Source organism: Siniperca chuatsi, linkage group LG12, assembly GCF_020085105.1.
Source record: "Siniperca chuatsi isolate FFG_IHB_CAS linkage group LG12, ASM2008510v1, whole genome shotgun sequence".
NCBI classification, from domain to species: domain Eukaryota; kingdom Metazoa; phylum Chordata; class Actinopteri; order Centrarchiformes; family Sinipercidae; genus Siniperca; species Siniperca chuatsi.
In genome coordinates this window covers 1,580,881-1,652,969 of record NC_058053.1, presented here as the reverse complement: position 1 = coordinate 1,652,969, position 72,089 = coordinate 1,580,881, and the positions used below count along the sequence as shown (strand labels likewise).

Here is a 72,089-nt window from a genome sequence, read left to right as displayed (position 1 = left end):
CCTACAATGCAATCAATAACGTTTCTTTACACCCTCCCTGGTAAACGTCTATATCTTTCAGACTGCATGCCCCCACTTTGTAATACAGGCTTTCTGTTATACATTTATTGTCTACAAAATTTAAGATGAGATAACCATGACAGCATCAGGGTTATTTTCTCAGACACGAAAAAGCTCCTCTAGAGCCACATGCTAGCAGTAGCATCCTCATGACAAGCAAATTGACTTTGACAAATTGTTGAGTGCCCCTTTAATGGTGCTCAACACATAACTCAACCGGTGGATTAGTCTATACTCTTCCTCTCACAGCCTATGAGTAGCTGTTGTAATTTGAGCTATGAGCCTTGTAACTTTAAGATCCCCTCTCACTCTATCTCAGTGTCTCTCTCCTGTCTCCTCTTTAATGCATATTATCTATATGTATGAGTGTACACAACCGGGTCATGTTGCACCTCCCAGAGAGCCTGTTCAAATTCATATATAAACTGGGTTATAGTGGGCTAATATCAGTGAAAACTGTCACCATGAGAAATGATCTTACTTATTAGACCTCATATGCATCTATTTAAAGAAAAAAAGCAGGAACACTGTGTTCTGGGATTTGCATGTCTCTATTTTCGCAGCTTGTATATTGAAATTAGTCCAGGAATGTTCTCATTCTACTTGCAAGCATTAACATAATGCAGATGTTAATGCTGGAGTGTATTACAGCTCATGAAATGATCGATATCATCTCCACTGGAATTAGATCTGAATGGGGGGGGGCATCATGGGAAGTCTCCCGGCAGTCTAGGCCTACAGCAGCATAACTAAGGGATGGTTCAGGGCTCACCTGAGCCAAGCCTCTTTTCTGGATCAACTGGAGAGTCTTAAGGGACTTATGCGGGCAGCCTGATAATAAGGAATTGCAATAGTCCAACCTAGAAGTGATAAATGCATGCACTAGTTTTTCGGCATCATTTTGAGACAGGATGTGCCTGATTTTTGCAACGTTATGTAGGTGAAGGAAGGCAGCCCTTGAAGTTTGTTTCATGCAGGACTTAAAGGATAAATCCTGATCAAAGATAACTCAGAAGTTCCTTACGGTGGTGCTGGAGGCCAGGGCAATGCCATCTAGAGTAACTATATCTTTAGATAATGTGTCTCGGAGGTGTTTGGGGCCAAGTACAATAACTTCAGTTTTGTCTTAGTTTAACATTATGAAATTGCAGGTCATCCAGGTCTTTATGTCCTTAAGGCATGCTTGAAGCTTAGCTAACTGGTTAGTTTCATCTGGCTTGATCAATAGATATAATTGGGTATCTTCCGCATAACAATGAAAGTTTATAGAGTGTTTCCTAATAATATTGCCTAGAGGAAGCATATATAAGGTGATTAGAATCAGTCCAAGCACAGAACCTTGTGGAACTCCATGACTAACTTGGGTGTGCACAGAGGACTCACCGTTAACATGTACAAACTGAGATCAATCTGATAGATTGGATGTAAACCAGCTTAGTGCGGCTCTTTTAATGCCAATTACATGTTCCATTCTCTGTAACAGGATGTGATGGTCAATGGTGTCGAACGCAGCACTAAGATCTAACAAGACAAGTACAGAGACAAGTCCATTGTCTGATGCAATTAAAAGGTCATTTGTAATTTTCACCAGTGCTGTCTCTCTGCTATGATGCACTCTAAACCCTGACTGAAAATTCTCAAATAAACTATTGTTATTTAGAAAGTCACACAACTGATTGGCGACTGCTTTCTCAAGGATCTTAGAGAGAAAGGGAAGGTTAGATATAGGTCTGTAGTTACATAAAACCCCTGGATCAAGAGTGGGCTTTTTAAGAAGTGGTTTAATTACAGCTACTTTAAAGGATTGTGGTACATAGCCTGTTAATAAAGACAGATTGATCATATCCAGTAAAGAAGTGCTAACTAAGGGTAAAACGTCTTTAAGCAGCCTAGTTTGACAGTTTACCTTGCTTGCTCTTTTCTCAGGGTGTGGCTGTGAACAAGCCGACAAAAGACTGTGTGGGAGGGCCAGTGGGCTTTAACGCCTACAGGATGATTGGCAGGTGTCTGATCCAATTCCTTGAGAGGAAAGTCAAAGTCAAGTCATCAGAGGTGAGGAGGTCCTATAATCATGCTGGGCTGTCTAAGAGCCCAGACAGATGGCTCGCTCTCCAGTTTTCCATCGCTATCATACACACACAGAAAATACACTTACACACATCAATTACATGTCCATCCCAGTACGTGGTCTCAGTTGGAAAGTGTGTGAGTGTCTAGCATAGATTAGAATGTGCCAGGGGTAGAGAGAGGATCAATGGTGGAGCTCAGTCAGCCATGGCCGCAGACTGTCAGACACCAACCTCTCAGACACTTGACGGATAGACTAGTGTATCAGTAGGTGGGGAAGGTTCCACTACACACACAAACACACACACACACACACACACACAGTTTCTTTGTAACCATTTTCAGGTTCACAGCCTCTTTCAGAACCCACCATGACCAAAATGTTTTTGGAGCATTAACTTGAGAACTTGTGAGCGCTGCTTGAAATAAGAAACCTTTTCTTTTTAAACAACGGGTTGTCTTGTGTCTACATTTGTTATCTTAATTTTAATGTTTGTTCTTGTTTTGTTGTCTAGTTTGTTTGTTTTTTGGAAGTGTCTTCATTTTCCCCTGGGGTATTTTAATCTCACCTGAGCTAATTTGTTATTTTTCTTCCCTTCTGTCTGTGTGGTTTATTTTTATCTTTATTTTGTTGTCATTTCACACAAAAATAAATTTCACTGTGCAGATAAACTAAAAACTAGGCTAAACTCAAATTGACATTGCACTGCTGTAAGAAAGAGATTACAGCAAGATGTGCTTTTCCCTTGCAACAGAAGAAGGAACAGATGCACAGTTAACAGCAGTGCCTCAGGTGGAGGCAGGACCAAGGTCTAAATGCTAAGTGCACATCATTTTATGAACATTATAGGAGTCCACATTGAGTGGATGTTGTATAATTAAATGTTTATGCATATCTGCCCACAGTATTCACACAGGGAGGTACACTTATCACTGCTTCTACTGAATCACACTGACAAAAATCATAAAACATGCATAGAATACTTTCTGAGTATTGCCACTGTGAGACACATTTGGGACATTGGATTATACTGTTCAGAATTACAGAATAAGTATGTCTATTGATGTCCATATTGATATGGATATACCAGTACTAGCAGCATGTTGTCTTACAGAATTGCAGCAAAGGGACAATTTGTTTTGTCTTTCAGAACTACTGACCAGATGATTAAAGCTGCACTAATCAATATTTTTGGTTTAACAATGGATCAAATGACTATGTGCAATGTGAAATACGTTGATCATAGTGACAAACCCACAGAGAATCATCAACTCTGCAGCTCCCCTCATTATCTTTAAACTCATTGTTTAACTTCACTATTTTGGTTCACTCTCACAGCTCATTAACCTTGTTTCCAGCAGCAGCATGCAGCTGTTTTCAGTGAAAAACGTCTGATAAACTGACTTTATGCTGCCTGCTTAGCACCAAACAACAGACAAAGTTAGTGACTAGCAGGTGAGCATAGTGGAGCATTTAGCAGCTTAAGAGCAAGATGTTTTTCTCAGGAATTTGTGGAAACCAAATCAGAGCTGAAAGAGAGTAAATATCGAACTTACATTAATCAAGTGTTCAGAAACATGACTCCAAATATATGATAATGTTGGTCTGTTTCTGCTGGATATGTAAATAGGCAACTGTTTGCTACAACAACTTTATAATGTGATAATATGACAACATTGTGTTCACAGCTTCTTCTGCTACCCCCAAGTGGCCAAAATAATACATTATTGCTGCTTTATTCCAACAGCTTGTCTTGTATATTGGTAGCTCTGGTCATTGTTTCAGTCAGTTATAACATTGTACTCACCAAAGTAATTGCTAAGATCTCGGAACGCAGCGACATCACAGGCAAAGAAACAAGACTTCAGGTAAGCCAAATGAATTTGGGAGAGAAAACGAAGGTGGATGATCAATTGTAAACACCCGTCACAATTTATAGACTAACTTTCTGGTTCAACTTGACTTACCATACATGCCGTAGTTGTGCATACTCGTGGTTTTCTTGTACAAAGTGGTATTATTAGCAACATCTCAGGAGCTTCACTTTTGATTTTACCTTTAATTAGATGACAGCTTATCTGGCTAAATTTAAAATCTGTTTACTGATGCTCTGACTGCTGATGTTTGTTGCCCCATCAAATCTATTTTTAACGATGTCGCTGCGTTCCCAGATCTAAGCAATTACTTAGGTGAGTACAACATTATGATAATTAATTGAACCCAAGTTACTGAATAAACCCATGTTCTAATAAACAATAGTTTCCCTTTAACTGTTTCTGGCAGGTTCCACCACAAGTTACATCCTCAAACTGCTCCACTCACAGAGACTTTGTGGTTGCTGTAGCATTGCCCAGAGAGATTTCATTGTTAATCCAGGCACATTTTATGACTAGAATCTGTTAGATCTTTAATAAAAATGCAACCTAATTTGAGGTAAACAACTTTTTTTTTCTTTTGTAAGAACCACAGTGGAAAAGTGCTCAGATTTAAGAGCCAGAGCTTATAAACGCAATTCAGATTCTGAGTCATGCAGTTTATTAGAGAGTTTTTGTAACCTGTCATCCCACCATCATCTCTCTCCTATCTCCCATTTACCCATCAGCCCTTATTTGCTGTTGTTTTACTTACTGGCTTGGATAAAACTCTCAGTTTTCCTGGAAGATGACAGAAACCCACCTTTGCAGGGTGCAGTTATTTGGAGGAGCTTTGGAGTTTGAATAAACCCCAACATCCTTGGTGTAAACGCATTATAACTCTCCAGTCTGCCTCCAAATTATTCTCAGTGGAGCAGCTCCATGTTTCATCTCATGGGTCACATCACAAATGAACGTTGGGTCCTGCGGACTGCAGCTTGAGTGAGGGAGAGATGTTTATGTATTCAATAAAACAGACTGAGCTCAACAGAGTAATGTATGCAATCCCAGTTTTAGCCTGGATTATTTTTACTTTAATGTAGCATAGTCAGGGGGAAGTGATTCTCGTTGCATAGGCTCTAGGGATTCTGACATATTCGACATATTCTATAGGATTACATTCACTAAGATAGGCCACACAACACTGAGGATGATATTTATAGTAAACTACACACATATATGACCATAATTTCATGGCTGTACCATTTCAAGCACACATTGAGAGGATACAGCTTTCAACACTGGCGACTGAGCTGTATGTAAAGTTATTCATACATAATGAATGCACTCAATGAGATAAAGACATGAACCTCTGTCTTCTTCTTCATTATTCTCCCCATCTCCTTCTTTGTCCTTTGTGATCTTTTATTTCACTTGTTGTAGCAATCTATTGTGTCCTTTGTTTGTTACGCTTGTTGGATTTCTTTATTTCTGCTTTCTTTTCTGTCTGTCAAGGCTGGATTAACAACCCACGAAAAGGAAACTGCAGGGACCACAAAGCCCCAGCTTTACTCAGTAGAAATTGGTTGTACAAAATTTGATTCATTGCAAATGTGTTTAGGAATTTTATTTTACATTATCAATTGAGGTGTGTCCTGCATTATTACCTTTTTACCTTAGGCTTTTTTTAATCAAAGACCATGTGTCAAAATCTAGGTAATATTGTGCTAATTGTCACAGCTCGGCTCTTAGACTGGAACGAAAGTGGCAGACACAATTATTTACAACAAAATAATCTAAACAATGGGGGAGGAATCTGTAAAATCATTAGTGTAGGGAGTGGATGAGTGAAAATGTGCTGTATGGATGTTGTGTTGTAAAAACAAAGAATAGGAAACAAAAGCCACAACCCAGAGGTATATGGGTTATCAAGCTCCTCTTCTGTGGAATCAGGTCCTAGTTTGGGTTCGGGAGGCAGACACCATCTCCACATTTAAGAGTAGGCTTAAGACTTTCCTCTTTGATAAAGCTTATAGTTAGGGCTGGCTCAGGTGAGTTCTGAACCATCCCTTAGTTATGCTCCTATAGGCCTAGACTGCTGGGAGACTTCCCATGATGCACCTCTTTCCTCTCTCCGTCTCTCCCTCTCCATCTGTATGCGTTTTTATCCCATTACTGCATGTTACTAACTCGACATATTCTCTCTCCCGTAGTTTTGTGCTTTCTCGTTTCTCTCCTCTCTCCTTCTGTCGCTTTCAGCAGGTATTTCTGCCTCCAGAGCTGCAGAGTCTGGATCTGTGGTTGTGGGCCGTGTTCCTGCTTGACAACTGCTACTACAGTTGTTGTTATTAGTCTTGTTACTATTATTGTTACTATTATTTTCATTATTATTCCTATCACTATCATTGCTATTATTATTACTTTATTAATATTAATATTACCACTACCATTACATTATTATTGTAAAATTCTAGGTGGAATTTGCATTGTAAATAAAATTAATTTGAATTGAATGTGGGGAGAGGATATCTGCCAAGGACAGGCTGCTGCTCTGGCTTATAGGCACACCGGTCCAAGCTAATGATAAAACGAAAATTGGAGAAAGCCTTTATGAATCTGTGCAAATCTTTCTGTCGACTTTGGTGAACTTTGATCTGCAAATTCTGACCTTTTGAACAATAGCAAACCATCTCGACAGTTCTGACATTTGAGGGGACGGAGAGCTGGTGAGACTAAAATAGAGGAAGCTATTGTAGTTTATTAGCTGTAGTTTATTCGCTTTCGTTTAGTCTTTTTAATAAACTATGTGAACTTATTGTCCCGTTAGCGACCAATATAACAAGCTTGACAGTTAGCAAGCTAGCTAACTTGGAGCCTCATCACTTGAGTCAGCCCACAGTAATTGGCACGGAACGATAAGAACCCACTGGGATTTCTCCCAATCATCCCCATTACCACTCCATCACTGGACAAGGTACATACACAAAATACAAAAGGTGGGAGGTAGGTGGGTGTAAGGAGCCCAACCAGAATCCTTTACCCAGGGGCTCACTAATAGGTTGATCCAGCCATGCTGTCTTTTTTTTTTTTTTTTTTACATTATAAGTTATCTATCCTCCATTTCATCTCTCTTCTGATTTCTTTTCCAAATCTACATCTCCCATCTTCGTTGTCCACCATGAGTCCCCTCATTATTCCACCATAATATCCAATCGTCTTTCACCCTGCTTGTGATTAACACTGCATCCCAGCTCATCGCGTATATGTGTGTGTGCGTGAGACACCTCATCATCAGCCAATCATACGGATCAGTGCCGATGATCCGGCTGAAGCGTGAGGAAAGAAAAGCAAGCTATTGTTTTTGGACTAACTGCTCCTTTTTCTATCTCCACCACAATGGACCAAACATGTCATTGATGCGTTCACTCTTTGAGCCAAAAGAGCTAATTCATCCATTTATATTTATGTATGCAAAACCCCTTCCACTCTGTCATTAAAACAATGCAAATGAAATTGAGTTGCTTTGTTAATTTGTCTCTTTTGATATATCCCCAAAACCCACAGATAGATGTGGATTTGAACCTTTGTGCTGTAGTCATGCACCACCAAACATTAGGAAATAACAAAACCACTGTGAGCTGATAAGACTGACAAAAGAGGTCCATGATCTCAGCATCAGGGACAGAGAAATCACTGCTGTAGCCAGAAGTAGGTGGGCTCAGAGAAAACAGGGACAAGGTGAGAGTGAACCTGGATTTAACACCCAAATTGTTTTCGGGTGGTGGAAAGAATTCTGAAACACAGATTGGACAGAATGAGACTGAAATCTGCTACTGAGAGTGATGAGGACTTTGATGAGGGTGTATGTTAATTTATGACTTTTACCAACCTGTATTGGCAACTAAAATGTTCCAATGACATCAATGCTCTGTATTAAAAAAAGATAATTCAGTAACTTGGTCACAATGGAATGAAATAAGTAAGCTAATTAGAAAAGAGGCTACCATTTGATTCAGCAAGTTACCAGCAATGATTTTGTGGAGGTGGGCATGGGTAGCTGTCAGCTGCAGAGGGAGAGGTGGGGGAGTGGCTCAGGTGAGCAGTGTCAGGGAGGTAATTGTCACAGCTGAAAGTGATTAACTAATTATGCTCTCCCTATATACACAGTGGCATGCTGCCAGCCAGCAAGCCGGCTGCCTTGGAACCAGCATCGGAGCTGGGCAAGCGAGGCATGGGCCGGAGGAACAGCAATGACACAGTGTGAAACTTGTTTGTAACAAACGCGGTGAATAAAGAAAATGTTACCTGTAAGTGGTGTCTCAGCGTGGGTCTTGGAGCCAGGAGAACTCAAGGTAGCACAAAGACGCCACAGATTTACTTTTATGAGTTCATTCAGCAGTCTTGGAGCATATACTTGCATTTCACTACATGTTTGTTTCATGGCTACCCTGTGTATGCTGCATTCTTTTAGTCCGACGATTGTTGTTGAGAAATGAATGCTACACATCCCTAAGATGCAATGAATTATATGAATGGTAGGGGCAGCATAATCTGAACAAGCAACAATAGCAATGGCCTAAAGTTTGAAGAGAAACTAAGTTAGCCTGTGGCAGCTGCCGTCTTTTCTGCCCTAATCTCCTTAATAATATAGTTTATACACTGAACGTCACCTGTGTTTAGTTATGTTTCAGTTTTGTCATGATTGTCAATACTGTAATTTCATAATGTTGGTCTATTCTGTACACACAACATCACTTCCGTGTCTGTCAGTCCTGGGAGAGTGAACCCTCCTCTGCTGCTCTTCCTGAGGTTTCTTCCATTATTTCCCTCCTAAAGGGGCTTTTTTGGGGGGAGTTTTTTGGCTTCTTATCCAAATCGAGGGTCTAAGGACAGAGGGTGTCGTATGCTGTACAGACTGTAAAGCCCCTTGAGGCAAATTTGTGATTTGTGATATTGGGCTATATAAATAAAATTGGCTTGACTCCTAAACTCCTAAACTTCTGAAAGTTTCAGGCTCAAAACTTAAAATATATTGAGTTACCTTGAAGTTTTGAGTTTTCCTAACTTTTTTTGATGCAGTCAGTGCAGTCAGGGAATCCTGACTGTAAAATCCTGATTTTAGATTCAGACTGGAAGGGTGTATTTGCTGGGAGCTATGCAAAAACTTGATATAGCACCAACACCGACAGCACCAACACCTACCCCCGCCGCCTCATATTGTAGATCTGTCTATACATTAGCAAATGTATATAAATATCCTAATGGAAACATTACAACCTTAATTCAGTGATACCTATATACTCTATAACTATGACAAAAAAACATTTAAACTTTTCAACACTAGTGGCGTAACTTAGTATCAATCATTACATTTTCTCTTTGATTAATGTGAGTACACCTGAACAAGGTAACAGTAAGTGTGTTTCCATCCGTTGTATGTGCATTTTCAATTTGCACGTAATAAAAAATGTGTGGAAATGCTGACAATTACAAAAAATATCACAAAAAAGTTAGTAAGGAAACATTACGTACATGAAGCATGTGACTTATTTGTCACTCAAGCTTTGAACAGACTAAAAATGGCGGTAGACAAAACATCAGGTCTGTGTGGAGCAATGAGGTAACTTCATCACATTTTTGACATGGTTTTCCACAGTTTGAGGTTTGACTGGTGCTCTTTCAATTACGTCATCTTGTCGCACCCTCTTCTTCTCCAAATGCATGGAAACATGCATGAATTTGCATTTTCTTTTGCCAATTTTCTGAAAATTCGGTTAAAATTTTCATTACATTTGGATGGAAACCTGACTTGTGAAACTAAGATGATCCTTATCCTAGTAGGCATTCATTGCAACCCAAACCCCAGGGACCAACGGATGTCTCTAGCTCAGTGTCCTCTTGATTGCTGCCCTCTGCACGCTGTTTCCTATTGTAAATGCAAGGTATTATTGATTGATCTAAACTGATCATTGCATCAGCTTTGCTTCAACCACAGCAGAATAGAAAGACTGTATGTGTATTCAGTACTATGCAGTTAAGCCAAATGTCCTCAAGTGCTCACCCCATGTGCATTTTATTGTAAGCCATATCCTCTACAGTCTGAATTTCAGGAAACTTTAGCTTCCATTTTACCTTACATCTGAGTGAAGACAACATCATAGTAAGTTTCAATAGGACTAAGGCTTTCATAGTAATAACAAACCTCAACACCTCAACTGATGATTTCAGAGACAGATGATGAGAAAAGAATTGGAAGAAGTAGGTGGTAAGAAGGAAAGAAGAGGTGGGAGGTTTTCTCTCTTTTGTCACGATCGCACTGGAAGTAGTAAAAGAGGAAGATGTAGGTGAAGGGATATGATTATGTGTGGAAAAGGTAGCATGCTAGGTACGTTTTGAAGAGATGAGTTTTCAGCCTTGAGAGAATGGGGAGTGACTCTACGGTGCTGATGGGAGTAAGAAGGTCAATCCACTTTTGGAAATGAGGGGGAGAAGAGGCCGGGAGAAGCAGCAAAGTGAAAGCTAAGTAGTCGGGCCGTGGCTTGAATAGCATTCCTTCTTTCTCCATGCTGTGAGATCATCCTCTCAGAGGTGATGGAGATTAGTTTTGGAATGGTGATGGGGTGAGGAGGTATTTCAGACACTTTACGCTGCAATCCAATTTTTTTTTTCCCCTCTAAAATTGCAATGCAGTGGTCACATTCAATTTCAAAAGCACCAGTGCCCAAGCCGCAGCTTACAGAAAGTCTTTAAATAATGCCATCACACACACAGTGCCATTGCATTTCACATCCTCCTCCACTCCCTCTAATATGAAATGGTCACATGGATGGTACAATGGTTCCATGAAAGCCATCACCCTTAAATCCAGCCTGGTTTTCCATTCATATGAAAATCAACTTGCAGGTACTTGACAGTTGCTTGAAATAGTTAAACTACCACTGTGAACATACATTTGTTGCCAAAAGTACATTACTGTTGCCAAGGCACCATTACCATCTAGCTGCCCCAGGGCCCCAGACCCCCAAGCCCCAGGTTCCATATCACCTGGTTGTATGTCTTTTGGTTAATTGCTAACTTGTTTAGGAATTTGCACCTAAGATGGGTCCTTCATTATTACCTAATGTTGTGCGTCAAAATCTAGTTTTAAAGAAATAGCTCGACTGACAAGAGTTAGATGAAGCAGACAGTTAGCTTAGACCAAAACCAACACTCTAACTAACAAGCATTGTGTGTCTTTCCAAAGCCTGATATATCTTATTCATCTGTGCCACAGAGCTCCATTGCTGTCCAAAAACTATTAAAACACATCAATGAGCCACACTGTTGCACTGGGTGACATGTTCACACACACTGTGTTCATGGTAATGAAGGAACTTAGCTTAGCAAAAAGACTGGAAACAGGGAGACAGGTTCTGTCAGAAGTAAACATAAAAATCTGCCTATCAACACCTCTAAAGCTCACAAATTAGTTATATTTCGTATGTTAAATTCGTACAATCTGAAATATAGAAACAGGTTTTATGGCTAGTGATGCATTGAAACTATTACTCTCCAAATAGTGACTTGTCGTGACTATGAGGATGCCAGGCTAAAACTGTTAGAATAAATGGTTAGAATAAAAAACAAGGAACAGAACAAACATCAGACAGCTTGAATGTTAATATGTGCTGGTGTCTGCCTTTGTGTCTTGGTCTATCATTGGTGTCAGATGGAAAAAATCTTATATTGCTAAAATGTCATCTTTCCAGGAAGTCAGAAAACAGTTTTGATTTCTGCTTGATGGCTCTGCATTTTAGGGTTTCAAAATCAAATTCAAAAGAGTTTTCTCAATGTAACGAATATCTCACCCCTGCAACAAAAACACAAAAAGCTCCAAAACAGCAACAGCAATGTGAGTTTCTTGTGTTTGTGTGTTTCACCACTGGGACAGCAGCAGAGCAGTGAACTTCAAACAGTGTAGTGAGTCCTCGGGGGTCCATTATGGTGGGACTGATATGGTTCTAATGATGCTGGTGTGACTCTGGCAACAATGGTAGCTGAGCAGTTCAAGGCAAGGAGAGACCCATGACAACAGGATGACTGACAGCTACCGGGTCGTCGCGGACAGCAGGAGGGAGGGATTCCTGCACCGATGCACCCCTTGATTTGTTGGCAGTGAGCTTGATTGACATGTGATGGTGACATGGCTTCAGCTCAGCTCATTTCATCGTCCCACCCTCAGCTGGTAGAGCCATGAGATCAGACAGGTTAAACTGTCTTTAAAACCTAAAAGTTAGATTAATATGTTAAAGGGTCAGTTTCCTCAAAGTAAGAAAAAACATATTTTCTCACTTACCTCAAATGGTATCTAGCGGTGCAGATAGTTTTATTTTTTTAAGCTATATTTCTGTTTGTGGTGCTCAAAGAATCCTAAATGGCCTTTTAAAAAATCAACAGCAATATGTATTTCCAGAATCAACAACTTCTCAGACCTCACTGTTTTTAATTGGAACTACTTTCTACTTACGGAATGGAGCAGTTCGAGGCCGTTCTGAGCACAACAATGACAGCATTGGTCATTTGTTCAAATGCCTGAAACGACCTGTGTTTACCTATGTTGTGTGAGAGTTTCTCAGAATCAAAGGCGAAATAACATTGTGATTTTATAGCTTTGTTATTATACCTAAAACTTAACTAATATGAGTTAGTACATAGTACACATTTAGCCACTACTACTAGTAACAGATGATCACACAGCTCCATGTTCCAACCAACCGGTTAGAACATACAGAAGGTGCTGTATTGACGAACATCATTATCTAAACATTTACGAAACCTTCTTGTAGAATTTCACTCTGTCAGACACGTGTGACATTCAAATTGTATGACTTGTATAAGTCTGAGAATAGAAGGAAGAGTGATGATGATTTTTGGTTGTGATCAAAATTACAGAAACGTGGGGCAATCAAGGAGAAATTTTAAAAAAACAGGCTGGGGAGAGGTAAAGCCAGTGGAAGAGGCATAGTGAAGGGATTTACTGATTTCAAAGCTTCTTCTTTTGTTCCTTTTTCTACACGTAACACTGTGAGCCACACATGATAACACCTTCCATTCATCCACACAAAGGAGAGGGGTGGAGCTTGCTGTCTGTACAATACCAGAGCAGAGTATCAGATGAGGGAGGCTCTCCATGCAGGGAATGGAAAGACATTTTTGAGAAGTGTGTGTTCATGTGTGGTTGGGCTGCTCTCCCATTAGCCGAAGGTGTTGGCTGCATTTCCATACCTCTGCGGCATGTCAAGAAGGTCACCACCCAAACTTTCATGCGTAAGGACAGTGGCATTTGTTATGGTCCAGCACCTTGTACTGAAACTGAAACTCTCTGTTTGGTATGTATGGATTATAGCGTTTCATATACAGTACATCACCAGGACACTGAGAACTAAAAGAAGTACTGTTTAACTTATTTAACGCTGAGATAAACCTGAGCTAAATTCCTCACTCACCATTAAGGGACGGTCCTCTTAAGTAAGTAGCAATAAGCCTGGTGATACACTATATTTTTCTTGTTGTCAACAAATCTCATAAAAAGACCAAACAGACAATGAATGGATCCTACTAACAAGTATTATCTGTGTATCCAGAGCCTGATATGTCTGGTTCCTCTGTGCCATAGAGCTGCATTGTTGTCCAGAAACTATTAAAAACACGTCCCTTCATTACCATGAACATGGGCACTGTATTCATAAAAATATAGAATAACAGCAGCCTTATCATCAAACTTAGAGAAGGAAATTGCATTGTACATTGCTCAGTTATGAGACTACTTGAAAAGCTCTTTACATTAACTTTTTGACCTTGTTGAAACAGTAAATTTGATGTCAGATCTCAGGACGTGTTATGTCCAAACCGAGCCAGTAATGCTACTTTTAAATGGAAGTCTCTATTTATATTTAAAGCTGCACTAATGAATGTTTTTATATTACTGTAACAGTGAATCAAATAACTACGTTTAATGTGAAAGGAATCACTCGTAGTGATGAGCCCACAGAGAATTCTCATCACCTGACTGCAGCTCCACTCAGCTATATGTTTCGCCGCTCTCATCAACCTCGTTTCTAGCCTCAGCAGGAAGCTGTTTTCAGCTCTAATAATCTACCTGCCCAGCACCAAACTTCAGACGAAATTAGCAACTAGCTGGCCAAAAAGTGGAGCATTTAGTGCTTGGTGGAGACCAAAACAGAGTTTAAAGCCAAGCGAACACTGGGCACATTCAACAGGTGGACCCAAACACCACTCCAAACGAATACTAATATTGTTCTGTATCTGCTGGATGTGTAAATTGCTAACGAATTTATCGTAACAACTTCATAAGGTGATAATATGTCAATGCTGTGTTCTGAGCTGCTGACACCAAGTTTCCAAACAACAATGAACGCAGCCTTAGAGATGCAACACACTATCATCAGTCCTTCTAAAAGCTACTTGTGATGGTTTAGCTGTGTTTGAATTGTGCTTCTCTAATGTTACCTTTTTAAAGAGACATTTGACTGACATATGTGCAATATGAGCAGCCTGAGGACCACAAGCAGTTTATTTCTTCATGTAAAATCCTCATTGATATGACGAATATTTCCCATGTGAGCACACCCGCAAGTGGAATCCATATTCCTGGATGAGTCACGCAGCAGGAATCAAGAGTTTCTGTGTGGATTATCTTCTTAATGTAAGATGTTGATGCACCCTTATGACTTATTTGTTTACTCCCTCCACATATCAGAAACTAGGGTGGAATTCCACATTCACATGACACATCCGTTTGCATGACTGAGTGCTTATCTGTGCAGATGAGTCCAGTGTTTCTCTCACATTGCTTCTGTCTGCCCACAACTGCTGCAGAGGAGCATCAAACGCAGGGTGCATCTCGGATCACAGGAATTTTCTTCAGTGGTCGACATGAGTACATAGTATTTTGAAGTTGTTTGGCTGGTATGCAAAAAGAGTGCAGCATTCTCAGTTGTAGAAAAGGTTTCAGTCGTAGTCATCTGGACACTGTTTTCAGAATCAAGACGTTTCGGCTCCCATCCGGAAGTTATTCTCAATTGTGTCCAGATGACTACAACTGAAACCTTTTCTACGATAGAACACTCCTGGACGAATGAGGGACTACACAGCATTCTCAGTTGTTTTGTTCGTTTGTTTTTTCTATACCCCCAAAACAAGATATGTACAGTATGCCAGCACACACAGGTGTGCATCCGAAGCAGCCTCCAGAGAGATTTCATCCTGCTCAAACTCAAACCAAAGTCCCAGCGGTTGTGTTTCTACCAAAGACAGTCACCGTTGACACAGGAACCTCCTGGGCATTTAAGCCACTGGCCGTCAGGTTCTGAACAATGTCAAATTACAGACATGTGGAGAGAGGTTAAAGACCTAAAAACCTGACTACTCCCCAGTGATAAACTCTTCAGCCTCCTCAAAACGAAAAACCCATTAAACACCCGCAACGCCTCGTCGCCTCTCTACAGCACTCTGCCGTCCAAGGCATGAAAGCGAGGGAGATAAAACGGAAACATTAAATAGGAAAAACATCAGAAAGTTCCCCCCCCCCCCTGCCTCCCACTCCTCTTCCTCATCAAAGTGTGTGAGCGAGATGCGAGGAGATGACGGACCACCGTGAGAGAGCGAGCGATGGGAGGCTCACAATTTGTTTTCTCTTTTTGTTTCCTGCTTTTTTTCATCTTGGATTCTCAGGCAGTTTTTTTTCTAATAAACAGTCAAGAGCTGAGCCATGAAGATATTTTCATTTTCAACTGCAGCCTCATAAACAGAGGGCTGTGAAGACAATGTGGTTAGAAATGATGAATATATAGCCAGTGGCTTTAATATCTTTAATACTCGCCGCGGATGTGGCAAAGAATAGAACAGTGCATTAGATAATGATGAAAAAGAAGAAAAAAGATGGTGAGTACTTTTCGACTCTGAGGTTTAGCGCTCCATTAGGAATTTTTAACTGCAATGCACTTTTCCTTGCTGAGAGTTAGATGAGGAGGTCGATGTCACTCTCATACCCGTACAGTAAATGTGAAACTTTAGCCAGCACTTAGTTAGCTTAACTTAGCACAACGACTGCAAAATGGGAAACAGCTAGTTAATCCGTACAAAAAGTGTATGAATAAAACAAACAAGATATAACGGGCTATATAGTGTTAAATAGGCAAATGTTGTCACCTTGGATGACGTGCCGTGTTGTCCGACGTCAGGAAGGTGTGGGGAGGCTGTTTGGCAAGCCGACAAGCACTTTGCTGAATCATACTGGCTGCTTTACACAGGTTCTATATCTCAGAGGGCTATTGTGATTGCATGATACTGTCTGGTGTTTCTGTTGGTTCCTTGTGGCTGTTTTTGGGTGGCACGAGGTTCAAGGTTCAATTTATTCATCCATAAAATCATGGAAATTACAGTGCTCCCATCCTAATCAACCAAAGCTGATTACAGCCACATTAGCAGCAACCGGACGAGTGGTATGGCCGAGTTAAAAACCAGGCCTGATAGCTTGATACCGCCAGCCGTGTTGCAAGGTTTTAATCTCAAATTCAGTGGTTCTATCTATTTCAGAAAGCAAATACAGACCCAGTGACCTAGTGTTGATGCTAAAATAAAGCCAAGACTCTGACCGCCCTAATCTAGACTTGGCCAAGAATGCTGGCTAGCTGGCTGCTTGGCTGTCACAGCTATAATCTTGCCTGTTGCTTGAGATCCAGGCTTTCAGACTTTTTGGCTGAACAGAGAGTTATGGTGGTGAGCTGATGGGCTATAAGAGCTGAGTTGGTGGCTGGCTGGCTGGCACTAGCTAGCTATAGTGGAAGGGATGTCTGGCCTGCTATGGCTGTGTCTTTGCCTGGCTATATTTTGGCAGGTTCTCCTCATGACTCACTGACAGCATGGCTGGTTATACAGGCTAGTTGCCTGGATAACTTGGCCGACAAAACAACAAGACTGACTCACCGGCTTAGTGACAAGTTGGCCCTGTGCTGGTTCTGTTTCAGAGAGCAACCATCATCCCACTGATAGGAAACAGGATCCCTTAATCACTGCCTCCATATTACATCAACAAAGAGTGGGCCACACTACACACAGCAGACACACCTTCACTACTCTGTGTCATCGATACTCATTGTGTTGTAAGTCTACATTAATCCCTTGTGTTGTACAATACGTGGTCAAAACTATGTGGACACCACCGTCCACTTCCTTTGGTCTGAGGCTGTTTTAATAGTTTTTGCTAGGCCCCTTAGTTTCAATTAAGGAAAATCTACTGATTCTACTGATTTTTCATATCAATTTCAATTTACTCATTATGGGGAGTACTACTCAGCATGTTAGAACATTATAATGTTTTGATGATGACTACACATTTTCAATGGAAAACCTGTGTTAGAAACTAGTGATCTGCACGGACTTAGACCCAAACCCTACATTTTTTGGGCATAGTTTTGTCTTGTCTATCATTGAGTAGACAGGAAATGGAGAATAACTTGCAACAAAGGTCCCCAGGTGGACTCAAACCGGGGACGTTGTGGTTAATAGTCAACATTTTTCATCTCAGGCTATCACACAGGCGCCTATACGTGTGTCTCTAAGACTCTGACTGGTGCTGCCAAATTTGAGCCCTGAATTTGACCCAAGACCCAAGACCCAAGACCCAACCCTTTCATTTCATCTATAAATCGCCCACTCTTCCCACTGGGCATTGCACATCTAAATATGAGTGAAACACATGACACATATGGACAGATGATTGGCATAGTCAAAGAGAGAAAGAGAGAAATTACATTTAAAAATAACCAAATCCAACCCCCCCCCCCAAAAAAACACAGCCTAAAATCCAACATTTTGTTGGGACCCATCAGGTTTGAGGTAGGTAGCAGAACCCTATTACAAACTTGGGGCATGGTGTTTTAAAGACAGGATATTTGGGTATTCACCACACAGGATGAAATTAAATGAAAATGGGAAGTCTTTTTGGAGGCTTGACCCCATTTTAGGGAATAAAAGTCAGGCTGTCTCAGCTCCATCAATTTTCTTTTTTAAAATCTGTTTCTCACAAGTCCCCCAACTTTATGGAACTGCAATACTAAATTGCTGCAGTATCTCGTTAATGCTACAGCATACAATGATAATTTAGACAATAGTGCGCTTCCAAAATTGTGGCAGCAGTTTGAGGAATGCCCTCTACTGTCTCAACATGACAATGCCCAAAGCAGCTCCACAAAGAAATGGGTTTTCCCAGTTTTTTGTGGAAGAACTTGATTGGCCCTGCACAGAGCCCTGGCCTCAACACCTTTGGGATGAACTTGAGCTCTGACTGTGAGCCAGACCTGATCACCAACATCAGTGTTGGACCTCACTGATGCTCTTCCCTGCAGCCAGGTTCCAACATCTGGTGGAAATACTGAAACCAGAAGAGTGGAGGCTGTCATGGCAGCACATTATTGCCCATGGTTTTAGAATGAGATGTTCAATTATCACATATGGGTGTAATAGTTGGGTGTCCATATATATTTGACCACATGGTATATTTTCTCAAATAGAAAATTAAACTCTTTTAAAAAGTATATGTGCAAATGTGATTTCAAATATTGTCTGAAAATATATAAAATACCATGACAGCATGGCCACATTGGGACTGACGCGGTGGCCTGTATGAAGAGTGTCCCTGGGAGTGATTCTACACTGAGATTAATAACATCTAAAGTAAGTAAATGAAACTGTCATATCAACTCTTTTACTGTCAAGTTGTGTGAAACAATAAAAAATAGACATTATTTATTCATGCAGTATGAAAGCAGAACAACAAAGCAACACAGGCAGACAGCATGTCCATAGGAAAAACATTTTATTGAAAAACATTTTCAGTTTGTAACAGACTGGTGGAATGTGTGTCATTTATCCTCACTTTGAACTTGTTTTAAATTGTTGAATGTTAAAACCATTTTTCACAGCCTGGCCATCTCCTACTGCAAGGAAAGGGAGAGCAGGGCTACAGCCACCCGATAACCATGACATGACTAAAGAAATCCAGGGGTAGACAAAAAAACAATGCAAATATAATACTGTGTTACTTACAAACTGGACTGAAATTAAATCATAAACAGAACAAAAAAGAAAAAAGAAACTAATTCAATAAATATTTATGGTACACACTTATGGCACAAATATGCAGCAGTCGGTTTGGCAACTTTTCTCTCATTTTTTTTTAAACCAAATTACCATGGAAACAGTGCAAAAGGGGAGGGAGTGGGAGGACACGGGCTTTCCATCGAGCGCTAGCTAAAATACATAGCAAAAAATTCAAATTTTATACAAAACATCTTACTTTAAGAGTTTATAAAAAATGTTTTTATTGGGTTCTGGTCAATATTTACATAAGCTATTTACCAAAAAAGTAGTATGCTCTGTTTTACTGAAGTGTATTCCATTTTTTCTGTACTTTTTTCCCCCATTTACTTTCCTAAAAAGGTGAATAAGGCTATTGTAACAACCCAGGATCCATATACAATACAAACATTAATGTATTTACAGTTTCTTACCTACAGAAGTACGGTGCAAAATTACTGAGTCAAGTGACCAAGGGCTGACCATACGAGCAAGGCATTTTACAGAAGCCTGAGGTGCTTCTCCTAGCACGCGTGCTAACACTCTCACAGCATCGCTACGACATTTCATAACAGGTTGAACCGAACCTGGTCAACGTTGGGAGAGCGTTAGTCGAGCGGCAGCTAAGAAAAGGACGTCAGATTCAAAGAAACTAATAAGATTGTCATATTCTGCCGCAGACAGACAGCAACTAAACAGCCATTTCTGTGTTGTATGTGTGTGTCTTTTTTTCATCTTTTCTTAAATACCTGTTCAGGTGTGATATATATGCGTTTTAATGGTTTCATTTTTCACAGTTTACCTTTGTACTACGGCACATAGTTAAAACAGAAAAGGTTAAAATAATACTACAAATAATGCAGGAAATAAAACTAACAGCAGGTTTGTGTGACGTACTTTGCTAGTTTTGTGTCATTTGCTTGTTGTTACATCTTTCAGTGGTTAAGAACACTTTCCATAGGTGTTTTTTTTTCTCAGAATTGATTAAAAAAATAAATAAGAATTGCATATTTGCAGATTTTGTAGCCTCTTAGAGGCACAAACCTCAGATCATACAAGGCTTGGCTTTTCGGTGAAATTTGATGTTCTTTACGAGCAAATGACGATGTTGGTGATGGGCTGATACATGCTCGGGGGACAGCTTAGGTCACAATTATGATCCTAAGCCAAAGATATTAATGAATGTGAAGTCACTGAAATATAGACTTTCTCAACACGCGCACACACACACACGTACACACATGCACAGAGAACATGAAGGGTGTGTATGGGGAGAATCAGGGGCACTGGGTGTTCATGGGAACTATCCTTTGGGAGATGCTACACTGAGTGAGTGTGGGAGACACAGCTACTCTGCCCTTGTGTACACCAATGTGAGCTTTTTTGGGTCAGATAACTCTACTTCCATCGGGGCCGGGGCCCAGGCCGCCCTCCCCTGGTTCTCCTTCCCAGGACCGAGCCCTGTAGCTGTGGACGAGAGCTCGTGAAAATATGGGACTCAGTGGGCCGAGAGATATCAAATAATCAAAAACCTAGATTGCATAATGTGCACTTATACCATAATATATTAACATTACTTCTTCTTCTCATTACCGCCTGACAACACCTGTGCTCTATGTGTCTATCATAAATAAATTCTGCTTTTTATTTATTTATTTTTTTTCATCTTTGTAATGTCCTTTTTTTAAATGTACATCCATTTTGTACAAAAAAAAGAAGTAAATCAAAAACTCACACTATGGAAATGCTAATGGAGATTGAGAAACAGTGACAATGTAAGTAGATGTCCCTGTGCTTTTTTTTTGAGCAGGAATAGGAGAGCACCGGTCACGCTGATTTTGGGCCCTTAGGGCACCCTTCATCATCACTGGACCCCTAGGGGTAAACATTACAGTACCTAGAGCTGTTTCAGACAGCTATGCTAACCTCACCTAGATCTCGGGACTCTTCTTCACCTGATGCGAAAAAACGGCAGTAAGGCGAGTTGGATTTCTTATTGCCCCTAACACTTTCCCGTGTGAAAAGCCTGGGTTCTAGAGAAGTTGAGGCAAGCCCTCACATCTAAATCTGACGGGATACAGCTGCTCTCCCATCTCTAGCTATCACTGTGTCTCTCTCTGATGGCTGCGAAGAGTGGAGGTACCAAAAAAGGGTTAAAAGTGCTGCACTATGTATATGAAAGTCCTCCACTCTTCCCAGGAGCCACCTGGGCAGACCTGACATGCACCCTATTCCCTAGTGAGAGGGCGCAAAATTGAAAAAGTCCTCACTCCTTCTTTTCACGCTCCCGCCACTCCTAGCCACTGTTGGGTCGCTTGTGTTTGAACGTCACATGTGATATGACATGTCACTAAAGGAAAAGAAAACCGTCTATCTGCATTTACACCAGGATATGAAAACCAGATACGACCAAAAACAAGATCAGTAACTGTTGACAGTACAAAAAAAAATTTTTTTTTTTCAAGTAATATCTGAAAGTGATTTGTTGTAAAACATATCTGGGAATGAGGAGAAATGGTGCAATCCACACTTAAACCCAAACCCACATTACCCAGTGAGACAGTGTGTCTGTGCGTGTGGGTGAATGTGTGTATATGTGATGGTGAGCATGTGGGTGGCAGGGTGAATGGGTGATCTCTGTGAGTCAGTCAGGAAAGTCCCAGAGAGGATCGGTGTGAGAATCTCTCTCCTTTTTGCTCTTCCGGCTTATAAATCCACAGAGTCTCTCTGGCTAGTGAGCATCAAGGGAGGGCAGCCATTTTGTATGTTCATGGTCAGCCCATATCCTCCTTTACCTCTCCTCACTCGTTTTTGTCTCTTTCCCTCTCTTTTTCCAAGCAGTAGTCTCTCTTATGGTGAGGCCAAAAATTCCTTCCCCTCCTCTCATGCCAGGAAACCTTCATGTCCATACATCTGTCTGTCCGTCCATCCAAGAAAAAGAAAAAACACGCTGTGCATCTGTCTAACTTTCTGATCCCATAACACTCAGTTCCCCCAAAATGATGGCCGCAGTGCACAAAACAAAACAGGGAGCAACATTGGGGAAAGACGGGGTCCTCTCTATTTTCCAAGAGCCCCAGAGACCAGCAGCAGTGGAAGAAGTAGCCTTCTCTCCGGCCCCCCACCCATCCCATCCGCACCGACTGTGACCAAACCAGACTGACAAGGTATCAGCAAAACTTTGATAAAGAAAAAAATAGTGACAAAACATCAGAGGAGAGGAGGAGAAGTCGACAGAGTGAGAGAGACAGAGAGAGAAAGAGCAAGAGTGTTTGCGGGAGTGCTGGCGGTGCCAGCTGAAACCAAAAACCCGCTCTGCCCGGATTGTTGCAGTTCATCTCCAGTTCCACCTCAGACTTTATAATAGATGTTGGCCGGGCTCTGAGGCGGCATCTCCTGAACTATGTAGACCGGGTGGCCGTAGTCGCCGCTGACCTTCTCGTAGTGCGGGCAGAAGACGCTGTCAGCAGTCCTGAGCGGGATGATGATGTCGCTGGGCTCCGAGCCGTTATTGTTCCCACTGCCTCCGCTCCGTTTGGGCGTGGCCAGGGTGCTTAGAGACAGAGTGGCTGCGTGCTGCGGCGAGTGCTTGCGATGCCGCCGCCGGTACTTGAGTAGCAGCAGGACCAGCATGATGATGATGATGATAAAAATGACGCTGCCTGAAGCGATGCCAACGAAGATGGCCACCTCGGAGCCGATGACGCTGGAGGACTTTCCACCGTTGTCGTTCTCATTGCTTTCTCTGGGCGCTACACCTGGAAGACGGAGGGAAGCAGAAGTGAGTAAAATGACAAAATGAGCCCCGTGTTTGCAGGCTTATTTTTCCTCTAGAAGTCAAGCTGAAATTATATACGTGAAAACCTGTCACTTCCATCATCGAAAAAAGTCTGAGTTTGCAAGGTCGGATATGCTCAAAACAAACTAGTTTGAACGACATGCCATCTGACCGCATCTGAAGGCAAAATGGTTTATACCTGTTCCAAATGGCCACACTTATAGGCAGAGTGGAAAGCCTGCCATTACAGAGAAAGGTGAGAGGCGGTAATTATCCAAATGGGGATAAGAGCATACACTTTTGGACAATCTTTCCTCAAAGGCATTCATGGTGTTGCACTTGGTTGTGCACACGAAAAGTGAGTAAAGTCATTGTGTCAAAAATAAAAAATTATCTTGAGAGAGAAGCTCAAATCCGGGCCAATCACTGTGTGAAGTGGGCGTGATTTTGGGATTGTCAAAAATGTAACATGAGGAAGGTGTAGGGAGTCTCAGGTGCTATTCCAGGATTCAAAAAACACTTCGATTTAAGCTTACTGATGCCTTTAAAGGAACGGAAGGGAAGTAGAAGCAGTGTTTTAGCAGTGTGTCTTTTCCTGCCTTTCCCTTTCATTCTTCACAATCTTTTCATCATGTCACAGTAAAGGTGTAGGAAACAGGCCAGCAGCACAGTGGCTGAGAGTGAAGCCTGCCTCTAGGAGGCTTTTGTATAAAAGTCACATTCGATCGATGGCTATTCAAATTCAGCCGGTGAAGACTGCAACCTTGAAACTAGGGCAAGCGCAGCCTGATAGAAGATACAATGGCTGGGGTAGATACAGGCAAATGGCACTTAGATAAATTGCATTTTGAAAGACATAAAAAGTAACTTCATTTTCTAACTAACAGCCCCAGAGGGAAGAAAATAAGAAAGAAATTTTTTATTTCATCATGAGACATCAATTATGAAAGCAAAACTGTTCTCTGACTCCCAGCAATGGACATTCTGGTTCACGTCCAACACTCAAGGGCCGGTGTGTTCTGTTCTCCCCGGGACAGGAGCATGTTCCCTGAGCAGGCAGGATTACGGTGTTTCCCTGTGCCGCTGTTCTCCTGAGGGTCTAAAAGTGCTTTTGCTGTGATAGGGGAGTGGATACGGGATGGCAGGCAGCCCAAAGCAAGGACCCTTTCGTTGTTTTACAAGGGGATTATGCTGCCTCAGACGCTCTGCCCATAGCACTCTGACGCCCATATGCTCCTGCTAGCGGCCGGGATGGAGAGATTAGACATAAAAAAGCATGAGAGAGGACAGGAAAATGGAGAGAGCAAGATGCTGATGTCTGCAGAGAACGGTGCCAGCGTGGATTTACGGGCGGGACGGCAGATTCGCATGCTCAACGTCGGACGGCTTTGGGTGTGAAAACAGAAAGTGTCAGGTGAGGCCACGCCCTCAGTGAACCAGGACACAGGGGGAAGGACTGGATTTACTTTATATAGGTCAGCTTGTTTTTGTTCTTGGGCCTTTCCTGTTTCTTTTTTCTGAGCACAGCTCGCTGAGGAAATTGCCGTTCCGATTTTTGTCTTGGGAGATTTTGAACTGCGATATAATAGCAGAGATAAGAGTGGTGTGCGTGTAGCCGCACGTCTGTCTGAGCTGTGATTAGGTACAGAAACAAGTGTGTGTCTGTACTAAGAACAGGTCGTTAAAAAGATGGCAGACAGCGATCAGATCATTTTCCTGAAAATGTCACTTAAGCAGCAGGTTAAGGCTGGAATGAGGCCAGCCTGGAGATACCTTATAAGTCCTTGAGAGGCCAGAGATGCCTATCAGTTTTATGGGCAACATTCAATTACTGGCTGATGAATCGCTGACCTTTCTTTCCTTCACTTTCACACACACCTCAGTGACTCGCACAAATACACACGCGCTTACTTAGCGCTATCTGCTCTTAGCTGGCCGAACAATCGTCTGCCCAAATGCCAAATTGTTTCGATAAATTCTCCACTAAATTACCACTTTCCCAGGATTTAAGCTGCAAACAGGTGATCTCACCTGGTTTCTCCAGCACATCGTTGGGGTTGTAGGTCTCCTTTCCATCTGAATGCTTGGGAGAGTAGGGTACTCTGGTGGGGTTGTCTTTTGGTGAAATAGGGTCAGAGGGATCTGAAAAAATGCAGATAAGATGCACAGGAATTAATGGGGAATTCTGTTTTACACTAGTGTGTGTCTTTGTTGTTAATGCTCATGTTAAGGGATAGGATTTTCAATTCAATGCAATTTATTTATATAGCGCCAATTCATAACAGCAGTTATCTCATTGCACTGGATCAGATCAGATTTCTTTCAGGTCAGTCAGGTGGGTATCTTCGTCCCGGTTGTCATGTGTAGGTTAACTGCTGGTGTTTTTTCTTAGTAACAAACCTGTGACTGTCAGGATGTATTCCTCTGCAGTGGTTCAAGTACAAAAATCTGAATTTTGGAAGATACCAACTTCATTTGTCTAACTCGTCATTTGTCTAACTCCTTGGGCCTCATATTGGCTTCAGCTGAACCTAAGAATGCATTTTTGCATGGAATGGGTATTATGGATTTTGCCCCCCATCAATATAGTCACACTTGGCTTCAAGACATGGACAGGAGAAGCAATTAGAGCAATTGATAACTCTTTCAATGTGCATACGGGCGTGTGAGTAGCTAAGATAGATATCCTTTAATCAATCATTGATTAATTCATACAATCTTAAAAAGACATTTCCTCCCAGCTTCCTTGAGCACCAAAAATGCATCTCAGAAGAAAATTTGGAAAATCTGAACCTTTAAATGCTTCACCAGTGTACCTAGCAATTCATCGTGCAGCCAAATTTTCCTCGACTTCTTCAACCAGATCCACATGAAAGCAAACCGTTTGTGTGGATATGGCTCGTCATGACCCAGATATTACCGCAGTCAACCAGGTTGTTTTTGGTTCTGCAGTGGGTCCATTTGGTTCTAAATGCTGTCTGTCAGCATATCTGTTGTTTCTTCTAATGCTGAGTAGACTCCAAAACAGTCTAATTGGTAGAGTAATTCATTGAGCATCTGCTGTTATAATCACTAGTACTATCAAGTTGAACGTGAAGCTCGACACTACCGAAATCACACTTAAAAGTACATTTAATTTAATAACTCCACTGATTTGTAAGCAACTCTTTCTCAACACTGGAGCTGATTCTCAGTACTATTAAGCAGCAGAACCCATTTACAGGCCTCTTCAGCATCTGTTCTTTTCTTCCTCATAGTGCAGCAGCTTCGATTAATTCCCTGACCTTCAGCGATTCTCAGTTGTGCTGAAGCTGGTGTTGATGAGAGAGCCAACCCCAGGAAATGACCACTCTGGCAGCCGGGCAACTGATTTATGAATAATTATCGCTATAATTAAAAATAGGGTCAGATCGGTCTGGTGCGACTATGTGTGGGGCTTACTGTGCATGTTTGCTTCAAATGAAGTGTGTAGAAAGCCCACTCGGGGACAGTGGGTGTGTAGGAGTCTCACATAGGGGGTCATAACTCAAGAGCATTATGTGTTCATCTAAACTAGATTTGCATGTGTAGAAAGCCTTCTAGTTGAAAGAGTGTAGAGCAGATGCTTCCAGTGCATGTGTGCGTGCAAGCATACGCAATTGTGTGTGAATGTGTGTGTATGTTTCAGTGCATTAGGAGTTCCGCTAGATTACATCTCCTGCCCCCTCGCAGCCCCAGGTGTCATGGAGACGATGGAGCTGTATGCTGCACAGCCTCCTGTGACCTTATTAGGGCATTTTCATTTTTTTGCACAATGTACGAGCGCTGCATTGTGGCTGCCTGCTCATGCCTGCAGGCGCTCACGACCGTAATTCAATAATACAATACTCACTTTGTCCCACTTTCATGATTATCTTCATGGACTTGGTCTTGCACACTCCCCCCTCCTGGTTGTCGATGCCCTCCATGGTGCCATTAGATGTAGCTACAGCAGACAAAGAGAGAGGAACAAGGTTAGAATTAGCTGTCACTGCAAGCATCTGGTACAGAAAAGATGTGATGGGGAAACTGTGTTGCCATATCTGCCTTGAGCCTATCTCGGAAAAACAGCCAGTTCCCAGAGACAACATAGGCACTGAAAGCCTTCCGCTGAGGAAAGATATGAGTCATACCCCCTTTAATAAAATCACAATTCACCCGTTCATCACCTCAGTCACTCTGCTCCAGTAGAATATTTCACATCCCCAAAGTCAATTAGCTTGAGTAATTGTGACTGTAATATCTCTAACTGTGCTGATGGGCCTCGTGAAGGAGGCCGTTAAGGGAGGAGAGGAGAGGGGAGAGACTGAGAGAGGGAAACAACCATGACTGCTATGACAGCGGCCATCTTGGCAAGCCGCGGGAAATTCAGCGGCTTATCGTGCATTAGCGCTAACGACACTCCAGAGAGTGGTAGCCAGTTATTAAAGAACACACTTTTGGATTTTAAAAGCCCTCAAATGCTCAGATCTAAAAGCCAAACTTGCTGCCAGGCTTAAGAAGAAGGAGAGATCTGCTGACAACATGAAAACAAATATTCAGGGACGTAAATAGGAGGGGATGAGAAATGGTTTTTAAAAAATAGGGCACTTTTCCAGGAGAGGCAGTGAAATTAAGGAAACAGAGGGAGGTGATAAATACCTAAATGGCCCTTAGATGATAAGAGCTTAAAGGATCTAAAAAAACATTTAAACACAGGAGAAAACAGAAGTGCACCGCTAAACACTGTTTTCAGGGACGGCAGCAGATGTTGGGAGAGGAATCTAGAGGGGCGGTGCAAGACGTCCCACATGTGACAGGAGGAACAAACCAGGCTCTGTTAGCAGATGTTGTAAGGGCCTTTTAAAAATGGAAACTGCACTTTGATAAAAGAAATCTCTACTTGTGTCAAACTTGTACAGATGTTGCCCACACACAGACAAACTGAAAAAGCCAAAGCAAGCTGTCCTGCCAAAGCTCAATCAGCTGGATGCTTTCAAGCCCATTAGCCGCTGCTCCGCCTCTCTGCTCATCTGCGTTTATCTGTGCTGCCCCTGGAGGCTGCTGGGCAGAACTGCAGCTAGCTTGGATCATGAGTGGGACAGGGGACAGGCGGGGCGGGGGGGGTAGTAGGGCTTGTGGTCTATCAGGTCAGTAACACAGAGGCTAACGAGCTGCCAAAGCTTAGCAGCTTGGCTTCCCGCCAGCGTGCAGTGGCCCGCATTCACTATGACTGCCCCCACCACACTGACCCACATCCCCTCCCTTCTGCTTCCTCTCCAGCCTCTCCTCCTCTTTCCCCTCCCTTGAACAACACCCCATCATCCCCAGTTTCCTCCTCTCTAGGGCGGCCACCTTGCAGGCGCTAGCTTCTTCCCTTAACCCTTTACCCCTGAACGCACTCACCACCCCTCCCCGTCGCCACCTCAACATGTGCTCCTTTCATTCCTGCTGCACGCAAAGCTTTTCCATCAATTGCAAGGGAATTGAAAGGCAGGTGCTTCGGTCAGAACCCGATTGAAATAGCTTTTAAAAATTAAGCTCTGCATAGTCTGCCACTTTCTCTTTCTCCTCCTCCCAGTTGTCCCTTTTCTCTTTTTTTCCTTCCTTTTCCGCCCTCCCAGCTACCAATCATTTTGATCCGAATCCCCTTGCTTCAATAAGACGGTGATGGGAGCGGACACAAAGAGCATGTTAACAAGGACTCCCTCCCTCCCTCCCTCCTTCCCACCCTCCATCTCGCCTCCTCTCTCCCCCTGTCTCCTTCTCTAGCTGACCTATGGCTTTCCAGTGGAGACCGAAAAGCACATTACACACAAAGCTCCTTAAAGGCTTGTGCTCCTGTGCCAGTGTGTGTATGAGTGTACGCGTATGTGAGTGTGTGTGTTCATTTCATAAACCTGTTAGCACGACACACATGAATTTTGCAATTCTTCAGGATGTCGTTAACCATCTTACCACTGTTTACTTTGAGTGACTGGCACGATGACAGTGTTGTGTTTGAGGCATGGCGTATGTGCGATGCTGAGGTGCATGTGCGCTCAAAACCACTTGTGCCTGAGAGGTCACAGTTCTCAGGGTGTGGAGGGCAGTGGACTGCACAGAAGGTGTATTTAGGTCTCATCTGCCACACATATTATCCTTTCCCTCTTTCCCTTTGCCCTATTACATCATTTAACACAGCCATCTACAGTGAAGACAAAAAAGCATCCTCCTTGTCAAGCCTCCAAAAACATCTTTTTAAAACTTGCAACATTTCCTTGACATTTAAAAGAAATCAGAAAAAATCCTTCAACCTAGAGTCATTTTAAACTTTAAATCCTTCTTCCCCTTTAAATGTGGAGTAAAACACACACTGACTATGCCAAGGCTGCAGTCCAGGCAAGCCTGACTTGGATTTAAACAGAATGTGATTGTTGAATCGGCTAAGGCTGGCTGAATGACTTGGCCCTCCTCTGCCTGGCCAGACAAGGCCAGGCTGGACTGGCTGACAGACTAGACGGCTAGAGTTAACCAGCTAATCTGAAATGCTGAGGGAACACGTTAGGGGAGGGGGGTTGGGATAGACCTGGTTCATACAAGACCCTCACAAATGGATTTAGTCACCAACTACCGCTGGCATTACAGCACCCAGATAAGACTCACAGAGAGGCAGGGGGAAAAGGGAGAGAGGTAGAGGAGTACAAGACAGAAAAAGGAGAAAACATTGTGAGAAATATTTAGCCCACTTCAGCTTGCGTGTGACCTTCTGCAGGGACCCAGAGAGAAACAATGAGAGCGAAAGAAGAAGCAAAAAGGAGAAAAAAGTCTGATTTCTCCATCTTGACTGTGAATTACAGAGTCTATTTTCTCACTGCTTTCGAACTGGCGATGTGGTTAAGATGGGTTCTTGGGCTGAAAAAGACTGGTCCCATACACACACACAATCACATAGTCACATACACACACGAATGCAAAAACTGCCTCTGCAACAGGGGAAAAGGCCATCATGAAAAATCACTCGTCGGCTGTGACACAGTACCGCTGGAGACCAAAGTGACAGCTTGAGTGGGTCTGTAAAAACATGTTCCAGCACACACACACACCTTCAACCACACACAAGTCCCAAAAAATGGTGGAAGTGTGTCAAAGAAGTATCCTCTCTTTGAGTGTCTGCCTGTGTCTGGGTGTTAGAGCCACCTGTGAAATTAATGCCAGCATACAATGAGCATGCAGCCCTCCAACCACAATCCCACCCCTGCGTCGTAAACACACCACAAGTCGCCCCAGCCCCCACCCGTCCTCACCCTGCTAACTTCATTTTCTCCTGTTTATCAAATCAGAGAGTGGAAAATCACCCTGTGTTTAACGAGACAGTCAATTGTGAGCTGCAATCCAGATAAAGACTGTGAGCTCTTAACTCACTTTCCCACTGCCTCTTAAGTTAACTAGCAAACAGTAAGAAAACCCTCCAATAGTACAGACAGATACTGCAGACCTGTGCTAGCATTAAGAGCTAGCTTTAGAGTAGCATGTAAGCCTAGTAGTTTAGCTAACCTAACATTCAAATAGGGGTGTTAGTGGTTAATAGCATTTTTGTAATTTTGATTAGCTGTAATATTTTAGTTTCATTTGAAATTATTTAGGTCAGTTTAATGTCCTTTTTTTTATGACATTTCAGATTTAAGATTTGAGCATTTTTACAAATGCTTTACATAACTCTGAGTGAATGTGTTGTCCAGTAAGAAGAGCCTTGTTAAGCTTGAAAAACACTTTGAAAGCTGCTAAGCTAAAATTGCCAAATTCTGTGGGTATAATTAATACACAATGCATTGCCGAAAGACAAAGCTGGCCCTCTCATAAATAGTGGATCAGAGCAAAGGCATGGCAACAAGAGACTGAAGAGGCATCTCAGAAAGACAGAAGGAAAGTGTATTACAGACAGCGAGAGAATGAATGGATGGATGGACAGAATGAGGATGTGTCCCAGAAAGACAGAAAGAGAAGAAGAAGAGAGACAAAGGCATCTATGATCTAAACGCAGAGCGTAATTGCCATCCGTCAGGTTCCCGCGGAGCGTGAAGCCATCATCACGGTGCTGGGGTTATGGGTTGGTTAATAACCGTCACCACCGTTGGCTCTAATCGCCTGTGACAGGGGGCGCCTTCGCATTTAGGGACCCCGGCGACCCTCCGAAACTGGCTGGGGCAAAGCTGGGTCACCCAAATACCCAAAGCCGTATAATAACCACCACTACAACCACCACTGCTCTCTGTCAAAAACACAAACATTTAAAATCCATTATTTAAATACGCTTGAGCTGAAGTCAGGTATTAAACACTCAGTTCTTGCAGCAGTGATGAGTGGTTAAATTACAATATTGTGTGAAAAAAGCACAGTTCAACTGAGAGTTGTAGCAAAAATCCATTTGTTTTCAGCCTTTCTCCCCACTTACATATTTCCCACGCACACACATCGTAGCACTGACTATTGCTGATTAATCATAATATTCATTCATGTGATAATAATGCCACCACCTATCTAATACTATGAACACGGATGTACTGAGGTGGATAAAGAACTGATAGTTTCAATCAGCATTTTAAATTCAGGTCACTTTTAATGAAAGCAGTTTTCCCTCTCAGAGCTCACTTCAGATGCCCATGCCAGTCAGCGTAGCAGGGACGGGACGCTTTTCTGTTGTGACTGAGGCAAAAGGTGATTCAAGCCTTGATGAAATGCCCCGTGCATGTCAGCTCTGACTGTAAACTCAGCCTTGTTCTTCTTCTGCCCCCTTTAGCTCATCTCTCTCATTCTGTCTCTTGCTATGCTCCCATTCCCTTTAGCTCTATTGCTCCTCTCTCTCTCCTCCCTCCTTCTCTCACTCTCTCTCTAGCTGTCTTTCTTTTTCCCTCTCTTTCTCCCTCCTTCCCCTCCCTTCCTCGTTAGCTCTCTTTCGCTGTCATCACTCTTTCTGCCCCCTTTCCCTCCTTATTCATCTCTCTCTCGCCTTCTCTCTATCTCCCTCGACCCCTCTCTCTCTCCCTCTTTAGCTCATGTAATCATCTAGCTCACTAGGTTCTCGGCTGCAGGCCATGCTGCCGCAAACAATCACATCAAACTCATCTGCTCTCAACTGGAGCAGCATTGTGCGCGGCCACTATAAAAAGACACGCAGAAACACATACACACATACACACGTACACACGTGCGACGCACAAATACACAGACCATATAAAACGGATCCTTTTTTTCATTGGTGCACAGGAAACAGATCTAAGTGCGCCAGTCTTCGCAGGATGAGACAGTCAAATGCTGAGGCCTGACGTCACAGTTGTTTGAATCTAAAGGGGTGGTTTTGGAGTTGGGGGGGATCAAACATACTCATCTAATCTAGGTCTAGTCTTGGCACAATACTCAACACAAGGCAGCGCTAATCCAATTGGTTGAGACTCAGATCTGTAGCACTGATGTGGAGGCCTTGGCAATTGTGAGAAGAAATTGAGGATTAAACGCTGGTTAATTAATTACGTATCGAGTGCTCACTCCAAAAGACTAATGAAATCCTCGCAGTGAACTTTCTGAGGCGGTGTCACACTCCGATGGATCTTGGACAGCACTGCTGGAGGGAAGGCGGGGGTCAGACACACACACACACACACACACACACACAGGCACAGATAACAAGATGGAGATGCTGTCACACAGAGGGACACAGGGCTAGTATATATTAATTCCCATACCTTATTCACTCAACACGTAGACACGCGCAGTTACACCCACAAGCAAAGATTCACACATTGGCTCACTCCAACACTGTGAGGTAAAAACAGCCAGGAATCTGACTCAACCTACACACACCTCTGCGCATTTCTTTCATTCTGCCTCTATTTTTTGTGCTTTACTCTGGTGTTTACCCATGCAAAGCTGGAGCTTCTCCAGGCGGCCGATTCAAAATAAAAAGGAACAGCACTAAGTACACAACATAGCACCACAATGCAACTGCAGTGGGCTGTTAAAGCTGCAGAACTGGGGCCAGAGCTAGCTAAGAAGAGGCAATTAACAGCAAAACGCGACACACTCCAATGGAGAAACAGCTCCCTCTCTCCCCTCTTTAGGCTACACATTAGCATTTTGGGTAGCTGTGAAGGGAGGCGGGATGGCGGCGGGGGGGGGGTGGAGGAGTGGGAATGTCGGTGGAAAGGGAATTTGCAAGAACTGCAAAATTGGATTTTCAAACCCCTCTTTTTAAAGTTCTGAATTGAACTTTCCCACCGCTCTTTCTGTTCCAAGTTGTCGACTCGACAGGCTGATGAAGAGGAGGGTTTTTAGCATAATGACCGGTGGGAAATTGAATATTCTCGTCTGCTCAGGCTGTGATAGAGAGCTACAGAGATAAATACATATTATAGATAGAGTGAGGAGGACTGTTGTGTCACAGGACGTATGGAACGGTACAGCTGTGTGTGCACAGAGAAGCTACTCCAAGCTGCAGCTCCAGTCTCCTGAGAACAATGTGTGTGTGTGTGTTTGTGCATCATCAGTGCGTGCGTGCATGTTTGCCCTCACACGCATGTATCTGCCTGTCTCTCCAAACCACATGTACCCCAAATGTCCCTGCGACGGTCTACGCTGCGCTTTCTTATCGGTGTTCTTCATTAACCTGAACTTAACCCCGTCTTCTCTTCTGATTCTGACCCAGTGTGATCACTTTCAGCGGCAGGAGCGCAGGCAGAGCACCGGGGGAACCAGGGTAAGTAAACACCAGCATTGGCTCATCAATAATTAACTGCAGCGTTTGGATGGAGGGAGCCGAGGAGGAGACGAGGGGAGGGTGATCGTGTCTGCGCCTTTGTATTCCTTGAGCACACACACACACACCACATCGGGTGGTTCTGTGGGTGTGGCTACTCATGCACGTGCATGCTTGCACAGGTGTATTTATATGTGCATCCACACCAGTCAGGTAGCAGTACTTTGTCACCAAAATGAAGCGTAGTTTTGCCCGTGAGCCATTGTCAAGCATTTCACCCGCTTTATTTGCTCCAACATATTTGCCTGAATAGCACACAAGTACCTGTTAGACTCTAACACAGCACGACATGCCCCACCATGCAAATATCCTGCAGCTATGACAGATTAGTGACAGAGCAGGCACTGTTGCCTGTTTGGTTTTAAACTAACTTAAGTAGAACTGAATGAGCATATTGTGTCGGTGAACCTGTTTTTCTGAAACAGCTGCTTGACAGATCTCTCTGTGGGACTTCGGCGTACTGTGGAGCTCAGAGGAAAAGTTTAATTCGCAGGAGTCGTCTACTGCAGTTTAAAGTGGGATTTATACAGAACAGTACGTTGTTGCCTTGCACATTTGTTTTGCAAAATCCAACTTCCTCTACCACAATAGACTGTTTGGATAAGAAGCAGTATTTCCTGCTCATCTTTCCTCCTCTCTCCACTCTCCTTTCCTCCCCTTCCTTCGACTCAGTCAGAAATATGGCCTTCCCCTACTGTGACAGCTCACAGATGGCTGTGGCAGAGCCTCACAGATGGTTCTATCTGCAGCGCACCCCCCATCAGCGCCACACAGATGGTTCAGTCCACCTCCCATGTTTCAAACCAGGGGGCCGTCTCTAAACCCCATCAGAACTTCCTCCCAGGATGGCATTAGTACATCACAGGCAATCAGCAAAGCGGAGTGGCCACACCTGCACCATGAGACTGGATGGTGAGTCAAATCTAAGCCAAAAGGATGGAGGGTGACTGTGAAGAGTATGAGCTGCTAAGGGTCTCATAGCTAAGGACCCTTAAAGGTTCAGTATGCTTCAATCACAGAAGTTTATACAAAGTGTCGTCCGAACATGTATAAAGGCATGCGCCAGAAAGATGTGGAGGGGGAGGGGGGGTTCAGATGCTATTTCACAATCTGACAAGCACTTTGTTTTCTGCATACTGAAGTCTTTAAACATCAGAACTACTCCTCGCCAAGGTTTCCTGCAACTTTGAATGGTTTGGCTTTAAGATTCCCATCTTCTCATTTGGATCCTGTTAGAGGCTTGATTTACACAAGAAGCAAATCCCATAGGGAGAATGGGATTCCTTTGAATGGACTTTTAGCAAAACATCAAATGGACCTAAAATGTTTACTTACGAGCTTATATCTGTAGAATCTCTAGGGAAAAATCATCCTTTGGACAGCCTTAATCTGTGATGTTTAAGCAATTCTCGGAGTTATCTGCCAATGAACCGTCGTCGACTTTCCCCATAACCTCAACTTCAGCCTCATCTACTTCAGTTTATTTCCTATATGTCTCAGAATGTCCATCAAAAACATCCAGAGAATTCACTATCACTGTCTGACCGGTCAGTGACTAGAATAAGACCCAGAAAGTCAAGGTACGTCACCATCAGCTGGTTCTTGAACCTTGCCTGTTAAAGGCTGGTTTCCCCTTTAAATTATGCAAGGCCTAATTTAGGATCCCTTCAGGGAGAGCCATGTACTTACAGATGATGTAGTAGTCTTTCCCCCTGAAGAACTCCAGGCCCCATAGATTGGGGCTGAACTCCTGAAACTTGAGGGTGAACTTGACGTCCTGATCGGGCTTGACGCAGTTGAGGAGCGGCGTGTCGGCCTTGGTGATGGTGCAGCTCTCCAGCTGCTCCTTGGGAACCATGTACACTTTGTAATACTCCACGCCATCGCCCACCCCGCCATCCACGCGGGGGCACACAATGTCCAACTTATCCCCGATCTGGGGGTACAATACCACGCCTTGGCCTGGCACGAATCTGAAAGGAGGTGCAGGGAGACAGGGAACAAGGGCAGAGAAAGAAGGATGTTAGGTAGCTGCAGAAAAACTGATGATCAGTCATTCATTATGCATTTTGGATTGGAGTGTTTGCCATTGAGCCTCTCTACATCTTGCAAAAAAAGAGAAGTCGGTTTAATTATTGATGTGGTAATTACTGATTGTGTCCATTAATTTTAGATGATGAAGGATAATGGCGGAATGTGTGAGTTGTGTGTGTGTGTGTGTGTGTGTGTGTGTGTGTGTGTGTGTGTGTGTGTGCGGGGGTGGTGGAAAGTGACCCTCATATCTGAAGATAAAATCACAGAGCTTTTCTTCAGCATTGTGGCAGCGATGGAAAGGGAGAATAATTAACCGGATAAATGAGGAGAAGGCGGCACGCTTCCCGAATGCGAGGGAAATGGCAGAACAGCGTTGGCATACAAAACAGAAAATTAAAAAAGAATAAAACCCAGCTTGGTGAGGCAAAATCACAACAACAGGAACAGCAGCAGAAACACAGAGACAGTGAGCCTGGAGGGGTTTGTCTGGGAGTGTAGTTGAATTTCCCTAAATTCTTCCCAAAAGTAAAATAATGTTGCCATTTAGTCTCCAAGTACTGAGAGCCCCTGCAGCATTCCTGTGATTGCACACACTCTCTCACACACACATTCACAGTTGGAGCTTGAGTTCGAGGTGAAACCTTGTATTTATCTGCTAAACCAATTTGCCCCACGTTTGAATACAATTTGAAATGTTAACCATGGATGCCCTGGAGGCTTTTTATGGCATGCTCCGAATACTGGTGCAAGTAAATACATGGGAACGCATTGCAAATACCCACGAATGAAAATGAAGGGAATATCTAGTGGGACCATTTAGGTTTAACATGTTGATCATAGCACTGTGTGTGTGTGTGTGTGTGTGTGTGTGTGTGTGTGTGTGTGTGTGTGTGTGTGTGTGTGTGTGTGTGTGTCTGGTGGGTGCGGATGGATTTCTAGCAAGGAAGGACCAAAACAATGGGTTAAAATTAGTCAGAAACTATTTTGATTATCGATAAATTGTTTAAGTCGTTTTTCAAGCAAAAAATACCAGACATTACCAAGTTGCACTTCTCGATTGTGAGGATTTGCTGCTTTTGTTGTTTAATGTGATAGTAAAGTAAATATCTTTGTGTTTTGGTAATTGGTAAGATAAAGCATTTGACGACGTCACCTTGGACTTTTGGGAATTGTGAAGGGCATTTTTCACCAGCATTTTACAAACGATTAATTGATCAATCAAAAACTAATCTGCAGACAATAAAAGTAATTGATAGTTGTAGCCCTACTGTGAATGCCAGTAAACTTCCATCATGTAGGAATTCATTGGTTCTAGGGCTGACATCTTCAAATTGCTAGTTTTGTCGCTTCAAAGATATTCCATTTACAATTATATAAAAGAAAGAAAAGCAGCAAATCCTCACATTAGAGAAGCTGGAATCAGCAATTGTTTGACATTTTTGCTTGATAAATTATAAATTATTAATAAATTATCATAATTGTCAATGAGCTAATATTTTTTTTCAATTGTTAATTGTTAATAAATTGTTTCAACACTAGTTGGTTCCTTTTTCTCCTTTCCTGTTCTGTTGTCTTCCATCCATACATGTATGTAAAAAACATAGACTGTAAATACAAATGCCTTTAGGTGTGGGCAGGCCCGGCATCTCTAAGTGACCTTTGACCCCTTTTCCTGGAAGAGACAGGAGAGCCTGAGATCGGCTCATTACAAAAGCAATGAGACCGAAAACACCACACCGTTCGCTCTCCCAGTGAGGACTGAACACCAGCGTAAGCCTTTTACTGTTTTTTTTCTGACTACAAAGACAGCCACCGCAGGGCAGCAGGGGAGCCTTCACACAGGGGACCGGTGGCAAGGCACAGTCGATTCATAATTAACAAAGAGCGCTAAATGAAATAACGGGGGGGAAGAATTCAACGCATATTCAGTTTTATATATATAAACATACTGGCTGCTAGCTCTCACACAATTTTTTTTCTCCCACGTCTTCTTCTCTGTATCTCTGTCACACACACTCTTTGTCTTTCAAGCATACAGATGCAGACACATACATTATGTCTCCCTCCCTCTCCGACAGCATGCACCATCTTCTTTGCTTCCGGCGTGAGCATGTGCACAACTGAGCACACACAGGCACGAGCACACGCACAGGCTCACACGTGCGCGCGCAGCGGCTAACTAGGCCGAGCGAATATTTCTTCTGCCTCCTGGGGACACACTCAGCGGTGGTACAGTGTGTCCAGTGACGGACACGGACAGAGAGAGAGAGAGGGGAAGGGTATGTGGCATCGTGGCATCTGTGTGTCGGGGGGTTGAGATTGAGAGAGAGAGAGGAAAGGTCCTTAGAAAAGCCTTGGGGGCTTCTACACAAATACTGTGGAGCTGTATGTGATGCATTAATGCATAAACCTTGTACGTATGTGTCAGCATGGTTGGAAGCGTTTATTCATGCGTGCAAGTGGGCATGTGTGTTCACACGGAGGGGGAAAGCATGCCTGTATGTGCTCATTTCAAGTGTATGTGTGTGCGGGCGTTAGTGTGTATGTAGCGTAGCTCGTGGTGGCCATTATTTATCTAAAGTGGTTCATCTAGAAGTGCTTCACTCTGCTTCCAAAATGACAACACAAAGAGGTGAACAGCAGATCCCTACAGCTCCACATCCTCAGCAGCTTGTCCCATCACGGGCAGCTAGTCAGGATCCATGTGCTTTGGTTGATGACTGTATTTTGGTACTTCTGTCCTCTTAACATCGATACCAGTCTCATGTCTGTGCGTTAAGTTTGAAGCTAAAGTCAGGACAGGTTTAGCCTTGGGTAGCATAAAGGCTGAAGCCATGGGGAAACAGTTAGCCTGGCTCTGTCTAAAGTTAAACAGTACACCTGCAATTCCAAACAATTCTAAACCTGACTAAATAACACGTATCGTGTTTGTTTACCCGTACAAAAACCAGAAATGTACAAATGTATAAATTTGGGGTTTTAGGGGCAGTTACGAGCCACCCACGCTATAGCTGCGCACAGGTACTGGACAGCTGGACAGCTGTTGCCCCCTGCTACCTGTCTGTATACTAAGCCAGGCTACACACGCCCTGAGTCTAGCTGCGTACTTAACACACCGACGTGAGACTGATTTCAATCTTCTCGTCTCACCCTTGAAAAGAAAGCGCGTATCAGATTTCCCAAAATGTCCAAGTATCTCCTTAAAAGTCAGACAGAATTAGCTTTAGGTTCAGTTTAAGGTCGGGGAATAAATGTAGCCAACGTAAGCGCCTCACGTGTAACAGAAAACACAAAAAATGTCTTGAAGTCTAACTTGAGGTAATTAGGAAGTCAAAATGTGACACACACACACACACACACACACACAGGCCTGTCAGGTCTTTTCTGATAACAAATTTCATCAACACCTTTCTGACAATACTATCAACCAGGGCGTCGAAACTCCTGCTCTGCTAGCATGAATGATATCTCTACAGGACTTGGGCGAGTAGCAGGAGATCAAACATGACTAAAGCTACACAAAGCTAACGCACAGGGAGAGCTGCATGACACACACGAGCACACACACACACACACGTGCAAGAGCTAAAGGAAATGTCGTCCTTAAATGTCCTCTTCTCTCTCTGTCACTGTTCCTCTCACATGCGAACACACTGGGTGTGTATTCTGTGTTTTTCCTGACTGAATATGAGCTACAGTATCATATCAGCAGTATCCAGTTCTTTCACTGGCTTTACAATTCAAAACTGAGATCTGCCTTTGCCAGGGGCAAAAAATACAAAGAGCAACACACCATCCTCTCTATTACACTTGTATTTTAGCCAGCTGATTTTCAGTAAAGTGCTGTATAATGAAAGCATTCAATAAATGCTGACAAAGAAGAATAACATTGTTTGAATGTGGGTTTGAAGATAAGCTGCCAAGAGGCTGATTAAGGGCAAATATGAGTTATTCTGGATTGTCTCTTAGAAAAAACACAAAAGGACAGGAACAGGGAGGAGATGCAGACGGAGAGCCTGTCAAGTTGGACATTCACTCATTTGTTCCGACCTCCCTCCTGCGCTCTGTCTCCTCCCCTGCCTAAGTTTTGCGATGGGTAAATGTGTGTGTCGGATACCAGACACCTGGCAGCCATTAGAATAAAACACCAGGTACACAAGGTCACGCCGACAGGCTGAGGAGCCTGATGCAGCTACTGCATAGATAGTACGGATGAATAAAGGAGGGGAGGGGCGGAAAACAAATAAAAGCTTGCCCCGCCATCTCATGATTGTAAATGCATTTGACCCCCACCCTCTACTTGGCCCTTCACCCCTCCAGCCCTCCTCCTCAACTCTTCCTCAAACTAAAAACCCCTTCTTTCGTAAGATTGCCCCCATCATAAATATTCCTGCACCAAAGAGCCGAGGGCACTTTATCCCGGAGGTCTGGAGTCAGTCTGGAGATACAGACGGTGCAGGCAGAATGTAAACAGCTGTGGGTAATGTAAAGCCATACAGAAAGACATTCTGTTGAGCATGTTAGGTGGTAAGAATATGAGAACCATTCATTTACTTTTCATTTTTACAATATTGATTGCTTAATTAAATACAATGAGCCCACGGGACGCTAGCAGTATGTACAACTTTTATGGACTGCTGCTGGTACTATGAAAGGTTACATGACTATGAAAATTGAATACATATATTGATAAAGTCATTTCTTTTGGTCATTGTGGTCATTTTAAAAAAGAATGCCATGTCTTAAAAATAATACATGTATACAACTGAAACCTTACAGAACATAATGTCTCCCTACTTTCAAAGCCGGTGTCAATTCTTGAAAACCAAATGTCCAAATTCATCACAAGGGTCTCACAATCGAAAATAGTCACTACGTTTGAAAAGATTACAAAAAGAAATATCTGCCGTGTATACTAGACTTGACAAATATTAGTAACCGAAGCTCTGTATGATGATGTGAACTGTAAAGAGAAAGTATTTTGTGGGTAGGTGCAAATAAAATGTGCCAAAGCAAAGAAGCAGATGTGAAGCTGATTCCTTCTAATTGTAAAGATAAAAACAATCATATATGACTCTTTAAGAAAGGTCCACCAATGGGAATAAGTTGACAAAGGTATTATTTTGGAAAGAAAGCTGTAAAACATAATGCTAGTTGTCCTTTAGCGCAGAGGTGAAGCAAACAGTTGATTAATCAAAAGCACATTTTAATAAACGATTAATCGATGAAGTCATTTATCAAGCAAAAATATCACTGTAAATTGAATATCTTTGGCTTTTTGGACTGTTGGTCAGACAAAACAAGACATCTGAAGACGTCACTTTAGGCTGTGTAAACGTGTGATTTGCACTTTTTACTATTTTACAGACTAAGCAATTAATCTATTACTTGAAAAAATATGCTATAGATTAAAAAATAATGAAAATCATTTTGAGTTGCAGCCCTACTGTAGCACTTTCCCAGTTTTCTGTGATGTCACGCACCATTTGTCCTTCCCCACAACGAGGACGACACTCCCCGTGTAACCCTGCACAATGTCTAATCACAGGAGGTGATGAGAGCGCGAAGGACAGAGAAGGAAAGAAAGAGAAAGAGACATTCAGTAGCACTCCTCTTCCTCCTTCTCTCATCACTGTTGAGCCCTGCGTCTGCCCCCTGCACCTCCCCTACCAGCAAACACACCGGCTGCTCTGACAAAGGCAGCAGCAGAGCCAACGCAGAAGCTGAACGGAGCTGTCGGCTCCATCAGCCGGCCTCATTTCTCTCGTCTCTAACCACGCCGTCAGGCCATTTGGTGGGAAGGTGAGAACAGTCACAGGTGCCCGAACTCTCTCCGCACAATCTCCATGTCTCTGTCAGAGTTAGAAAAAAGGGCTTTTATAATACTAAGAAGGTTTTCATAATGAAACAGCAAAATCAGACAGCTGCAATTGACTACTAACAAAAAGCCCTCAGATTTTCTGGGAAAAGGATTTTAAAGCAATCACTTCTGTCTGTGATTGTCCGGGCTGGCTTTGTGATGGCTGGAACATGAGTTGTAAATTTTAGGTTGAGGGTACTTTTCAAAGCAAGTGAAATTAAGGCTGTCTCTTCCTCATATGTGACAAGCCCTGCTGATTCAGACGCACACATGGGTGTCACTCAGGGTGCTTCCTGGAGACTTGAAAGTAAATTTTCCGGGTGACATCTGTTTTTCACGTTTGTCTTCTAACCACCTTTCTTCGCCTTTAGGTTTGGTGTCTGTTTTAGTGTGTGTGTGTGTGTGTGTGTGTGTGTGTGTGTGTGTGTGTGTGGGAGGGGTTTGGGGAGGAGAGAGGAAATGTTTGGGGCAAAAGGAGCGAAAGGAAGAAGCGAGGAGGACTGAAGACATACTTCCTGAGGTTAGGACCGCTGCATCTGTGGCCAGTAAAAAAACAACAAAAAAAGGGAGTCTCTGTCTCTGAGCCCTTCTGCCTTCTCTTTCTCTCTGTCTGTTTTTCCATGTGTCCCCCTGTTGCTGCACATCTCCATATAACCCCCCCCCTTCTCTCTTTCAGACTTTCTATTTAAACCACTGGATTGTTGGATTTGTGTGTGACAAAACAGAGCCACGGTGGCCGCCCTGGTGTAATCTCCCCTCCGTTCTCTTCCTGTGGCCCTGAAGTTCTGAGAAAACAAAGTGAAACGAGGGGACGGCGAATACTTACTGCAGCTCAAGAGCAACTGTTTGACTCGGAATCCCAGCTGCAATGCAAGGATTCATTAAGGCGGCAGACAAAGAGGCCAAGCCGGGGTATAGTGAGGGTTAATCCACCCACGATTCTTTGCAGCGCCCCGGCTTTCGCCCTCTGTCGGCCGAGGGGACAGAGGTCTTTACGCCGACTGTCACCCTATCCCCCTCGTCCTCTCTGCAGGTCTGTCTGCGCTCCGTGCCTTCGGCCCTACCTTTCATCCAGTAATCCGGCCTAGACATAATTACCCTCCTTGCCCCCAAGGGGCCCCGATGCTTTCTTCTCTCCATCGCTGTTTCATTTCTCGCACTTTTTTCCTATTCCTTCGCTCCCTGTTCTTTTATTACACAATCTTAATCATCAACATTTCTCTTTGCAGTAATCGTTAAAAAGCCACGTCACCCTCTATCAAACATGGAAGGATTTCAGTCTCTCCTTCCCTTTCACCCTCGCTGCTGGTCGATGTAGCAAAATTAAAACAACTGGTCTTTCTCTCTCTCAGCTCCAGGAAGAAAGGGAAGAAAAGAAAAAGGCAAAATGAGAGGCACTGCAGGGGTTTTGGAAGGAGGGATAGTTGGAGGAAGAGGGAGGGCATTATTATGACATTCAGCACAAGGCCTCGTCAGTCATTCACGATGGACCTGCATCTCTATGCCCCCACCCCCACCCCCATCTCTCTCTCTAACCCCACTTACATTCACAAAGGCAAAAGGACCCACAGAGGTGCCCCCGTTGCTGCCCGGTCACAAAGGGCCTTTGGGCTTCTATGTAATCTCTTAATGAACTGCAGTGGAAGAGAGGGAGCGCTCCTTTTACATAAACCATGTAAAGCAGCCGTCTCTTTTGTTTCTCCCTCCCAACTACAAAATGGATTACCAGAAGGAGGTGTGTGTCGTGTGATGTGATGTGTCTATGTGTGTGTGTGTGTGTGTGTGTGTGTGTGTGTGTGTGTGTGTGTGTGTGTGTGTGTGTTAGGGAGATTGAGGGGGGCTGAGAGGTGGTGGGGGCCGTTCTCTTGTTTTTTTTCTGAGGAGGTTCATGCATAAGGGCAGTAAAGTAGTAAAGCGCAAACAACAATGAGGTTTAATCGACACAGCCGTGGGCCCTGTGGAGGGATTGTTTTTCAGATGCTCACACACTTATTATACACACACACACACACACACACACACACAGAGTGTGAGAGAGAGAGCCTAGCTATTTCTTTATCCTCTCCCCCGGTCTACACACACAAAGGCATTAGACTGGCCCGCAGCCTTCACATTTCTAACATTCATCCTTCGTTGAATAGTCAAAGAGGAGGACTAACACAAACTAAAAGAGAGACACGGAGGCAGGGACAACTTGGGCTGTTGAGCATATTGCTGACCTGCTGAATAAAGATATTCACGCTTTGGGGTTCTCGGTTACCGAGGAGGAATAACTGACACGCTGGCATGAGGACTGTGAAAAGGGATAATAAAGGTTTGGGTGTTCAGACGCTCAAGGAAAGTTATTCATCAGACATTAGCTGTGTGAAAAATGAAAGGTACATTTCCATCCTGATCCCAAGGTTTAGAAATTCTACTAACTTGTCTGCTCTTCCTCATCCACATCTCCTCCATGGTACTGGGTAATAAGGAAAACCAATCAGAAAAAAGAAAGATTTGCTTCATTTCTTCCAGCCGAGAACTTGAACTACAAACTTAGGTGATGGAAAGGAGGCGCCTCTTGAACAGGACATTTACCTCAGAAGAAAGAGGTGTCTGCTCCACAATGATATCACTCTGTGGCCTTTTCCCGCTGCACTCCTTACCCACACAGGACGCAAAGAATGCACACATGCACGCGCTAATTCCGCGGACAGCCCGAGGCCTATACTTGCTCCGAGCGTGGACGCACTCTCTTTTCTTTGTTTTTTTCCTCCTTTGCAAAATCAAAACTGACGCGCCAAGTGAAATGACATACTAATTTGCAAGGGCTGCAGCTCCAAAATGGAGGAGCTTTCATGTTCTGGCTCTATGAGAAAGGTATTTTAACAGCACAAAATGACTTGTTGGGTGATCCTTATATAGAAAGAAAGCTTTGCCACAAAGCAAACTGAAGTGTGTCTATACATAGCATGATATTTAAAAAATATGTATTCTTGGCAGTGTTTGTATTTGCTGTGATCTGCCACTTTGCATTGGCTTCAGACTAAATTCTGTCTGCACATCAGACTCAAGCAAATGTTTCCTGCTAAAAGCATTTTCGGGTGTTTTGCGTCGCCTCTACTGAGGCCAAATGGTCATAATGTGGCACTGTGTGCGCAGCGGCCTAAACATAACTACTCACTAACTCGCGGATTTATATCGGACACACAGCACAGTGCTATTTGGGCTGGAATAGAGGTGCGCAAAGTGCAACCTCAACCGATATTAACCTTTAAAAATGCGTTTTTGTTGTTACTATATCTTAAAATGTGGTCCAAGTATAAGTTAGTGCGTCATTAGCTTCACGGTCTGGATTCAAACGCGTAAGGACACAGATGGCCGTGGCAGTCAAGAGGCTAGAAGGCCGAAGATGCTGCGTACAGAAAACCACAGCTCTGTCCCGCCGACAACGCTGCAGATCCTCCGTCCACACATCCTGCAACAAATGGCACAACAAGCAAACAAGGCCCGGGTGCGCACGGTTACGCACACAAGTTAATGCTCCGAGCCATGCAACAATGGACACCTGTTAGACCACCATAACGTCTCCATTGTGTGTATTTCACTGAGGACAAACAGGAGACCGAGAGGGAGAGCGAGTCGGAGTTCGGCCGTGAGCCGGGCTGAGACCCGGGGTGTAGCGGAGGAGAAGGAAAAGCCTTTAACCGCCTTCCTTGGCCCGTAGGATTATTTAAGAGGAAAATGGAGGGTGTAGATTATTTTAGATAGGTGAATGTGACATACAGACAAGAATTTCGGTCTTGTAGGGCCTGTGCCTCCTAATGATAACCAGCCGGCCGTCATAGCTCATTGTGGAAAAACAGAAACACACGGGACATCCTGAAATGCCAATCCCGACAGGAGCGAGGCTTGGTTGTGAATGGTTGGATGTGCACTATTAAAAGTGTCCACCATATTTGCAGAATAATCCGCCCTAAAATCTGCCTCGTTGTTCAGTAAATTATTTCATTCTCCCACACCAAGTGCTGGGAGCCGCCACAGAGCATTAGAGGCCCGGTGGAGCGTCCCTGCAGCTCCATGAAGCCTCCGCCTCGTCACGTTAAGCACAACAAAGATCCCTCTGCTGTTTCTCCCATTAATATTCTCTTTATTACGGAGGATCGAAATAGCAGGGAATAACAACTGCGAGGGAATGAGCGGGCGCGCTGAGGAGCTCGGTGCAGCTTCAGAGCTCTGTTATTCTGAGTGATTCGGACCTGCCACAGTCAGACAGGAACTGCAGAACGCCTGGTCGAACTTAGTGTTGACCGAGGAAGTGAAGCGTAAAGTTTAGCACCCAGCGCACAGCCCAAAATCAGCCCCGCATCTGACCAGCTCCACAGAAACACGCCAATAAACAACAAATAATATTTGAACCACACGGACGGCGGTGTGCGCGCTGCTGAGCGCCACCATAACGCACGGCCGAGCGGGCCCTCGCTGTCCGCTGCGCGTAAATATCCCCCAACGGCGACGAGACGCAAACAGTAAATCCAGCCTATCAGTTAGGCAGTAAAGCAATGAGCAGAGCTAAATGCACTTTCCTTTATCTTGACAGGTGTCTGGGTGATGGCTTTATCATTTTAGGCTTATTATCCTGCGTGGTTAACCCCGGTACTTCTCAGTAATAAAAACTCGAGGGAGTAAAGCTGCAGAGCGGGTAGAGATTGATTTGGGATTTTTGCGGATCATTAATGTTCTCTGGGAAACTCGGCATGCAGATGGCCAACTGAGCTGGAGCCTATGTATTCTGACAAAATATTACTTTCGAGACACGATTCCAACAGATCGCCAGTGTAATGTCGCGGAAAGGGACTGTGAGAATAACAGGCGAAGATAAATTCAAATTCGAAATCGCGCTACTCTGAGAGCTCTTTGTTCCACTCAATGTATGTTGAATTGACGAGTTGTTTCTGAAAAACGACCTAATGTTACCTCGTGATATTTTACGCATATAAGCCATGGGCGGCGAGCAAGCCAACATTAAATAGCCTGATTTTTCAACGGAGTCTGGCATGAAATCGCCTCCACACGGGAGAGCGCACGGCCCTACGGGGGCCAGTAATCGGCGCGGCTCCACTTACTTGGTATTTGTTGTGTTCCAGTAGATGGACTCCAGGATGAGCGCCCGGCACAAGTCCACTTTAAAGGCAATAAACAAAACTCCAAAATAATATCTCCACATCGAGTCCCCCATGGTTAGCCTGCGCGCCTCCGGGTGAGTGCACGACCCTTCTCAAAATAACCAAATATGTCCACAAAAAAATCAATCGGAGGACAAGCGCTCCAGAAAGGCTGACCGCGGCAATTTCTTCACCTTATATCCCGATCCAGTGGGGATGCGCACGGACCACAAACCCCGATCAGACGTACTAGAGCATCTCCAGATGAGAGACCTGCTCCAAAAAACCAAAGGCGCACGGCAGTAGTTCATTCAGCGGACAGTGCGTAGATATTCTCCCCTGCTCAGAGCGCAGACTTCACCCCACTGGAATACATCCCCCAGAGAGCAACAGTGGCGGTGTCCGCTGCGGGCCGGGCGGCAGACGGAAATCAATACAAATATAAATCCCCCTGCGTTATAGTCCAGCAACGCACGCCAAAATCCAGAGCAGCAGCAGAGAAAAGGACAGCGATGGCTGGTGGTGAAATGGTGAGATGTTCTCCTTTCAGCTGGCGCTGGTGCTGAGCAACAAACTGTGGGTGACAGCAGCAGAAAAATGAGAAGGGCGAAGCAATGAGGTCGGATGGTCAAAATTAAGAAAATGATCAAAAATGAGAATGAAAGAAATCAAAGGAGCTGGGATGGAAGTTCTCATACTAGAGGTCCCAAAAACGAGCGCAGCGGCGGATCCGTCCCTAACGCCCGCAGACAACGGGATGATGCCTCAGCGCTGCTCCGAAACCTGCATGGAAAGTAACTGCAAGGGATCGCGACTGGGAATATTTGGTGGAGCTGGTTTAGCCCAGGCCACGCCCCCCGCCGCCGCTGATTGGTCCCTCGGCGGGGAAGTCAATAGGAGCCCCGCTGTCAGTCTGGGAGGGCAACTGGTTCAGCGCGGTGACCAGTGGGGAGCGAAATGGGAGGAATGACAGTGGAATCCTGCTGTCGGTAACGAAGAAGACGTGTGAACCCGAGGAAATGTAATTTGTGTTTAATGATCACATAATAAAAGTGCCATAGGCCTACATTATGTTAAACAAACAGAAGTAGTCCAATAATACACAAAATAATCAGAACGGTGAGTTCCAGATCGGTGTCAACGCGCCTCCTGTTAGCCCACCTCTGAAACGACGGCGGCAAGTTCACTGAACACACCAGACTTCATGTAAATTAACGCTGTTTTTACTCCTCTCAAAAGCACCCCTCAAACAACGAATAACGTGCTTTTTTCGGGTGTGACAGCCCCGTAATGAAATTAACGAGAACACACTGGCTCCCATCAGGCTCCCACACACGGCTGCGGTGTCTCCGCTCAGGGAGCACGGTGCAGTTCGAGGTTTTTCGAAAGACAAGAGCGCCCACTAGCGCAAAATCCCTTTTAGAGAGAGCTGAGGGAAGTCAGAAACAATCAAATGCTGTTTTATTTGACATCTAAATGAAACTTAAAAATCACAGGATTATTACTATTTGGGATGATTAATTTAGAACAAATAAAACAGAACATTATGGTGGCATATTTAAAAATATTGTTTCCTAACAGAGGTAGATTAAAAGGGAAGATTCACATGTTCTTTAAACTTTAAGAAGTTAAAACTTTAGTTAAAGCTTTTGCATGTTGTTGTTACTGGATTCTGTCCCGAACCGACCAACTTATTCCGTTCCTATTATTTACATTATTAGGCCTTGCATTGTGCTGTAGAATTACTTCCCGAACTATTAAAAACGGATTTTAACATAGGCTGCATTACCGTCCCTTCAAAGCCACACATTCACACTCTCTACAAACACTGAATTAGAGTCAATGGGCTCTAATTTGACGAACACACACACACCTCTGGCAGGTCACAGCTCGCAGAATGTGCCGTGTGAAGTTGTGACACTTTTTAACGGCTTAATTCGATCAGGAGGCCGCGGCGCGGCGCGGCGCGGCGGCCGCTGTGGATTGTGGCTGCCGGAACACCGGGCAGATAATTGAGGGGTCCGACCCGACCCTCTCCTCTCCCGCTCCGGAATACAGGCTTTCATCACAGCCGGGATGTTTATTGCAGCAGTGTGAACATTAGATTAATTTAATTCAAAGACGTGTTAAAGGAAAGGCCAGCGAATGTATTAGATTAACAAGACTGACGTGCGGCCGTGTGCGCGGGTCCCTGCGGAACGTTCCCTAAATATTTAAGTGTTCTTTCTGGCTGCAGACCGCGGGCCAAGCCCTACAATGTGTCTAGAACATTTCTATAGGGAGGCGGAACATGTGTAATAAGTCTGATGGTCGTTTATCGCTGAAAAAAGCCCACAATGTGTTTTTATCGGCTTTTTCTCGCAATTAAATATTCCCAAAGCAAGCCTATTGTGGTTGGCCTCTGGTCTTTAAAGCGTGTCTGTGGCCGTGCAGGTGAGCTGTCTGGCCGGCCTACACGCGTGGAACTAAATTTTAATTCCTTGTAAAGTAGTTTGGTTGCAGTTTTAGTGGAAGTCTGTGGAAGCTTTGAGTTTCTTTATTGTGCCTCTGCGTGGCTAAAACAAGTCCCATTAACTTTCCTGCAGATCAGCCGGCTGACAAAACAACTGGGACACACACACACACACACACACACACACACACACACACACACACACTTAACTGTGAATCTATGAGCTTGACACTTGCAAACAGGAAAGCAGTTTGGACAGGACTGTGTTGCTGTTTCTACATGTTCAGAGATAAAGCAGGCCTGGGTTAAATGGAAATTCTGCTGATGACAGACACACTTTAATTCAAAAAGCCTAAACAGTTTGAGCTCACAGGGTGCAGAAAAGAAATAAACAAATAACGAGTGATAAGTTAATAATAATAATAATAATAATAATAATAATAATAGCTTAAACTATCAATGGGCTAATTATTTGACACTCACTCACATTTCCAAGCAGGCCACCCTCCTCATCTCGGCCTGTACTTCTCTGCGGGACTACAGGAATCCTCTGGCGGGTTTTACCAGCTAACTTTCCTCCTTGTTGTAATGACTCAGCTCAGCTGCGGAGCTGAAGCAGACCGGCGGCAGCGACACAGTGAACGGGCCCGCGGCGGAGCTCTGCTTAGTCAGCCGGGCACCGGCACCGGCACCGGGGCCGGGGCTGGAGGGTGTCCGGGGGCGCGGGACCTCCAACTTCATGCGCATCGCGCATGTTGCCATAGGACTCATAATTTGATCGCTTACTGATTGTTTTCATCTCTAAGTCATGAGCAGACCCGCGTTGCTCCTCTAATCTGGAGGAGCCTCTGCGTGTTAGTCTGGTGAACTGAGTTTGATCATTCACTCCATGAATCGATCACTAATATCTGCATCCATCCCCGCTCCGCTCGCACCCTCAAATGTATTACATGTAGGCCTAGTCGACAGTTAGAGTGAGCCTGTGTCCAGACCCAGCACAGAGCCGTGTGGAGCCGCCGAGAGCTCTGTCACCGACGGCCAGCCCGCCCGCAGCCCGGAGCCCGCAGCCCGGAGCCCGCAGCCCGCAGCCCGCAGCCCGCAGCCCGGAGCCCGCAGCCCGCAGCAACGGGGAAACGTAAGGCCGACCGAATTCCGTGTTCTATTATAGCAACACAATTAGGAAATGCTGTTAATTAACGTACCTGGAAATTGGCTAAAATGTTGATACTTAATGTAACAGTAAAGTGTTCCCTGACAACGTCTTTCATTTGTTTTCCGCCGAAGCGGACAGTCCTGCACTGCGCTCCCCGGCTGGGGAGCGTTCCCGGCCGGGGAGTACGGCACGACTCAGCGTTTGTATCAGAATCAGAAATACTTTGATCCCCGAGGGGAAACTCTTTCAGTTTGGCTGTTCCTATTTCTGACATTTAACCGACATCACGACCTTTCCCTAACCGTCCCCAAACTGCTGACCCACAGGCCTCTGGACGCGAGCCCGGATTCTGGTGTGGCCGCCTGCACAGGCCTGGTCTCAGAACATAATCCAGGCAGCGACCAGCCTACATCGCCTAATTAGGAAAAGTATTTAGTAACGTACAGCCGTCATTTCTAGGAGACAGGGCTGCATCAGCAGTCACAAGCCTCGGACTGGAGCTGCGGCTCATTAGGCCTGACAGGGATCCGTTAGTTGACGTTCATGTGTTGGTTCCGCACAGCTCAGGTGTAGAAAACGGATCGGAGTGTGACAAAAGCCAAGACGGTGCCAGGAAGGCCGTTACAGTGTGTCACGGACCAGGACTGCTACTTCTGATGGCTGTGTGAAATGTGCCAAATAGCCACTGAACTTACAACTGTGGACAAAGCCAATTTTAAGTCCAGTTCAGCCTGGTAAACAGAGTTCGGGTGGGTCTATCAGTGTCCCGTTAGCTTTAGTGTAACCCGTGTTAAATGTGAGAGAAGATTAAGAGCATCACACACATCAGTGGAGGCATTCCATGGATTTATTCAACTGTTCAGTCCCTTGACAAATGGGGGAAATTACATGACAAATTCAAAATCCCACAACATAGTCATTATACCCACCTAAAGTCAGCCTGTCAGTCTCTCTCTCTCTCTCTCTCACACACACACACACACACACACACACACACACGCACGCACGCACTCGCACAGCCGCTGACCTCAAACCTTATCTTACCTGAACTTGTCCATCCTCTACGAATCAAGACTTACCAAGTGAAGCGCCTTGCCAAGTTAATTTACTACAACAAAACTCAGGGACAGAACATGGACTGTTTCTGTTTTCCCAAAGAGTCTGACAAAACAAAACTCAAGTATTTACCCAGTACTGTGACTTGTTGTTTTCTAATCCAGGATCAATTTCATAACACAATCTTAACTTGGGGAGGAGGGTGAGTGGCAGTCAGCAAATCACAGCAAGGCTAATAACATTACATCATACAGGAAATGTCCTCTCTCCTCCATTCCCCACAGCCCCCCTTATCATAGACGAGACACATATCCTGCTGTAGGTTTGTGGTTCAGTCATGGGCAGCTTGGGAGTCGAGGCTGAGTTCACCTGCACCAACTTCAAAACTAACACAAGCTTTACATTTCCTCTCAGGACAACATGCGGCTGTGTCATTTAGAAAAAAATATATATACACATGGCAGACGGAGCTGAAGCAGAAAGAAAGTAATGTGTGGATGTATACGGTGAACAGAACTTCTGGGCTAAGGAAGGTGGAAGACAAACCTGTCAGCTGGACGGGAAGTTAACTGTGCTTTTAAAGGCTGTGCTGTGATTTGTTACCACTGCGTCTGCCACTTTACGAACCTTATTTAAAAAAAATGAAAAACAGGAAAACCACAGACCAACTCCCAAGCTGTACATGAGCTTTTACAGTAAGCTGAACTAAACAAAGTCACACATACTTTTCTATATCAGGGTCTGGCGTTCTATTGTAGTTTGCTGGCTGTGAAGACATGTAAGAAGGGTACAGGCGCACAGTGGCTTGCTGTTACACCAGAGTTAAGACTTACGGGGCAAGGGACACGTTATAGCATTCTACATTAAAAGTTCAAGTTCCCTAAAAATGAAAATAAAACAGAGGGGGAAAGCACAAACAAGAGTCATCTGTGCGGTGGGGATGAGGAAGGATGGAGGGAGCAGTCAGGTCCTTCAAGGGCGAAGAGCTGCCTCCTCTTCAAGGCCGGTAGGAACAACATGGGCCTTCACAGGGACAAGCAAGTTAACACACCGGGTTGCACCCCTTTCCTCTGCCTTCCTTCAGCACTTCCAAAACGAAGCGAGCGTTCCACTGAGGAGGAGGAGGAGGAGGAGTGGGGTCGAATGATGAGGAGGGAGAGCTGGATGGGGATGAAGGCAGGGCGTGACATTTGGACGAAGGGGGAGCAGTCTTATTCGGTGGCCTTGAGGGAGAAGGAGAGCTTGGGCCTGGACTTGCCCTTGCCGAGGATGATTTTCTGCTCCTCCTTCTGTTGCCTCTGGCGGTCCTGCTCCAGCTTCATGCGCTCCTCGTGAATCTTTCTCTGCTCCTCCACAATACGCAACTGCTCCTCAGCCTGTCAAACACACAAAAGGCAAACATGTAGCAGAAACAAAACGGTCCGGGCAGGACAGAACACCATATCGTTCGACCCAAGAGCCCACAACCTGCTGGCCTTTAAGATCCAGCATTAGTGTTTGCTTTCCTTTTGTTTGTTTTGGTGTGCAGCTGTTTACTACAGCCTCAGCTAGTCCGAATCAAGCCCCAATCAAACAAACACTGCTTTACAAAATTAGTCACACTTACGCTTATATAGCCAACAGGAAAAAAAAACAACCCTGGATTGTTGACCACGGCTGACAACCATCAATTCAAAGCCACTCAATAAAAGTGGTTCTTGGCAAAGGACTTAAGTTATTCGGTCACGTTGTGGTGAAAGCCTTGAGGTCTCAATCAGTGGACAACAGATTTGTCATTAAAGACACCTAAGTGACTTTAAAAGCACATAAACCAGACAATGTGTCGGTTTTTTCTTACTGCACTCAGAAGTTCATTTGGCGAGTTATGAGAGACATTATTTATCATTGATGTGATCAGGACAGTTACATTTCTAACAAAAAACTATTTGTGATGCAAAAATGAATCAAGGAAGAAAACGAGCCCATCCTTGTGTTATGTTATACAAACAACTGGTTTTCAGGGTTGCATTAACAGAGGATGAATAGTGCTAGTCATTTCATATGTGAGCAAGGCAGCATGCAAAAACTATTTAATTAAGGGTTATGAATTTGACAGAAATGTATCCAAAAACGGGCAGAAAAGCAGCAGCTTTGCTGTTCACAGAGCAGGGCGTACCAGCTTGGCCTGAGCCTCGGCGATCTTGCGGTTATTCTCCTCCAGGATTTTTTCCAGCTCCTCCCGCTTAGATTTTTCTTCCTCCTAGACGGGTGACACGGTTCCATGTTAGCGCACGAACAGGCTACAGCCACAGAGCACTTTATGCACATACATACACACACTCGCCCTCTAATTGTCACATACACTCGCCAACAGCACACATACACACACAACTAACTCATTACACCACAGAGAAGTTTGTTTAGCCTCTCGCACGTGACCACACTGTGGAATTCTTTGCAGTCAGCCTGAATTGTTTTAAAAATACAAAGAGGGGGCAAAAAGCATAAAGAAACTGTGGGCGAAAAATGAACCCGCTAATTTTTCTCCTCCCTCCCCCCCGCTTTTAATACCCTCCTAGAAAAATTTTAAGCTAAGCCACACCTAGGGCACTCCCTGCATTATTGTGAAAGACATTAAAATTAAAAAAAAAAAAAAAAAAAGGGGAAACCCACTCATCACACTCATAAATAGAAGACAGATATACATGACAGACAATACAATCTAGAAGAAAATACAATTGCTGTTTTTTTAACATCATTATAAGCAAGAGAAAAAAGGATACAAATAAAGGATGGAATAGTTTTGGCTCACCAATGCACGTATACCTACGCATTTTCCTTGCCTGTGTACCTACACAACTGGTGAAAGCATTCGGCATTAAACGGTTGAATATTTACTGTCTCGTCCGGACTGTGTGGCCCCTGCAGAGACAGAGAAGCGCTCCCGGGGTGGGTGGGTAGGTAGGTATGGGGGATTCTGCCATACCGCGCCGCGGCATTCCTCTTTATAACTCTGATCTCTGTACTGCTTAGCCTGCAGCCACAGCTCACATTCAATTTTTTTTGTTTTTCCTTTTCTTTACAGTAGCTCAGTCCCGAGACGATAGCAGAGTGAAGGAGAGTACAGTACAAAGTGGCGTCTGTGTGTGTTCGAGGAGGACCAGACCACGGTACACTTACAGTACAGGACACAAGTCACGGGTGAGCTGAAAGGCTGCAGGCCAGCTCAGGGCTAGTTAGGAAGGTGGTGAGTTGTGTTTCCAAAATAAAAACAACACAAATGTATTTACAAATAAACACATCAAGCAGCAACCCTATAGGAGAAGCAAGTCATGAGTACAAACACAGTACATTTGTTGTTCTAGGGAGAAAAAGCTCTTTAACTGTATAAAATAATGAATATTAGAAAAAAATATATATTAACAGATAAAGGTTAGACCAGAGATCATTAACCTTGTCAAACAGGAAAAGTAGTGGTCCATCATTATGTATCCCAGAGCAGATGCCGTCTAACAGAAGATTCTCAAAACGAGGATTGTTAAAGAGAAGGTAAGGGGTGGTAAAGAAAACCTGTACAGGACAAACTGTCTGTGAATTAAACATATGTGATTAACATTTCTACACATCAAATTTGACTTCAAATGTCAGAGTAACAGAGACAGGAAATCTCCACTCATATTTCAAAAACTCCTGTTAGAGTCAAGACTGCACTGGTGCCTTGTTGATGACATTGTAGGCATCTAGCTGAAGCATATTCAGCTCAAGACTGTAAGGCTGACCTGGAGGCTACAGATAAGCCTTTGCTAGTTCTAGTCCTGTTGATAAACAGTGTCTGGGATAGGACAGAGTGGGAGATTTAGACAGAGCAGAGTGGTAGTGTACAGACAGAGCAGAAGAGGGGTGGCTGAATCAGTCCAAGTAGGTAAAGGAGGCACGCTCGGACTACATTTCTCACCCCATTAGTACCGAGCCACTGGCTGCTCCCAGTGCAAGTCAGGGTCACTACGCTTTAGCTGCGGCCTTCTCATTCACAATACATTATTACTGTAGTGTAAACAAACCCCCTTTTCTTAATGAAGGTGGGGCACAGGGTTTGTCAGACAGCTACCCTAACCCTCTCTAAAACGCAAAAGGAAAGAAAGAAGCAAAGGAGCTTCAACCAACTTTAAAGAAGCCTGAGAAGGTTCCTTTAAGAACTGCACAATAAAGGCCGTTACAGGACAGGGCTTCTTATTAGAACTCAAACTAAAGCCTAGCTCACCAGACACATAAAACAACTATCACTGTGTTAAACTCGTCAAAAGAGTTCATCTAAGCTAGTTCTCAATTTTAGGCATTTGGAAAAGTTTCAAAATGGCCAGCGATGAACAGAGACGGTGACTGTAAAACAGAAGTGTCATCTTAAAAAAAGGAGAGCTCTTTATTACAGACATTAACAGAGATGCTTACACATATGAAAGTAAAAGATCAAAGAGAACCAGGGACAGAAATCATGAAAAACAATGAAGCGAGTCAATTTCTGAAACCCTGCCATGGCAAAACTCTCACTGGCAAGTTAGGAAATCCCCTGGAGACGCCAAAATTAACGGTGGTGATATTCACATTCCACTTTTAAGTATGAAACTTAAAGCCTAAACTGCCACTTCAGTCCCAGCAGGACTCCTGCTGTTAGAAACCCAAATTCCTGTCACTGTGCACACATGTTGCATGAAGTTCCTTTAGTTTGATTCATTTACATTGATACTTAATGCTAATTAGGAATGATGCACAGATTCATTTTTGCTGCTACAGCTCAGCAGGTAAACTTTACTTCGGGTAGTACGCGATTAGTGACTCTTAAACTTGCACGGTTCCTCTTGCTCTATATATTATGTTTTGTATTTCATGTGCAGACAAATTCCTAATAATATTTTGTTACCATTAAATACACTATTACCCTGCAGGATGGCCACTTCCAGGCTCTGCATCTACCCTCCCTGCAGTGAAACTTGTACCATGGCTAGATCGCGTTCTGAAAAGTAAATTGGGAGGGGCGGGAGGTCCCTCCACCTCCACCGTCCCCACATGTCCCGTAGAAAGGCACCAGTCAGAGCAGGTGACTGGGAGGGAGACGGGGACAGGGGGGTAAGGGGTCGGGGAGGTATGTAGGGAAGGGAGGGGCTGCGTTCCAAACGACCGAGCGTTACCTCTCTGGCCTTCTGCGCCGCCAACTCGGCCTGCCGCTGCCTCTCTAGCTCCTCCAGCAGCTGCCGCTCCATGATGCGCTTCGCCTCCTCGACGCGCCGCAGCACCTCCCGCTCGATCTCGTCCTTCCGCTTCTCCAGCTCCTCCTCCACTCGCTTGGCCACCAGCTCCTCCACTCGCCGTGCCGTCTCCTCCTCGATCAGTTTCTCCTCAATCTCCTGCTGCCGGCTGGAGGACAGAGGAAGGAAACAGATGAAAGGAGGAAGGAGAGCAGACATACAGAGGGAAGGTTTATAGGAATTTAGGGATTGGACAGATTTATCATAAAGCTGATCTGCTCTCACCAAAAAAATATTCCACGACACTAGACTAAGAACAAGACAGGAAAGTGAGTTAACACCACAAATACTGAAAATGTTTTGTGACTTTTTTTAAAATCGCTTAGTACTAAGTATGTGTGGATGAAAATGACGTGAATAAAATGCTCCAGCCTTTACAGTCACCAGATCTCAACCCAGTTTCACACCTGTGGAAGATTTTGGACCAATGCGCATGACAGTGCTCTCCACCACCATCTCCATAAGACTAAATGATATAATAGAAACTTTCATCTTCAAATCTATTGAGTGATGTCTGTGACTGTCTCCGATGCTATATGTCCTTTTGCTAAGTCTGGCTAGGTTTGTTTTTCTTTCTATCTGCTACTCAGTCTCTCTTGATCTCAATGAGATGACCTGATTAAATAAAGGTTGTATATATAAATGGCAGAATGGTGTTCATCCCTCCAACAGAGTTCCACACACTTGGCAAGGAGCACTGAAGCTGTTCTGGAGGCTCGAGGTGGCCTGAGTGCACACTAACACACTTCATGTTGGTTTTTCCTTTCATTTGTCACCCATCTGTATCTGTCACTTTGCAGCACAGGTTCCATCCCCAAAACCTCTTTCTGCAGCATCATTTCTTCATTATGTAGCTCTATCAGTGATCTCTGTCACAGTCATTTAAATTGCATGTGGTGTCACTGCAGTACACATCTTTGACTTTGGTCTATAGTGAGTCTAGTGCAGTTTTTTTCCACTGGCTTGTATATGCATCGCCACTGCGCCCCCACAGCAGGGCTGACCAAAGCTGTTATATTGTGGGTCACTGCGGTCACTCCCCATTGAGTGCAAGAGCTCACAGTTAGGCCCTGCGTAGGAGAAGGACCCAGGCCAGATTTGTCCTAGAGACAAACCGATTGGTTCAATATGTGTGGTCATGCAGGAAACTTTACAGAAGTTGTTTAAACCTTCACCATATAATGTTGTCAGTAGTTCTGTAGCTCCTTAGTAAAATAGTTCTCCATTTTTGTTCTTACAGTAAAGAGCCTAAATGTGGTTGAGTCTGCTGCTATGTTAAGATGCAGCTAATGCAAACTAAGAGTGGGTGATATTTAATCTTCTATTAGGTTATAGTCTCAGACTTTAAGTACCTTGGGATAATTATCGATTCACACCTAACTTTTAAAAACAGGTGAAAAGGGCCGCCCGTTCGGTCAAACTGAACCGTAGCAACTTCAGATTCATTAGGAACCAACTGTCAACAGATGCTGCTAAGCTGTATATGCACTCTATGATTTTCCCACACCTGTCATATTGTGTTACCACTTGGTCCCAAGCAAGAAAAAACACTTGCCCATGCACAGTTCATACAAAGAACACTGTCATAATTACACAATACAACCATTTGACCTTTGATAATTCTGTCTACCTTGCAAATTCCTGCTTAATGTACAAAATTACCCACAATCTTGCTCCTCCCCCACTGACAGAGTTTGCTTCAGCATGCTCAGATAACGTCAGGCAAACCAGAGCATCTAGCAGAGGCAACTGTATAGTACAGCACTGTGCACTGAATGTGGCCGGTCAGCTTTCTCCATTAGAGCTGCAAACTTTTGGAACACAATACCCAGCACTATCCGACAACGCTCTACACGCTCTAGTTTTAAATCACAATTGAAATCATGGCTGAAACATAACCAATCATGTGAGCATTAACCATAAAGTACTAACCAGAGTATTCTATTTAATTTTTTGCATGATGTAATGTTTTAAATGGATAGTACTTCTAGTTTTGTATGATGTTTATTCTCTGTATCCATCTCAATTATAACATTTTATGCCATTATTCTACTGTGGATTTGCCTGCCCATGGACTGCTGAAAATGTTTTAGTTATCTAGCTAACTGTGGGACAGCCAATGACTGTCCACTGTCCCTGTTACATAAACAAGTAAAATAATTTCAAAAAATACAATTGATGAGCTGTGTCAAACATCAACTACATACTAATTCTAAGCAGGTTTTAAGTATGTAGTGTGTTCACACTGGAAAAGTCTGTATACAAACTAAATCTGCTTGATTTTTGATTGTGCTGTTGATGTACACTGTTGTCTCACAACATCCCTCAATCACACCCTCATTACAATTACAATGCAAAAATTAAATGGAGGGTATGATCACACATGCAAAACATTTAAATACATTTGGAATAGTGGTGAGCACCAAAACAAAAAAGTATTTAACAGTAATTATTAAATCTAAGGAAAAGCCATAGATTGATTGACATTCATCTGTGCAACATTACCTTGTACCTTGAAAAACATACACTATACAATTAGAAAATAGTAAATATATACTATACTTTTATAGCATAGTATATGCTTTTAGTATATAGTATGGAATTGGACATTTTTCAGAGGTGACCTGTCAGAGGGTCAATGTTAAATGTTGAAAAGGGAAATATGGTAAAAAGAAGATGCAACCACAGTGAAATGGTTCTATGAAGAGCTGCAGGGGACAGACTGGGAAAAGCTCTAACCTCAACATGTCATCATAAGTACACAACACCTTTTACAAAGTCATTCATGCATGTTATATGTACAACCACTGATGTTATGGCCAAATCACAGGGTGGCTGCTTACAGCACAGTCCAGGTATTCCAAATGTGTGGAAAGGTTGACTAACTACACCAGCCTACTACCCGTCGGAATGAACGGGCCTGTCCAGTACGGCAGCAGACTGAAGGGTTAATGCAGATGGAAGTCAACTGTCATCCTGTTTGCCTTCTGAAAATGCTTTTAAATTGTCCTTTTTGTCTACAACTGCACTCTGAACAGGAAGCTATTAAGAAGTAGGAGGTGTGTTGTCATGTCACTTCTGGCACAACTGTAAACTCACAACCCACCCTCGCTGGATTTGATTTCATTCTGTCAGCCACTGGGAAACCAGAGACCTGACCCAACCCAGGCCCAAATCCTTCCTTACCTACAAAGTCTCTATTATTAGTAATATTTACATTTGTATGCCTGGTTAAGTGGCCCTGTGGCTATTAAGCAGTAAAAAAAGAACCACTCATGAGGACAGGTGTAGGACAGCGGCTCAGATCTCAGGTGTCTGTGTGCCTCTGGCTACCACACACTTTCACAATAGCAGCTTCCCTGTCCAACAGAACCTGCCAGCAGACAATAAACTGCCCATGGTCATTATGTGTGGCAACCACTGAAGTGCTTTACGACGAGAGTAGTGACAGTAGGCATGGGACAATATGAAAATTTCATGTTACAATCATCCTGGCCAAAATAATTGCGATTCACAATACTATCCCAATAATCATTAAAAGATGCTTAAAACTCTTAAAATGGCACTAAAACATACTGGAATCACTTTACCTTGCATTTTGTTAAGAAACAAATATTTTTATTGCCTCACAGAAAGGACACACCTCTTTTTAGTGAAAAACAAACAAACATTCATAAATAAGGCAATGATAAATCATAAGGCCCCCCTGCATAAATTAAGGATAAATAAATAATTAAATAATAGCAACATTGTGTGAGTCTGTTCTTTGTTACATGATAATCCCTGTATTTTTTACCATGATGTCAAATGGTGCAGACAACAATGTCATCAATTGCATCAGTATATATAATTTACCCCTGATTATCCTTAAACACAAATGAACATTGGACTTTTCAAGTCACTCATGTGAGGATATTCACAATTATCCCAATAATGGAAATGCACCACGATCAACTTGAGCGTTTTTTATCCCGATCTGCGATACAATTGTATATGGTCCCATCCTAAGTGACAGTGTTGCACTTTTATCAGTACCTCCTAAAGCAGCAACTTCACTGCTGCAGCAGCTGATCCATTGATTTTAGGTTTTAATGTCTGTAAACAACAAATGAATCACACCCTAATTACAAGTGTAACGTCTGTACAGGTTATGCATCATAATTTACGTTAAAAAAATGTAGTATATCAGTCATCTTAAAATACAAATGGCCTCAAACTTGAGGTGCAACCCAACTGAAAAGGTGAGCTGGCCCCTCTTCGCTGACAGGGATGATAATCCTGTGTGTAGCCAGGGCCCTGTAGAGCCTAGCTGACGTAAGCATGCTTTAGCGGCTAGCGGCTAGCTTGTTAGCATTGTTTGCTAGTGCAAAGAGCAGACGTTATCAATACAACTGAATGCAGCCAGCCTAGCATTTAGCTTAGCACATATTGCAGTTCAATACGGGCAACGTTATGTAACGTTATAGGTGCCGAGTCTTCTATTAAAATATACTTACATCTTCCTTTGTCTTTCCATTTCTGCCCTTCTTTCCTCCTCCTCCTTCCTCTGCTTCTCGTCCAGGGCATTTCTCTTGCTCAGCGTCCTGCCGAAGATGTCGATGCGCTCCGGCGGCGAGGCTGCTCTCTCTCTGCGGGACGAGGCTGTGGTGGACGGGGAACGAGAACGAGACTCTCTGCGACGGTTCCTCTTCGATTCTCGGGACTTGGACCGCTTCTTGGACCTCTCCCTGTCTCTGGACCGCGACCGAGACCGGCTCCGTTTCTTGCTGTGCTTGCTGCTTTTAGAGTGTTTGGACCGGGACGAGCTACGGCTCCGAGAGCGGCCCATGTTGACTACTTCCACTAGTCGAGCGCTCCCACCAAACTGTCTTATGGCTGATATGTGGGCAATATCTGGAATTCCGTTCAACCCGCTCCTCTTTAAACTTGTTATTTACAACAACTGACCTAATGGAATTGCTTCAACGGTTGTATTTTGGAGAAATAATCATTCAAAACTGGTTGTTATTTTGCCTTACTAACTCGCTGTAAAGAAAGATGGCGGTTTGTCGAGTTTGTAGTTTCCCAGCAGGCACAGCGGCTTTCGGTATTTCCCGGCGGTCTTCGGGATTGCCCAGTAAAATACACCCATGATTTAAATGTTCAGTCCCCAAACTTGCCTTTACTTTCTCAAGAGAAATGGGGGGAAAAAAGCCATAAAATACTGTTTTGGGCAATATGAGTTTGTTCTGTCTGGGTTTGGAGCAATTCGTAATAAATGTGTACATACTAGGGGACTTGAAAAACTGGTTCTTAAAATGGCATGTATGGTAGGCCTACTTGTGCACTTGCTGGCAACTCTGAACAGCACAGTCAAGGTTACACTTCATTTTAGCTGTACAGAATATGATTAAATCCTACTGAGCCCGGCAGGACTTATGGAGGGGGGGGGGGGAGCTTCATTTGTGCACCCAAATAAATGAATAATGTGTGCACAAATGAACAACGAAACAGTAAACAATAATTGATGTTTTATCGGATGTGTAAGTCATGTCAAAGGTTACACAATATAGTTTAACAGGCAAACTAGCAGTAGGAACTGAAGTTACAGGTTGTCGTGGGTCAGTTAGGGAGGAGCACCCAGATTGTTGGTAGCAGACTAGCAGCTGTGTTTTGTTATTGCAATGCCCACAAACACTGAATTCATCCTTCATATCAATATTGCACATTATCACATTACATTTGTCTCCTTAACACTTATATACACTTTTTCTTATACCGTTGTGATGCTACACTGGACATTGTTTCAGCAATACTGGTCAGCTTTGGCTGCTATCAAGTGCACATAAACCACTGTGGATCTCAGTTCAGTGCAAAGTAAACAGTGTCAGACCATGTATAGTGTAATGTGTAATCTAAATGAGCTGCTTGGGGTTTAATGCAGTTTATGTATGATCTTGGACAGAGATACATGGCTATAATTCAGATTTAGCCTGTTTGTATAAGTATATTAGTACATTTAATTAGAAAATGGTGCGAAAAAAATATTTTTTCCTTCTACACCCTACACTTCTAAACCGCCCCTTTTTTCTCTCACCTTAAATTTGAATACATATTACATGGGTCAGTGGCACAAAATCTGTCATATGTAATTTTCTTTTTACTGAAGTCACCTGAAATAGTGTAACTGTACGCCGGCCTCACCCTCTTCAGTATTTTGTATCTAGGCCCTCCTGTTCAATACAAATCAGTAACTGCTGGGAATGTTTTTGAAGTCGTCCCCCAACTGCGGCCAGTGTGTCAAAGAAGGTTCAAGATTTCATTTTGCCAATATTACTGTAAAATGTGAAAATGGGATTTCAAAAGATTACACTCTTTTGAAATCCTGCAGACACAAACACACACTAGAAGCTGAGCAAAAAGACCTTCTTAGGCTAATCTGGCTTGCCATACGAATCATCCAAACCCATATCCAGTTCATACACTGTATCTGTGTATGTATTGTATGAATTCATTTGACATCAAAATGAAGAGATAAACGTTTAGAGGAAACATTGACTAAAAATGAAAAACACCTGAGAGAGAATGAAAAGCTCAATTGCTTTCGGTTTTCTTTCACCTCAAACTAGTTCGCCGCCTGAGCTGTGGAGTAAAACGAACCTTAGAAGTGTAAACTGTAATGGTTAATCGCAAATGTTGCTCTGCTGCCTTTTTTTTTGACAGCGAGCAGAGCAGAACTTTACACTGATTTCAATTTCTGTCCCTATTTGACCTATATTTAACTTTGCCTTTGTCCATTTTTAAATGTTGTTTTCATACATTATCAGGGGCTAAAATTCTGTTTTTATCACAGCTTGTAAATATAGAGACACGAACATCAGATAACTAACTGAGAGAAAGAAAAACCAACTTGACAATGACACAGTCCTGCACTAAAAGATTGCCATCCCACTCTGGTAAAACGAGGCCATTGTGATAACTCTCCCCGGAGTGCTGCGCTCGAAATAAACCGGCATTACTATATTTAAAAACACATAACTCAAAAGCCTAGTGAATCAGCTTTAAAAAGGTCACACCACTCAAGCTAAAAATGAAAGTGCTCCAACTTAAGAAAGATTTTTTTGTCATTTTGTTTTTTTTCTAATTACCTGCAGCTTTCAGCATGTCTGAGTCTAATTTTAGTGTAAAGAAATAATTTGTTCACATGGAGTCATGCTGTGTGCTGCTTCGATTGTAGATCAAGAATACTTTTAGTTGTTGTGAACTGTTAACAGTTGTCACTTTCACACCCACACAGATGAAAAGGGCCTTTGTGTTGAGTAACTGTGCATTCATCTGTGAGCCTGCATTGTCAAATTGAATATGAGCACCATCACAGAAATACACATTTCCTCAGAATTGAAGCAAAGAGAGAAATGATGTGATTTATTGCCAGAAATTGAGGGCTAGTCTTGGTTCATCCATCCACAGTTTCCCCTGCCTGCCTGCCCTCCCTCCCTCTCTTTCTTATTCCGCTGCTCAAAGCCAAAGAATCGATTTTCTGTAACTTGTGGTTGTGTTTTATTTTAATGATCCATGAATTCTGTTCCTGAGATGAGAGGAACTGGCATTAAAGAGCCAGCGATGTCTTGTTTTTCGCTTGTGTAACGGGGAGGGAGAGTTGCTTAAAGCCGCTTTTAATGAATAATAGAAAATGTTTCATGGAGGTGGAGAGGAAAAGAATTCCAGTGCCGCTCCAGTGGGAAAATAGAAGTTGAACTGGAGAAGCAGTGGATGTGTAAATGAAAGAATTTGCAGAGTTTGTCTGCTTTGCTCCTGGGTGGTTTGGGGTGAATGTCGACGGAGAGGCAATAAGATGTGCAGGGAAGATGGGGTTGTCAGAGAGGGTTTCAAAGAGCAGGTTTCGTATTTCTCTAATCTGTATTTGAAAGGATGCCTTGCAGAGGTAATCTCAGGAGAAACATTTTGGATATGTCACTAACAATCACATGCCAGTCAAGGCTAAAAGGTGTATGTGACACAGCAGCACCACCTATTCCGTTGGTCACATAATTTCAGTGTCAATTTAGCTGTGAAAATTTGTGATACTTAATAATATGATGCTCTCAGTATTATTGAATACTGTGTGCCCCTTTATTAGGGCTGTTACTTTTTCAAAAAAAAATCTGGTTTGAATGAATGAGAACTAACGCCTAATTTGTGACATTGAAAAATAGGTGTTTTGTTCATTCATTGCGACTGCCTCAGTGTGCAACAAGCTAACATGTGACTTGTTGTTGTGTTAATGTTTAAACGTCAGAAAACAGCCTTTCCATCTATGGTGTTGAATCCAAAATGATTGCACTTCTCAGAGTTTGTTGTCATGATTATCCGTTCAGCCTGGCTCACTGCTTTTCTCTGTTTTGCGTTAACAAAGAGAATAACTATAGTCTAATTTACTACGGCAAATGTCTAGATTTTTTTTAAATAGTAATACTCAGCTAGGCACTGTAGTTTTAAGCAAACATTAAAACAGGAGGAAATAGTGCATTTTCAGCTGCAAATTAATCCACACTTAGTACTCAATTAAGTATTGGGGGCAGCAGGACGGTGTGTGTGGGATTGAGTCAGAATAAACTACAGTGTGTGTTCATGGTGATGAAGGAACATGTCACCCAGTGCAACAGTGTGACATGTGACACTGATGTGATATTTAAAAGTTTTTGGACAACAATAGAGCTCTATGGCACAGATGAAAATTCATGTAATCCACAGCACTCTCAGTTTGTGAATGCTCTTCATAGTGCTGGTGTCCCAAGGGCAGAACAGTGAGTGGTAAATTAAACAGTGGGTCTATCTAAACTACATGCTGTAGTTTAGGTATTTATAAAGTCACTAATTTCATTATGGACAATTAAATGAGATTACACCACTTCCTGTTTACATGCATCCACCGCTGTGGACAGTGGAGACAGTTGTTACAAAAGGTTTATATGCCGCTACTTTTGAGGGGAGCTTCTACTGATCCCATTCACATCCATGAATTGAGATAAACCTCAGTAATCTCATCAGTCAACATAATTTCAAACTGCACACAACGACTCAAAAGGCATTCATGAGTCTGGAAAATATTACGATTCCCCCCAATATCAAATCCCTTTAAAGCGTTTTCAGAATCATTTTGATGAATTTTAATTTAGAACTCAGATTTACTACACTCTAAAACCCAAAGAAACAGAGCCCAGCTCTCCCGGCTCAAGTTAATCAAAAAATCCATCCCTTTCACATTGTGTGATCAAAGTTGGCCCTCTTCTTTCACGGGCACTTTTGAGGTCCCCTGACCCTGCCCCTCGGTTGCTCTTCAGGGGGAAAAACACTTAACAAACACAGGATCTCTTTTAAAAAGGCCCGCCACATTGTCACATTGTCATGTTGATAGCCTAGGGGTCCTGGCATAAAGAGCCATTGAGGAGGGGGACCTGAAAGCAAGCTTTCCCCCTCCACTGCCCTGAATGAGAAAGGTTCTTTCACCTCGGGCTGGGTATGGGAGAGGTGAGGAGGAGAAGGAGACAAAGGGGGAGGATGGTGGAGGTGGAGATTTTAGGAGAGCGAAGAGATTGAGGATGTGGAGGACAGGAGGGGAGGGAGTAGTTTAGGAGGTCAGTGGAGTGGAGAGTTGCACGGAGTCTCCCTGGTCCGCAGCACTGACCTGTGATAGCTGGGAAACACACACCATGTCTTCTCTGCACCAATCGTTACCCACTTATTAGAGCTTTTCATTACTTTCCTTGAGTCACTTTTAGTTAACAGCACAGGGCTGGGCAGTCTGACTTATGGTTTCAATACTGCAGACCCATGATATAAATCACTTTACAGAACTTTTCCTTGTCATTTCAATAGACTGTGATTTAAATGCAGCACAAGTCTCTAGGATACAAATTATTTATTTACAACCTGAAGTTAAAGTAATTTTCCATGAATTATTAATATACTGACAGTGGTTGGGGAGGCAGAGTTTCAGACATGGTGGAAGGTAAGGGCTTATCACACTGCACAGCTAATGCCGTGCATGTGTGTGCGTGCTGTTTGCTGCACTTTCTCACGACAAATGCAGTATAGCTACAGTTTTGAGCTAAATAGTTGTGTTAGAAATGTTTGGATGTTAGCTGTCTTCGCTGGCCCACTCAGTTCAGAGTAACCAGATTTGACCTCGGGCCGGGCCATCTTATATTCAGTCTGATCAAGTAGGGTAGGATCTTGTTTTTTGAGGAGAGACAGAAAAGTGTAAATTGTGAAGTGTAGGAAAAATGATGTGTTGCAGCTCTTTTTGATCGCGGTGCTTGTTAGTTTTTGGAGCATCATGTTGCTGTCAGTCTCTCACTAACTGGGTCTGTTCGGGTTGGGACATTTTGGATCAGGTCTATTTATCTTTGGGTCTATTCGAATCGAGTTTGGCTGTCCTCAGGTCCCTTTCGCTTTGGGTATATTTTAAAAAGATTTAATTTATGCATGGGTTTGGGTAGCTTATCCACAGGTCTCTTTATAGATCGGGTTCAAACCATTCCACCAGTGTGACTGTTTATACCTGCTTACACTCTTGCTACAAGCGTCAGCAGATTTAACACACCACTTTTGGCCTAGCCACAAAGCATCAAGTACCAGCTGGTGTACAAGTGGTTCAAAATTATCAAAAGACATCTGTTGCTGCCAGAACTACTGACTAATAAAGGCGCTGTAAGGCAAAATTATAATAATGTCTATTATCACAACTTGACCAGAATGTTTTTTGTAAAGCTGTGTTTTTTGTGATTTCCCTCAAGATATTTCTGCGCTGCTACAATCAGAGAGGAAGTTACATCCTTTCCAAGATGCTCACCAAACTGTCTTTACTCTTTTGGAAAAGCTACATTGTGTCCACTATTCTGTTTAGGAATCTAAACTGTTGATCCAAACTTCCAAGTATAGAACATTGCAAGTTACTTGCATGATTTGTTTTGTCAAGCTCTGAGAAAGAAGCAATGTTTTCCTCTATCATCACACACTGTCTGCTACCGTGTGACCCCGACAACCTCCACTGAACCACTGACCAGATGTCCATCCTCTGACTGACCATTACTCAAGAACGACCATCCTGCCGATTCACTCAATTCAAAATCACTAGCCCTTAAAAGAGCTCCCCATTCACTACAGCCACCATATGCCTAATGTCTTCCTCCTGACGATTTGTTTGTGTCAAGGCCAGTGAAGAGCTTGGGTATGTCTCGCATGTGTCAGCCATGTCCCCTTCCTCTTAAGAGATGTAATTAAGTGTTAGAGGAGCTTCAGAGATGATCTCTGTGACAAAAGACTCTGAGGGAACTTGGCTGTCACCACCATGTATACGTGACAAGCTGTGATCAGCGCCGAAGATCATCTTTCTCGAGAGGGCTGGACGAGAAGAGAGAGAGGAGGACAGGTGATTCTGACAGGCCAAACAGAGAGGTCAAGGGTCGGGTTTGAAGTATTGGCCAGCGGGGAAGCTGATCTGGCTAAGATCCTGTCACTATCTTCATTTGAGACGAGCGGTCTGCTTCCCTTCTCGTCTTGGTGCAGCACCCCGGAGGTCCCTCCCTTCCCTGCCATTCAGAACTCAAATGAGCGAAGGTTAGGTATCAGAGCAATTACCAGCTGAAATTAAAAACTGTGAGTGAACTCAGAAGGGTAGGTCCGTGTTTACTCAACTGAAAAGATGTATGATAGGGCAAAGGATTGACGGGAACGTGAGCTGCACTGTGTCGGCACACCACCTTCACTGTGGAGGCTGCAGTTTTATGTCAAAACAGGGGGAAATAAAGAATTTGACTTAAAAGACTCTCCAGCCATCTTGAGTGTGTCTTTGGCATATGCTTTGGTCCGAGGGGAATGAGATTTACTCCTGCGACTCTTTCATCTCCCTCCTCTTTCTTCTTGCGCCCGCTTTTCTCCCACAGCGTGCACAGAGAAGGCATGGCGGCGTGTGCGTGTGAGCGAGTGTGTGTGATTCACAGCATGGGAAAAAGAGCACTCCTGAGAAACTACAAACAGGAAGAGAGACACATCCATCACAAGCACGCACCCCCCTCCTCCTGCCGCCAAACACACACACAGTTCACAATTCACTCTCCTTGCTTGCCACTGTTCCCCACTGTAACAATGGATGTTTCCTGGAGACTGGGGTCAGGGTGACGTCGTGAGCAACGAGCCATCGGTGTGGAAAGCTCAAGAACTGGCAAATAGGAAGGAGCCAAGGTCTTACTCAACATCCAGCCGTCACTCAAAGAGCATTTCTTGAGAGGTCCACACAACAAGAAAACTGCTTTCACATTCATCCACCGTTTCCTCACTCAACACTCATCATCTTAGCATTACGCAAACATTTCACAAGGGAAGGTGCAACTCTCTGGTTTGCTGCTTCTGAATACAGCATGACTCAGTTTAATCAGCAGCGATTTCTATCTATTCACAGGTCGGAACAGCTACACCTCTCAGATATGGACTTTCTGGCTTCTGTTCAAGAATCACTTTATCTTGACTGGTATGGGTAATACATTCACTCTCAGGTCAGAAGGAGGGGTAATTATTCGTTCCGAGATGAAAGCATCAAACACTGAAGGCTTCAGACTCCCTCTATTAGTTTGATATCTTTAGAGCAACAACAAGTACATCAGAGTGAAGGAGGTGTTGTGCCCTTCAGGCTTTGTCAGGTTTGTGCCTCTCGTTGTCAGTCTAGCTCTTATATACATCAGCTTTACGTGAAGAAGCTGCTCTATCATTCTCACAAAGCACAGAATGAATAGATGACTTTGCCACCTTGCGTTGATCCACCCGCTCCCTCCAGTCTTTTAGACATGATTCTGGAGGGACTGCATGAGTTCAGGGCAGATGTGTTTGTGTGCCACCTCTCAGCACTGTGAGAAAGTTGTTATTGAAAGCTAGAGGATCTATGTGTGTATGCAAAGGCCGCAAAAAACCAAGCCCCCACAGTCTTTTCAATGAGCACACGTTCCCCTCACTTTTCAAAAGCCTATCTTTGTCCCCTCCACATAGTTTCAGGTTTAAATACCTCACAAAAATCTCTCAAAACCTACCACGGTCCTTCCTTGTTGATGGAGGTTCATAGGGCCATATGCAGCATAAGAAGAAGACTGCGGACACAACTCAGGGCTGAAACGTACCCATGTGTTTTCGGTCAAAAAACATTTACTAATGCAAAGTGCTCTTGCAACAGAGGTAACCATCAGTTGACCAGTAATGTTTGAAAAACCAGGTCGTTTAGAAACACTTACTGTTGTTCTGAAAGTATTTCAAGAATCCTCAAAGACTCTTCTAACCATCTGTATTAAAAAAATATTTTTAACCTGTTTCACAAGTTGTGCCTCTGTTTCCAAATCAAAAGAAAGATGGCAGCCTGCTGTAGTTAGCAGTGAGATCATTCCTCATAGTATTATAAACCTCTGTGCAGTGTGTCAGTATTTGGTAAGCTACACTGGTACCGAAAACAATGCACCCCACCGATGCATCTGACAAATAAATAATTTCCTCTCCGTTTTAGCCCTCATTCCACACTAAAATGGCATTCTTCTCATCAGAAAGCAGAGCTTTTGGAAAACAGTCTCAGGGCCTTAGCCAGGATTTCATAAATACAGAGGTCATGAGTCCACGTGCACACAGTTGTTGGCTGTACTGGAAGTACTACACAAGTACTGGAATCAGGCTAATATCCACCACGTGTACGTTTATTTAACTGTAGAATACACGCTCCCCATAAGTTGCTAAAACACCCTAATTCCCAGAAGAATTACTTTGGACATGACCTTGGTGTCCCTAAATGGTATCTACACTGTGAAAATCAGAAAATCCTAGCCTGGCATTGTAGTGTAGATGAGAAAACCTGAGCTTTTAGGAAACAATGACATAAGCCTGCTCAGTGACATTCAGGGGATGTGTTAAGTGGAGTTAAGATGCCAACACTTTGCCTGTGATTACTCATTTTAAAATTCAAAATAGCTGATCACAAACTACAGCCATTAACCTATATTTACGTTGACGACTGTGTGAAATAGTGATTTGACTGATGTCTCAGCACTGTAGCGCAGGAAATACTGTTTGCCTGGTTAACAGGTAGTATTATTAACCATGATAATTTATGAATGTTGAGTTGTCTGCCGTTTCAATGCGAATAAGGATCTTTACGGAAAATTACCTTCACACACACCAGTGTGGATGCAAATCGTTTTCACACATAAACAATATTTTCAGATTTAGCTGACTTAGTGTGGACGTAGTCTCAGTCACAGCTGTGCAGGTCCCAGAGTGACAATATAGGGTGTGGATACGTGTGTGTGTGTGTGTGTGTGTGTGTGTGCGTGTGGAGATGGAGGAAAAGGATCGAGGGTGTGACAGGGCTGCTTTTTTTTTTTTTGGCTGTTTAGCTGATTCCTTCATAGATTCCTTCCTCCTTTTGGAAGGCATGGAGGATGGGGTTAGGCTAATTTCGCAGTGTGTTTGTCAGGCTTGGTTGTTGCTGGGATGGTGATCAGGGACTGACTGAGACTCTTGTCAGGGCACCTCACATACTGCCAGCAGAAATCAATACTTCCCATGTCCTCATCTCTCTTGTTTCTCACTAATACATTAGGCCTGGGTGTATTAGGGACAGTTAGCATAAAGGGATGTTTTTAATCAGAAAGGTATTGAAATTATTGATTCAAAGTGATTGGGTGGCATCATTGGATTGTGTGGGAGAAAGAGATCTCTGACTGACCATTCAGCCTAGCAAATCAGTATTTCACTCATAGTGTCGCAACCTTTCATTTTCTTATTTTCAATAAACACTACAGGCTGACATCACCAGTAAAACAAAAAGCTAAACTTTACAGCGGAAGCTGTAACCTTTTACCAGACATTTTCGTATTCTTAGCATTCACAGACTGCTGGTGCTATGAAAGGTTACTTGAATATGAACATATGTGTTGATAAAACAAATTGTCCAATACTTCGTTTGGTTTATGACCAAATACTTGCAAAACTAATGACATTCCCATCAGACTCAGCTGTACTTTCTGTTTTGGCTAATTAGCAAATGTTAGTATGCTAACATCACATGCTAAACTAAGATGGTGAACATGGTAAACATTATACCAACACCAGCATGTTAGCATCGTGATTGTGAGCATGTTAGCATGCTGACATTAGCATTTAGCTCAAAGCACCACTGTGCCTAAGGACCGTGTTGTACTAGAAAAGAACTAGTTCGTACAATGTGTTGTCTGATCATGTCAGGAATCAAAAGTGTTTATAGATGTTCTAAATGGCCTTACTCGAAGGTAGAGTAAAAGCTAACTGTCAGGGGGAGACGTGGCGCACTTTTTCAAACAGTCTCTCCTGGAAAACATTCACAGTGCTGTTGTACACACAAGTGCCAGAAATTGTTGAGTAACGAATGA

General features: G+C 43.5%; 2 protein-coding genes across 4 annotated transcripts; both read right to left on the bottom strand.

Moving 5' to 3' along the window:
* Window positions 1-18,842: 18,842 nt before the first annotated feature.
* On the bottom strand, window positions 18,843-47,552 carry efnb2a (ephrin-B2a). Of its 3 annotated transcripts, none has more exons than XM_044216832.1 (6): window positions 47,423-47,552; window positions 46,686-47,298; window positions 35,376-35,659; window positions 26,769-26,861; window positions 24,929-25,039; window positions 18,843-22,877 (listed from the first exon to the last, which is right to left on the bottom strand). In XM_044216832.1, the coding sequence occupies exons 2-6, from the start codon at window positions 46,796-46,798 to the stop codon at window positions 22,471-22,473; spliced, it is 1,008 nt and encodes a 335-aa protein (XP_044072767.1). In that variant the 5' UTR covers window positions 46,799-47,298; window positions 47,423-47,552; the 3' UTR covers window positions 18,843-22,470. The 3 variants fall into 3 exon arrangements, with proteins under 3 accessions (XP_044072767.1, XP_044072768.1, XP_044072766.1); XM_044216833.1 differs by lacking the exon at window positions 47,423-47,552 and adding an exon at window positions 41,403-41,572 and having other exon boundaries at window positions 46,686-46,812; XM_044216831.1 differs by having other exon boundaries at window positions 46,686-47,534.
* Window positions 47,553-51,158: 3,606 nt separating this feature from the next.
* arglu1a (arginine and glutamate rich 1a) lies at window positions 51,159-61,773 on the bottom strand. The gene is made up of 4 exons (XM_044216359.1): window positions 61,164-61,773; window positions 56,551-56,776; window positions 53,541-53,624; window positions 51,159-52,761 (listed from the first exon to the last, which is right to left on the bottom strand). The coding sequence occupies exons 1-4, from the start codon at window positions 61,493-61,495 to the stop codon at window positions 52,597-52,599; spliced, it is 807 nt and encodes a 268-aa protein (XP_044072294.1). The 5' UTR covers window positions 61,496-61,773; the 3' UTR covers window positions 51,159-52,596.
* Window positions 61,774-72,089: the final 10,316 nt, after the last annotated feature.

What these genes read in the sequence shown, in the direction of transcription:
- arglu1a (XM_044216359.1), bottom strand. Translation starts at nt 61,495, where the DNA reads ATGGGCCGCTCTCGGAGCCGTAGCTCGTCCCGGTCCAAACACTCTAAA. An exon ending in CGGCGCAGAAGGCCAGAGAG is followed by an intron (nt 53,625 to 56,550) that starts GTAACGCTCGGT and finishes TCACCCGTCTAG; the next exon opens with GAGGAAGAAAAATCTAAGCG. An exon ending in CCGAGGCTCAGGCCAAGCTG is followed by an intron (nt 52,762 to 53,540) that starts GTACGCCCTGCT and finishes TGTGTTTGACAG; the next exon opens with GCTGAGGAGCAGTTGCGTAT.
- efnb2a (XM_044216832.1), bottom strand. Translation starts at nt 46,798, where the DNA reads ATGGGGGACTCGATGTGGAGATATTATTTTGGAGTTTTGTTTATTGCC. An exon ending in GAAAGACTACTACATCATCT is followed by an intron (nt 26,862 to 35,375) that starts GTAAGTACATGG and finishes TGTCTGCTGTAG; the next exon opens with CTACATCTAATGGCACCATG. An exon ending in CGATGTGCTGGAGAAACCAG is followed by an intron (nt 22,878 to 24,928) that starts GTGAGATCACCT and finishes TCCGTCTTCCAG; the next exon opens with GTGTAGCGCCCAGAGAAAGC.